The 57,837-nt window shown below is 44.2% G+C and overlaps 2 protein-coding genes across 4 annotated transcripts; one reads left to right on the forward strand and one right to left on the reverse strand.

Moving 5' to 3' along the window:
- Positions 1 to 572: 572 nt before the first annotated feature.
- On the forward strand, positions 573 to 8,832 carry clec19a (C-type lectin domain containing 19A). 2 transcript variants are annotated; one of them, XM_060902702.1, is made up of 5 exons: positions 573 to 699; positions 3,567 to 3,744; positions 3,973 to 4,066; positions 6,409 to 6,541; positions 6,686 to 8,832. In XM_060902702.1, the coding sequence occupies exons 1-5, from the start codon at positions 612 to 614 to the stop codon at positions 6,760 to 6,762; spliced, it is 570 nt and encodes a 189-aa protein (XP_060758685.1). In that variant the 5' UTR covers positions 573 to 611; the 3' UTR covers positions 6,763 to 8,832. The 2 variants fall into 2 exon arrangements, with proteins under 2 accessions (XP_060758685.1, XP_060758684.1); XM_060902701.1 differs by having other exon boundaries at positions 6,693 to 8,832.
- A 17,200-nt stretch (positions 8,833 to 26,032) lies between these two features.
- Positions 26,033 to 42,859, reverse strand: syt17 (synaptotagmin XVII). Of its 2 annotated transcripts, none has more exons than XM_060902294.1 (6): positions 42,628 to 42,859; positions 41,579 to 41,757; positions 39,923 to 40,521; positions 38,418 to 38,538; positions 36,431 to 36,586; positions 26,033 to 28,004 (listed from the first exon to the last, which is right to left on the reverse strand). In XM_060902294.1, the coding sequence occupies exons 2-6, from the start codon at positions 41,673 to 41,675 to the stop codon at positions 27,808 to 27,810; spliced, it is 1,170 nt and encodes a 389-aa protein (XP_060758277.1). In that variant the 5' UTR covers positions 41,676 to 41,757; positions 42,628 to 42,859; the 3' UTR covers positions 26,033 to 27,807. The 2 variants fall into 2 exon arrangements, with proteins under 2 accessions (XP_060758277.1, XP_060758276.1); XM_060902293.1 differs by having other exon boundaries at positions 42,610 to 42,859.
- Positions 42,860 to 57,837: the final 14,978 nt, after the last annotated feature.

Genomic DNA, 57,837 nt, shown 5'->3' on the forward strand with positions numbered 1-57,837 from the left:
CTGTCTCTCTGTCTCTCTAGTGTCTCTCTCATCTCTCTCCAGTGTCTCTCTCTCGTGTCTCTCCTGCTCTCGTCTCTCTCTCTCTCTCTCTCTCTCTCTCTCTCTCTCTCTCTCACTCACTCTCTCATCTCTCTCTATCTCATCTCTCTCATCTCTCTCTATCTCATCTCTCTCTCATCTCTCTCTCTCATCTTTCTCACTCTTATCTCTCTCTCTCTCTCACTCTGTCGCGCTCTCGTCTCTCAAGCTCTCTCATGTCTCACTCTCATCTCTCTCTGTCTCTCTCTCTCTCTATTTCTCCCCATCTCTCTCTTGCTCTTGTCTCTCTCTCTCTCTTTCTCTCTCTCTCTCTCTCTCTCTCTCTCTCTCTCTCTCTCTCTCATGTCTCTCTCTCATCTCTCTCTCTCTCTCTCTCTCTCTCTCTGTCCAAGTAGGAAGAGTCTGGCAGAGAGTTTAGGAGTCTCGCCCACCCTCTGACTGACCGATCCCAGTCTCCACACAGCTGTGTTGCACACACACACACACACACACACACACACACACACACACACACACACACACAGACACACACACACACACACACACACACGGTCACATTGCAGTGTGTGAAAATGCTCTGGTGTGGATTGTTCCTGGCCCTGTGGCTCAGCAGCGTGCCGCTCTCAGCTCTTCCTTCTACCAGTATGAAGATCACTCCGGGTGAGTCCGACTTCACCACCTTCATTTTCTTACTTCACTTTTTCGAAAGCTACACACTCTATTTTATTCTTTTCTATCCTTCCTTTTTAAATTCCTGTGCATTTTGCATGTTGAGAGTTTCTTCCTGGAGTTGTGAGAATGTGAACAGTACAGGACAAAGAGCTTGCTGCTTTCCGAGAGTCTACACTGTGATTTACTTCAGGAGGAAGAAGAGGAAAGTTTGAGCTTCACTCATCTTCACTCACAGATTCATGCAGACTGACCTCGACATTTTACACGTTTATCTTCATGTATCAGTAAAAACAGCAAATAGAAAACATTCAGAATTCTTTCTAGGAAACGATAACCTCTTATAAGACAGTCATGAACTTTAATATAATCAAACTAAATCCCTAAGAAAATATGTAGGTCTGGTGTTTGAGGAATGAGGTGAGAACATCACGACAACAAACATTACACCTGACCATGAGGTTTCAGGAAACATAATACACATCAGGATATTTAATTATTTTGTGTCATTTATCACTTGTTAGTTATTAATATACATATTTTTAATTTATAAAATAGTTAATGAGTAACAAGTTACAACATACACTCCCCGGACACTTTAATAGGAACGTGTTGTTGGTTCTAAGATCCCTGTTCTTGGCTGCAGGAGTGGAACCCAATGTGTTCTTCTGCTGTTTCATGCTGAGATGCTTTTCTGCTCACCACGGTTGTAAAAAGTGATTATATGAGTTACTATATCCTTCCTGGCAGAAAAGCTCGAACTAGTCTGTCCATTCCCCTCTGACCCTCTCTTATCAACAAGGCGTTTGTTTCCACCCACAGAACTGTCGCTCAGTCACTCAGTGTTTTTTGTTTTCTGCACCATTCTGTGTAAACTCTAGAGACTGTTGTGTGTGAAAACCCCAGGAGATCAGCAGCTTCTGAAATACTCAAACCAGTCCATCTGGATCAAACCAACACCCATACCACAGTGAGAGAAAGTCACACTGTGAGATCACAGTTTTTCCCATTCTAGAAGGGTGTTCCTAATAAAGTGTCCAGCGAGTGTTGAACAGTAATTAAAATGCAGCTCTAAAACAACACAGAGTTAAAAAAAAATCACCATGATCTCCTTGAAGTCCTGTTTTATGGTATAATTTATCTAATAAAAGAGACTGGTGTGCTCGAACAGACTCCATCAGTCACTGGAAACTCAAATCTGCTATAATTCCAAATAAATAAATTGAAAATAATGCAGTGGAAATATCTTCAACAAACACTGAGTGAAAATGTTCTTGTCAGTGTTTTTATAATGTTAACCAACTCTGTTTTTACTGATTATATTTGCCTTCATTTTGTTTGTTAAAATTCAGAATACATTAATTAAACTCAAATAAACATCATTTATAATGAACTTTATATCTGACAGTGTCTTTGGGCTCCTCGGTGTCTGGATGCGTCGCCATTTGTCGTTTGTCTCTCGCTGATATTCTGTTCTCAAATCTCTGTGTCACAGAAGAGTTTCCTTTGTTATACATGTTTCAGATAAACGTCACACCTCACTATAACTACACCTTACCTTCAAATATAATCATTACATATTTAACAAATCATTTTTTTAATTCATTCATTCAAACCTGAACACATTAAATATTTGCAATATTCCACAAGTCACAAGTTCAACAGGAAGTTCATATTCATCCCGAATATCCCAATTTCTTGAAGATCATGAGAAGAAGAAAGTACAGCTCTGTCACCCAAATTACAGACTGAAAGTAAATCATTAATAATAAAAAAAATGAAGTAAATCATTAGAATGTCCTTAATGTCCCGATGCCATTAGCATGGATGCTAGTTCACCACATACTGTCGATTTGCTAATCCTCTGCTCAAAAATACCTCAACATTGTTCCTCACTGAAGAGAAAAATGCAGCAAAGGAACTTCATGAAATATGAGACGGTCAGTTAACACTGCCTCATATAAAAAATCTTTTTTTAAGACTAAATAGCTTCCAAGAGCATCATGTTTTCCTGTTTAGCACCTTACAGTGAGTTGCGTGATACTCCAATCTTGTGATATACATCACAATATTGGAGTGGAGAGAGAGAGAGGATGTTATTTATATATATAGATAGATATATAGATGGAGAGAGAGAGAGAGAGAGAGAGAGGATGTTACACAGTGGTGCGAAGATATGAAGTTTATCTTCAAGTGGTGAGTGTATATATCACGAGTGAGTGAAGTGAACGAGTGAAAATATTTTCAATACAAGAAGATAAACTTCATATCTTTGTGCAACCGTGTAATGTTCTTTATATTATATGGACACAGCCACAAAAAAAAGTACACAAGTTAATCAAAAGCATTTTAATTTTGAACCGATTCGCTGTTTCAACAACGCGTGTCTAGTCAGTGGGAAAACGCCGGGAGTGACGTCATCAGAGTGAAATATCGGAAAATATGTCCCTCAGATCTGCGATGTATTTTGTCTGAAAAATGTGGGTTTTTCAACACGAGAAGATAAACTTCATATCTTTGCGCCAACGTGTGATTTTTCTTTTTATTATATCGACACATTTACAAACGAAAAGTCCCCAGATTTATCAAAACAATTCATCGATTTCCTCACGAGTGACTGATAGAGATTTATGTCCCGGTTTTGGTTCTCCATGTCCTGGATGGAGCTTGGATGAAAAATAAATACGAATGGTGTATTTTCCACTAAAACACTTGTGTCTGTGTAATATCTGATATTATTGCCCAGCTGTAGCTCAGAGTTGGAGAACCTCATTAGAACCCATTTCCTGTGAAGTGTAAATGTGAATTGATGAAGTCAGTACCACAGTTTTACTCTGTAACTCCGCCCTGTTGTCCAGCTCTGCCCCTGCAGCTCCCTGACTCGAGTCAGCCTGCGGTCTGTCCGCTCTTCTGGACCGAGTTCGATGGTTTTTGTTACCGTTTCTTCCCCCTGAACCGCACGTGGGCCGAGGCCGACCTGTACTGTGCAGAGTTCTCCAACGGTCACCGGTCAGGAAAACTGTCCTCCATACACAGGTAACACACAGACACACTTAGACTTAGACAACCTTTATTGTCATTCAGTATGCAACATGTGTACAGAGAACGAAATTTCGTTGCAATTTGGCTCAGCACAGAATTAAATATGAAGTGTATTAAATTAAATTATGCAGCAGCAAAAATATTATAAAGTGCAATAGTAAAGGATCATCTAGAGCATGGCGTCACGCTTCAGTCGACTGACACGTCTGTATTTGTGTTCAGCTGGGAGGAGAACGTGTTCGTGTACGATCTGGTGAACAGCCGTGTGCCAGGGATACCGACAGATATCTGGATCGGCCTGCACGACCGGAGACAGGTGAAACCTCACAGGCGGCTTGGAGCTCGGGTTGAATGCAACAGGGTTGCCAGGGTCATGGATTTTATACAACCCCGATTCCAAAAAAGTTGGGACAAAGTACAAATTGTAAATAAAAATGGAATGCAATGATGTGGAAGTTTCAAAATTCCATATTTTATTCAGAATAGAACATAGATGACATATCAAATGTTTAAACTGAGAAAATGTATCATTTAAAGAGAAAAATTAGGTGATTTTAAATTTCATGACAACAACACATCTCAAAAAAGTTGGGACAAGGCCATGTTTCCCACTGTGAGACATCCCCTTTTCTCTTTACAACAGTCTGTAAACGTCTGGGGACTGAGGAGACAAGTTGCTCAAGTTTAGGGAGAGGAATGTTAACCCATTCTTGTCTAATGTAGGATTCTAGTTGCTCAACTGTCTTAGGTCTTTTTTGTCGTATCTTCCGTTTTATGATGCGCCAAATGTTTTCTATGGGTGAAAGATCTGGACTGCAGACTGGCCAGTTCAGTACCCGGACCCTTCTTCTACGCAGCCATGATGCTGTAATTGATGCAGTATGTGGTTTGGCATTGTCATGTTGGAAAATGCAAGGTCTTCCCTGAAAGAGACGTCGTCTGGATGGGAGCATATGTTGCTCTAGAACCTGGATATACCTTTCAGCATTGATGGTGTCTTTCCAGATGTGTAAGCTGCCCATGCCACACGCACTAATGCAACCCCATACCATCAGAGATGCAGGCTTCTGAACTGAGCGCTGATAACAACTTGGGTCGTCCTTCTCCTCTTTAGTCCGAATGACACGGCGTCCCTGATTTCCATAAAGAACTTCAAATTTTGATTCATCTGACCACAGAACAGTTTTCCACTTTGCCACAGTCCATTTTAAATGAGCCTCGGCCCAGAGAAGACGTCTGCGCTTCTGGATCATGTTTAGATACGGCTTCTTCTTTGAACTATAGAGTTTTAGCTGGCAACGGCAGATGGCACGGTGAATTGTGTTCACAGATAATGTTCTCTGGAAATATTCCTGAGCCCATTTTGTGATTTCCAATACAGAAGCATGCCTGTATGTGATGCAGTGCCGTCTAAGGGCCTGAAGATCACGGGCACCTGGTATGGTTTTCCGGCCTTGACCCTTACGCACAGAGATTCTTCCAGATTCTCTGAATCTTTTGATGATATTATGCACTGTAGATGATGATATGTTCAAACTCTTTGCAATTTTACACTGTCGAACTCCTTTCTGATATTGCTCCACTATTTGTCGGTGCAGAATTAGGGGGATTGGTGATCCTCTTCCCATCTTTACTTCTGAGAGCCGCTGCCACTCCAAGATGCTCTTTTTATACCCAGTCATGTTAATGACCTATTGCCAATTGACCTAATGAGTTGCAATTTGGTCCTCCAGCTGTTCCTTTTTTGTACCTTTAACTTTTCCAGCCTCTTATTGCCCCTGTCCCAACTTTTTTGAGATGTGTTGCTGTCATGAAATTTCAAATGAGCCAATATTTGGCATGAAATTTCAAAATGTCTCACTTTTGACATTTGATATGTTGTCTATGTTCTATTGTGAATACAATATCAGTTTTTTAGATTTGTAAATTATTGCATTCCGTTTTTATTTACAATTTGTACTTTGTCCCAACTTTTTTGGAATCGGGGTTGTACAAAATTGGGGTCGTTTTGAAGGAAGTCTTCAGGTGGCATATTTTTCAATCAGATAAAAATGACAGATCTTGCAAATAATAAAAGCAAATAATCAGAATTAAATCTAATGAAGAAAAAACAGAAAAGTGACAGAATACAAGGCTTTCACAAAGTCTGTGTGTTACTCAGAGTCCTTATATAAATGTCTATGCTGTGATCGAGCGGGAACAGGTGCATGGGGATTAGTTCTAATGGTGCTGCTCGAGTGTGGATGTGAGAGATGAAACCAGACAGCTGTGTGGCGTATGGAGTGTGATATTGGATGGTAACTCTACAGTAGTGGTGTAAAGTGAAAGTGCTGGTTCACTGCTGTCCCCCAGGCACCCAGCAGACTCACACCATAATAAATGTGGTGGTCGTGCTTCTGGCGCATGACATGTGGCATCAAAGAAAGGAATAAATATGTATTGTAACTGCAGTGCGTCTCATTATTGGTCTCACTGTCACAAGACGACGCAGTGATTTATTGAGGTGAAAAACACGACACGACTCAGTTCAGTGGTTCATTCATGGTGCTGTAATATAATTTTTCTATTCAGGGGGATTTTGTTCATAAACTCATCAGGAGCTCTGCTTTTAGACAGTGAATAAATATCTGTATTATCCTGGTGTGGATGTATCTGCAGGAGGGCACCATGGAGTGGACGGACGGAACACCGTATGAGTTCAACTACTGGGATGGGAACCAACCGGATGACGGAATCCACCGGATCTCTGAGGAGGAGGACTGTGTGGAGATCTGGTACAGACAGAACAGCGGTGAGTCTCACACTCAGCCTCCTTCATCATCAGACTGATGTGTGTGTGTGTGTGTGTGTGTGTGTGTGTGTGTGTGTGTGTGTGTGTGTGTGTATGGTGATGGTATGTAGTGATATATGTGTGTATGTGTTTCTCTTTTTTCAGCGCTCAGGTCCTGGAATGACAACAGCTGTGACAAAGCCTTTCCGTTTGTGTGTAAAATCCCCATGCTGGAGCACTAACGTCCTGCACTGAGCTCATTACTTACACACACACACACACACACACACACACACACACACACACTTGACTGCTGAGAGCAATGTTCATCTGGGCTTCATTTAAACTTGTGACTCATTTCATCACACACACAGGCTTGCATAAGTATTCACCCCCTTGACCTTTTCCTGGTTGTGTCGTGTTGTAATCTGGAGCTGAAATGAAATTAATCAGGATTTTAGGTCATGAATCAACACAAAACACCCCGTAATACTGAATCAGCATCATTTGTGAAAATGATTTCCAAATAAAAACAATTACAATTTGCATAAGGTTGCATAAGTATTCACCGCCTTTACTGTGAAACCCCTAAATGAGTTCGTGTGAGAAAGGGGTCACCTCCAGATTTCACACCATGAATTAAACAGAGTTGACATGTATGCAGTTAAAGTGCCACATTCTCACAATGTAAATAAACCGGCTCCTGTTCCTTGAAGAACCCAGAGTTTGTTAGAGAACATACCAAAACAACAGCATCATGAAGATCAAAACAAGTCTGGGACAAAGTTCTGGTTTGGTTTTAAAACTTTGAACATCTCAGAGAGTCACGTTTAATCCTTTGTTGGAAAAAAAAACAGTGAAAATGCAGCAAAACCAAGACCCAGCAACCAAGAAGCTGAGCATAACACTCATAACTATGCTCCCACCACCATGTTTCACAGTAAGGTGATGAGCGGCGTTTGGCTTCTGTCAAACATAACACTTTGTGCCGAAGACAGAAAGTTCATTCTCTTCAGACCAGATAACCTTTTTTTCTGAAACAGGATTTCATTTGGATTTCTTTGGGGGGGGTCCAATAATGACTTTCTTTTTGTCAGTCTTCCATGAAGTCCAGCGCTGTGGAGTGTCCAGCCTGTGGATGTCCTGTGAACAGCTTCTCCCATCTGAGCTGTGGAACTCCGTCTAAGTTACACCCTGAAAACACCATCCCCACTGTGATGCACGCTGGTGGTAGCATCATGTTCAGAGTTACCCTTGGCCTTTTTGTTGCTTCCTGGACTTTTAGTTGATGGTCTCCTCTGAGCAGAGTCAAGGCTCGGTCATGTTCTTTCCATTTTGTAATAATGGATTTAATTTCTCTGAGGTTTCTTCTTTAGTGTTTTGATGTCATGTGTGATTGTCGCTGGGAGTTCTTATTAAACTGGTCGTTCAGCTGGTCGGAAAGTCACTCACTCACACACACACACACACACACACACACACACACACACACACACAGCCTGTACTTGTTCTTTGCACAGATGTTTGTCAGTGGTCTCCGCCCTTGCCCAGACGTCTGCTCCGTCATTGTACATGTGATTTGATTGTGAACACACATGCTTCCTTACACAACTGTGTTCTCTCTCTCTCTCTCTCTCTCTCTCTCTCTCACACACACACACACACACACACACATTAATCTCTGTCTCTCTCCTCAAGCTTCTGCCTTAAAATGTTTATTTAGAAACTTGTAAGCAAAGTCGTCACATCGCAAGTCACTGCTGTTACTGTAAATGTTATGAAGAGGTGCAACAAGATGACATCATTAAATAAATGCCTGCCAAACACACACACACACACACACACACACACACACACACACACAGTCATGGAGCGACTGGAAAACACTCATCATTTATTCCAAACATCACCTCAGCCAGTGTTTTGTAATTCAGTACAGTATATACGCGTATAGGTGTCTATTTCCTCACGTATCTCCTAAATTAGGGCCCTAGATAGGGCACAGAGTGCACACTTCTCTAAAATAAGTGGGGGCATATTTTTATTTGTATTTATGCATATTGTTATCAAGGTAAGATCCTGTGATTTTGGGCGTGTCAGTTCTTTTCACATTTTCACATCAATGTCAGCTTTAAGCTCCACCCACGTCATGTCATATATCCCCGAAAGGCGCGTTTTTGTGGCATTATAACATCCACATCAGTTTCCTTCATAAACCACACATTAAACCACATCAAAAAATTTTAACACAGTTTACCTCAGAATATTTTTTCTATATTTTATATTCAGAACAAAAAAAAAAGAATCTCAGTTTCCAGATGTATTCATGAAAATTTTATATGTTCCTCATTAGTAGTTAGTTAAACTGTATTACAGAGGATTTTTCCAAAATGCTTATTATTGTAGATTATATGTTAGAGTTCATGCTGGAAAACTTTTATTGTATAAACAGTGCATGGTGTTTCGTGATAAAAAAAAATAAAGAAATAATTTTCCAACAAAATTTTCTGTAAAAGTCTTTCTCTTTTGGGATACACTTCTAATCCTAATCCTCATCCTAATCCCACCAAAACTAAAACACTCAATGATTAGGATTAGATTAAGTCTGTAAATTTATGTATATTGAACTCAACAAAGCCTCATTTGCATAAATAATATTCCAATACAAAAAAAAACTTTTAATATCAATAATCATCTGGTGAAGAATCACCTGTTCACCTGTCACATCTCGTCTGAACATATTATTCTTCAACACATTCTCAAAAGGTTGAACCGTAATGTTCCTGTGATGTTAGAAAAATCTACTATACTGCAAACTAAAATACGTAATAATAATAATAATAATAATAATTAAAGCCGCAAGCGGCCTCGACGGGCCCTCGCGCCAGCGGCCAAGGGGGGCGGGGGCATGCGTCCCCGCGAAATACCTTCCACAGCTTCTTCGGCAAGAGACATTACTCCCGCAATGGCGACAAAGAACAGAATTGGACACATGGCAACGATAGGGTCTCGCACTGTACGGTGCTCGGGCCCTAATAATAATAGCGCCCTAATAAGGGTCTTGTAAAGAGTTTGCTTGCCAAGTTTGACAAATCAGAAGCTGCAATATCATTTTTGCCATAACCAGCACCCCCAGGGGCGAAAGTGCACAAAATTAGGCGTACATGTCAGGTGAGCTATGAAGAGTTTGCGTATGAAGTTTGATGACAATTGAGTAAATAGAAGATGAGATATAGATTTTTGAAGAATAAAATTTTTGGTTTTTCCCATGTCAGTAGGTGGCACTATGCTGTACATGAGCGATTATGAGTTGGAAAAATAAGTGTCTACAACAGCAACGCACTATCACAAGGTAGTGGTGTGAAGGAAAAGCATTATGGAATTATTTACCAAAAACCCGTTTTGGAGCAATTGCGTCGGCCAAAAACAGCGCCCCCCATGGACGAAAATTCCCAAAATGTGGTATACATGACATGGGAGGTAGGAAGAGGGTGGCCGTGAAGTTTGACCAAATTTGAGGAAAGACTGGAATTTTTGCCCAAAAATAGCGCCCCCAGTGGCGAAATATCACAGAAAGTGGGTAACATGTCAGAAGCCCAATGAGTGATCTGCGTGTGAAGTACGAGCAGGTTTGAGCAAGTAGAAGATTTGTTATGAACTTTTAAGCATGTAAAATGTTGCATTGAAAATTGATTGACGTATAACTTCTGAACGGTTTATCCTACGTGAAACCTATTTAGAAACTTCTGTCAGCCATGTCTGTAGATGATGTGTATCAATTTTGGTGACATTCCTATGAACGGTCTAGGAGGAGTTGCGCCGTCTTCGTGGCCATGCATTTCGCACAAAAGTGAAATTACCTCACTTCCTGTTGGGCGTGGCTAATGCATAGGCATTACATTTTTGTCCGGCTTAGTGAGATACATATGCATACCAAATGGCATGCCACTACTACAAACTACATGGCAACCAGGCACCTTAATGCGGGAGGCCAAAATCACAACGAGTTAGGGGGCGCTATAGAGGCCCTGAGGCCCGCCTGGATCTGGGCTTCTGGTTCTCAGTAGCGGTGGCAGTCTAAGAAAAAGGAGCCAAATTTCGTGCGTTGTCGACCATGGCAAGCGCCCCAATAAGGGTCTTGTAAAGAGTTTGCTTGGCAAGTTTGACAAATCAGAAGCTGCAATATCATTTTTGCCATAACCAGCACCCCCAGGGGCGAAAGTGCACAAAATTTGGCGTAGACGTCAGGAGAGGTATGAAGAGTTTGCGTATGAAGTTGGATGACAATTGAGTAAATAGAAGATGAGATATAGATTTTTGAAGAATAAATTTTTTGGTTTTTCCCATGTCAGTAGGTGGCGCTATGCTGTACATGAGCGATTATGAGTTGGAAAAATAAGTGTCTACAACAGCAACGTACTATCACAAGGAAGTGGTGTGAAGGAAAAGCATTACGGAATTATTTACCAAAAACCCGTTTTGGAGCAATTGCGTCGGCCAAAAACAGCGCCCCCCATGGACGAAAATTTCCAAAACGTGGTATACATGACATGGGAGGTAGTAAGAGGGCGGCCGTGAAGTTTGACCAAAATTGAGGAAAGATTGGAATTTTTGCCCAAAAATAGCGCCCCCAGTGGCGAAATATCACAGAAATTGGGTAACATGTCAGAAGCCCAATGAGTGATTTGCGTGTGAAGTATGAGCAGTTTTGAGCAATCAGAAGATTTGTTATGAATTTTTAAGCATGTAAAATTTTGCATCGAAAATTGATTGACGTATAACTTCTGAACGGTTAATCCTACGTGAAACGTATTTAGTAACTTTTGTCAGCCATGTCTGTAGATGATGTGTATCAATTTTGGTGACATTCCTATGAACGGTCTAGGAGGAGTTGCGCCGTCTTCGTGGCCATGCATTTCGCACAAAAGTGAAATTACCTCACTTCCTGTTGGGCGTGGCTAATGCATTGGCATTACATTTTTGTCCGGCTTAGTTAGATACATATGCGTACCAAATTGCATGCCACTACTACAAACTATATGGCAACCAGGCACCTTAATGCGGGAGGCCAAAATCACAACGACTTAGGGGGCGCTATGGAGGCCCTGAGCCCCGGCCAAGTTTGGGCTTCTGGTTCTGAGTAGCGGTGGCAATTCTCGGAACTGGTGCCAAATTTCGTGCGTTTTCGCCCATGGCAAGCGCCCCGAAAATGGCCCAACAGCGGAGAAAAATAAAGAAGAAGAAGAAGACGGAAGAAGAAGAAGAAGAAGACGGAAGAATAATAATAGTGAACTCTTACAAGAACAATAGGGCCTTCGCCCATAGGGCTCGGGCCCTAATAATAATAATAATATCACAATGTTATTAGCATTGCATTATTTAAAAAATATACAGAAAGGTTAATGTTATAGTAATGTTGTAAGAATGTTTACAGTGGCATGCAAAAGTTTGGGCACCCTTACTGAAAATGTCTGTTACTGTGAATAGTTCAGTGAGCAGAAGATGAACTGATCACCAAAAGTCATAAAGGTAAAGACAACACATTTCTTTTCAGCGTTTTCTGCAAGATTTGTGTATTATTTTTGTTTTGTACAATTGGAGAGTGAAAAAAGAAAAGGAACACCATGCGAAAGTTTGGGCACCCCAATACATTTGAGTTCTCAGGTAACTTTTACCAAGGTTCCAGACCATAATTAGCTTATTGAGCTGTGGCTTGTTCAAATTCTTCGTTAGGAAAGGTCAGATGATGCAGATTTCAAAGCTGTATAAATTCTCTGACTCCTCAAACTTATCCCTAAAATCAACAGCCATGGGCTCCTCTAAGCAACTCCCTCGCATTCTGAATAATAAAATAATTGATGCTCACAAAGCAGGAGAAGGCTACAAGAATGCAGCAATGTGTTTTCAGGTAGCTGTTTCCTCAGATCATAATGTTATTAAGAAATGGCAGTTAACAGAAACAGTGGAGATCAAGGTGAGGTCTGGAAGATGAAGAAAACTTTCTGAAAGAACTGCTCGTTGGATTGCTAGAAAGGCAAATAAAACTCCTGTTTGACTGCAAAAGACCTTCAGAAAGATTTAGCAGACCCTGGAGTGGTGGTGCACTGTTCTACTATGCAGCGACACCTGAACAAATATGACCTTCATGGGAGAGTCATCAGAAGAAAACCTTTCCTGCATCCTAGCCACAAAATTCAGCGTCTGAAGTTTGCAAATGAACATCTAAATAAGCCTGATGCATTTTGGAAACAAGTCCTGTGGCCTGATGAAATCACAATAGAACTTTTTGGCCACAATGTGCAAAAGTATGTTTGGAGAAAAAGGGGTTCCAAATTCCAGGAAAAGAACACCTCTCCGACTCTGAAGCATGGGTGTGGATCCATCATGCTTTGGGGTTGTGTTGCAGCCAGTGGCACAGGGCACATTTCATTGGTCGAGGGAAGCATGGATTCGAATAAATACCAGCAAATTCTGGAAGGAAACATCACACCGTGTGTAAAAAAGTTGAAGTTAAAAAGAGGGCGGGTCCCACAATAAGACGATGATCCAAAACACCTCAAAATCTACAATGGAATACCTCAAGAGGCACAAGCTGAAGGTTTTGCCCGGGCCCTCACAGTCCCCTGACCTAAACATCATTGAAAATCTGTGGATAGATCTCAAAAGAGCAGTGCATGCAAGACAGCCCAGGAAACTTGTAGAACTGGAAGCCTTTTGCAAGGACGAATGTGTGAAAATCCCCCAGGTAAGAACTGAAAGATTATTAGCCGGCTACAAAAAGTGTTTACAAGCTGTGATACTTGCCAAAGGGGGTGTTACTAGGTACTAACCATGCAGGGTGCCCAAACTTTTGCTTCGGGCCCTTTTCCTTTTTTGTTATTTAGAAAATGTAAAAGATGAAAATAAAAAATTGTTTTTGCTTAAAATATAAAGGGAATGAGTTATCTTTAACTTTATGTCTTTTGGAGATCATTTCATCTTCAACTTGCTTAACTGTTCACAGTAACAGCAGTTTTGACCAGGGGTGCCCAAACTTTTGCATACCACTGTATAAAGGTTTAAATACAATGCTTTTTTCAATGACACCCAAACAGATGTTTCTAGAACTTTAGTCTGAAACTGATAGCTAGCTTGAGTGCATTTTTGTTTTTGCTGAAAAGTAAATCATGTAAATTTTCACTCTGATTAGTGAGTTATGAGGAGTTATTGCCCACGAGCCTGATTTCCTCTGAATGGTGCACTTCACAGGGGCTGTGTTGGTCCGAGGGTTTGGCCATACAGTTGCTTGGAATTGGGCTGTCTACCCGAGGGGTCAGGGGTCACATGTGATAGATGTTTTCACTGTGTTCTGTCAAAATGATGTAAATCGTTCCCCTCGTCTCCTCAGTGACGTAGACTCGGCCCTAGCGGAAGTCTCCGGTGAGGAGCGGCGATTGCGAGGTTCCATACAATCAAAACTCCCAGGCGAGTGGGGGAGGGGATTCCCCGTTGAGGCTGCATGCAGTGTGTTAGCGTGAGCATGTAGCCTATGGGAAATGAACAGTGTGTTGGATTAGCACTCATCCCATGTTTTGGAAAATCGAAAATGTTGTCTTGGGCCCCCCTGTGGTGTCACCAATCCATGTGCAAAGTATGGAGTATGTGCATCCAGCTGTGTCGATTTACACAGGTGAACAGACAGACAGAGAGACAGACAGCCTTCCTTTAGTAGTATAGATTTAATTTGTGTCTGACTATGCTGAAAGCTTTACACAATGATTTGTCATTGGAATATAAGTCAAGTCTGGCCACGCCCTACAAACGACATGAGGGGTTTGTCAAAAATCAACATTTTACTGAGTGGTTTCTTTTTATTTTTATTTAAAAACACTCTGCTAAAGCACCTACACGTTAAGTCACTGACAGGGCTAGCTGTCTTTTTTCTCACTAATATTTGTGAATAAAATGGCCTAGCTAAGCTAGCTAATTATTCTTTGCGTGATGCACAGAACATGGACAATCATCAGAAATTCTCAGAACTCATAAAGTATTGATTTCTCTCCCTCCGTTCACACGAGCAGGCAACAAGCCCCTCATGTCGTTTGTAGTTTGTGGGCGTGGCCAGATTTGATTTATATTCCAATGACAAATCATCGTCTAAAGCTAACGACATAGACACAAATTAAATAACTCACTAATCAGAGTGAATATTTATGTGATTTACATGTTACACGGTCGGTTAGCTTTCCTGCTAGCTTTACTCTGAGACCAGATTAGCAAAATACGCTAACTGTACTCACTGCGTTCACGCACTAGACACACCAGCGATCTCTGGTACTTCCTTTCAAGCTCTGTTTTCCCTCGAAACGTCTCAGCACACATTTAATATAACAAGAGATCAAATTCTATAAATTATATAAAGTTTTTCTTCCATTTTTGTAGAAACGAATTGCAGGTAGAAACAAAGTTGTGAGCGGAGATCTGAAGAAACTAACCACACACGCTGTAGGATCGCTCTGAGGAACCGTTCAAGACAACTGTTTGGATTTGTTGCTTCTTTAAAGTGCTGATGACACGTTTTTGACATCTTTGGCGATGTTTTATAACATAAAAAGTCATTCCCGATGATCCATATATTAATTCACGAAGGCACCTATTTTACAAGTTATGATAAAAAACGCGGCTATTTGGGCAAATTTGACGGGGCTGCAGCACCCAGGAGACGAAAGAGGAGGAGGGGCTATATGACATCAGCAAAAGAACCTTCCTCCTCACTTACCAGTTTGTTGTTGATGCGGCAGGTGTTCAGTTTATCATTATTAGTATTTTTATTATACATTATATATATATATATATATATATATATATATATATATATATATATATATATATATATATAGTTATTATGCCTTCGCGTTGTGTTGCCGGCTTTTGCTCCAAAACCCACAAGGATGGGGTAAGTTTATTCAAGTTTCCCAGAGATCCCGAGCTGCATGCGAAGTGGGTGAGGCAAGTCAGGCGCACTCGTGACAAGTGGGAGCCCTCACCAACATCCGTCCTGTGCTCTGAACACTTCGATTTGGATTGTTTTGACACCCTTCCCAGCTTAAAGGAATCTCTTGGGTGTTCAGTTCAGCACAAACGTGTGTTACTACCATCAGCAGTGCCTACAGTATTCCGGAGGGGGTCTACTAGTAGCTATGCCGGATCCAGCAGTCGCCTGGGACAAGGCGACTCCTCCAAAGACAGTCCTCCTGTCAGAACATGTGTTGAGAAACGACATAAGATAAAGGTACGTAGAGCTATAGAGTGCTCCGACATGATGCTAAAAATAGTAACCATGCGGTCTGCGCGGCCATCTTGGAAGTCACTCGCTCCAGAGCGCTCATAGAGTACACATCATAGAGTACACATTCATGATAATCATAAATGTAATCATAAAGTCGGCGTGATATCAGTCATGTATTTGCTTGTGAAAGCTTGCGGCTTTCATGTAACTGCCGCCTAGCAACGAGAGGCAAAGGGTAAAGAGGGTAGGCTATCATAGATTCTATTCGGAAGAGATCAATACATGATTGCTTAAAAATGAGGTATTTTAACAATTTGCATCTGTTTTGTGATTATCGTGACACTTGTGTGTTCTATAGAACTGTATGTCTTATCAGCACATCGAGGATCTTCCACCGGAGGCTTTAGCAAGTACTCGTAGCAACACTACACTTTACCCTTTGCCATGCATTGTTAGGGAACGGTAGCAAGTACCCCGATGACCGACTTCAAGAATATGTAGAAAAAATTTAGAAATTATACTTTCCAAAAGTCATTTGAGCTTAGTGTATTGCATTTCCATTTATATTGTAGGTTCTTGCTGATGTTTTTGCGGAGTATGATGCAGCTGCTGAATCAGAAGCTGCAGAGTTTGTATGTACTAGTTGTGAACATTCACATTATTATCAATCTCATTTATTTAAAATCAGATAAAATCATGCCATCATGATCACTGCTTAAAGTACCAGTATTTGGTTGTTGAAGAGCTAGCACTAGAGAGTTCACCGGCGTTTTCATGCGCCATTTCCATTGAGTAGAACCAGAGTAGAACAGCCAGTGAACCGCAGCTTGTTCTTCCGCTGACGTCACAGCATGGCCGCGAGCCACGGACCCAGTTTTCTTGTGCTGTGCAATTAAAAGTTGGATATTCGCGTAACAACAGCTTCTTTTCATGTAATTATAACAGAAATCTAACATGTTTGCCATGTTGTATAGTTTATTTAAGAAATTGCATAGAGTCATGTTCGTGTCATCAGCCCTTTAAAGCATCAGAATTTGCACAACTTGCGTACAGCTGAGAAATCTGAGTTCAGATGCTGAACCCGCAGCGCCGAGTCGTGCAGGTCTGTAGGAAATCAGCGCTCACCTGGTGCTTCATCACTCGTCAGTGTGAATGCAGGTTCTCTTTACACCTCATCTGATGTTTTGTTCTACACAGAACCTGTAAAAAAGAAACCTTTTTCTCAGGCTGATGTGTGTCTGAGTGTGTGTTTGCAGGGCCGTCGACAGGGGGGGACAACCGGGTATTTTGTCCCGGGCCCAGGCATGAGGGGGGGCCCAGAACTGGTCCCTCATGAAGATGCCATTAATCATTCTGTTTCATTTCAAAATGTGTTGATTTGGGGGAGAAAAATGTGCTATATTTGCATTCAATGAATGATTTCTGGTTCTTTTGCCTTTATTGTCTTCGAAAATAGATTCAAGAACCCACCTACCACCCCTAATGCAGAAATGGTTTGGTCTTTGATTAAGGCGCCAAATAACACGGCACTATTCCATCATAACGCTTTGACAATAAGCGTGCGAGCCCGTTTGCCAACATGCACAAGTCAGGAGCAAAGAAAAGAAAAGAGAAAAAGAGATGAAGAAGCCAAGAGCCTCAGGGGCTCACTGCATAGATATTTTAGAAAAGATTCAGATGATGCAGCTGAGCCAGGTAAGACACAGATAACTTTTTTCCAGCCCCGTAATGTAACCCCAGCACGCGCGACGCACCATTCATAATTATAAAGTAGGGGATAGCAGGGTACACTGAGTGAACACTGAAATGCACAGGGCATTGAATTATTTCATAAACATATTGGTTTAATAACACTGTGTTGCATATATCTCAATGAAGCAAAGAATAGCACATTGGCCCGCAATCATATCCAAATGTTTTAGGCACGCTTGCTGAGCTGCGCTGAGCTGGACTCCGGTTAGCTGAAAGCCCGTGGAACGCTGCCTCTTGTTAATTAAACCTTATTTTGTTGGAAATCATCCCGTGTAGATACGACGGCATGTGAAATTGCCAGCTAGATAGAGTTTAATGTAACGAATGGGCTATAAATGGGGTGTTTTGAGGTTAGTCTGTTGCAAAACATTAAACTTTCGCTTAGACTGGATACTCTTCAAACAATTCCCTTGCTCAAGTGAAAAATGATAGGCCTGTATGAAAAGCGCAATTAATGAAAGTAGCCTAATAAGCCCTAAATGAATAAAACAACCTCTGTTTTATTGTTGTTGCTTACACGTTAAGATTTTGAAATCTTCTCGGTCCAGTTCTATATCCAGGGAACGTTGTAATCCTTTTGGTTTATCCGTAATAAACGTGTCAGCCCCCAGGTCAGATAGGCTAATGTTACGTGGTTGGGAGGGTGTCAATTTTTTTTGTAACATTCTAAATCGAGTACGGAAAGGATGTTTATGAAAAACAAGACAAAAAAATATACTGAAAAACTCACTGTACACATCACTAGTGGCACACACGGACTGGCCATTGGGAGTAGCGGGAGTTTTCCCGGTGGGCTGGTGGTTCAGTGTGGGCCAGCGGAGAAAAAAAAAAAAAAAACAGTTGCGCGCTGGCCTTTAATATGATAAGCAATGTTGTTAACATTGCTTATCATATTAAAGGCCAGCGCGCAACTGTTTTTTTTTTTTTTTCTCCGCCGGCCCACACTGAACCACCGGCCCACCGGGAAAACTCCCGCTACTCCCAATGGCCAGTCCATGTGTGACTAGTGGTGATGCTTCTATGTTGAGATTTTGGGAAAGCCATAACTCCGTTCTCATTGAGGCCCAGTTCCATCCCGTAAACAATCATTTTGGTTTATCAACTACCTGCGCTCAAACATGTCACAGGAGAGGCTCAATGGGCTGGCTATGCTCTCTATAGAGCGCGAACTTGCAAAGAAGCTGGACTTCAATGACCTTATTGACGACTTTGCCACAGCAAAAGTCCGGCGCATTGCATTTCGCACCTGAATAGTTGCAGACTAAGGAAATGTTCAAACTGTAAATATGTTGAAATGTTGAAATAAAATGGTTGACTGTTATAATGGGCTTGGAATACCTGTTATTTAAGGGTTGGAGTGAATGGAGACTGTGAAAAGAGGGGTTGGGTGTGGGTGGTTGCTGTGTGGCGATGTGCGTGCGCGCGTATGTGTGTGTGTGTGGGGGGGGGGGCACTCAGATTATTTGGGGGGGGGGGGGGGGGGGCACTCAGATTATTTTGTCCCGGGCCCAGCCAAAGCTGTCAATGGCCCTGTGTGTTTGTCATGTTTCTGTCGTATGTGAACATTTTAAACTCATATCAAAGGCGACTGATGGAAACCAGAGCTCCTGTGCTGATTTCTTTTCCACAGTTTTCACCGTCTGACTCTGGATTCTTCAGTTTTCCACACGGTTCTTCAGGTTTGTTCTGCAGTAAACACTCATCACTCACAGGTCTCTGACTTTCGCTCCATCAGCCGCTGACCCTGAAGTGTGGCTCTCACTGAACACAGGGAACTCATTTCCCCAATTTATTCTCCGCTCTTCAGAACACGAGAGGAAGCTTAACCTTGATCTGCACACTGACCTTTCAAGGGTTTGTTCTCTCAGGCACACGAGCGCTTCACCAATTTGCACCTGGAACCTTCTGTATTTGGACTTGAGGAGCTCCTCAGGGGAAAAAAAACACAGGTTGCAATGATTAATGTCCTCATTATTGAAAATTTAGAACCCTTAAAAGGTTCTTTGGTTGTCCTTCTTGGAGAACCCTTCAAGGTTTTTTGTAAAGCACCCAATCAAACATTTCCATGGAGAATGGAGTTTAGGAGTAAGGGTTCTTCAGTTCTCCAAGGAGAGTTCTGAAAGAATATTTCCTCATTAGGAAAGGTTCTTTTTGTTGCTCTGGGAGAACCTTAAAGCATCTCTGGAGAACCCATATTTCCCAGTCAAAATGGTTTCCAAGTTTTAATGAGGCTAAGAACCTTCAACAGTGAACTCTTCAAGAACCCCTTTTTACCTCCGCCAAGGAGATTATGTTTTCGGTAGCGTTGGTTTGTTTGTTTGTTCGTTTGTCTGTTAGCAACATTACGGAAAAAGTTATGAACGGATTGCTCTGAATTTTTTTCCAGAGGTGTGACTGGGCACAAGTAACAATCCATTAAATTTTGGCGGTGATCCGGATCACCTTCTGGATCCCGGATTTTTTTAAAGGATTCTTGGCGGAGGTCTGCGCTCTCCGAGTGCTTTTCTAGTTTTTTTTAGTTGATTGACGCTGATGAAAAATATTCAATCCATTCAGGGTTCTTTCTGAGTCTGGAGGAACCTTGAATGGTTTTATAGAGAACTTGAGAACAAAGAGTTTCTCTATGAGAAAGATCTTCTCTTGTAGAACACTTTTAGGAGGCTAAAGCTTGACAAATCCTTAAAGAACCCTTTTTTTCTAAGATGCACCAAGAAATGTTCAGCTCCTGACAGGTTCTAGAGATTTAGAAGAATATACTGATCAATAATTTGGAGGTTGTAGTGCACACGTACTCTAAATCCACACACGCTTAGAAAAAAAAAGTGGGTTCATGAGTTCTTTAAGTTGATGGAAATGCTCTGGGAACAGTTTACATTCACACACGGTACAGTCCGTATCCAAGCTCACATCAGATCACTGCGCTGAGGTGGATCTGAGATCAGTTCCTGAGAACAGAACCACCTTTAAAGAAGGTGATGATCCTGTAAAGAAAACAATCATCGTGATCTGGAGATTCACTCGTGCAGGAAACAGACTCAGATAAACACAAACACGTGTCCCTGAAGTAATGAGGATGTGTTTCTTTTACGTTTCTCCATCATCACTCCCGTATCTGTCACTGTACCGTGAACTTGCTGTCCTCCTATTGGTGGATTTTAGTTCGAGTGTCGTAGCACATTATTGTTCTAAAACCAATCTCAACTCACAAGCAACGATTTCTGATCACACGATGTGTGATCAGGCTGAGAACGGTACGCTGTAGAACCACCTCAGCTGGTTATATTAAGTAAGTCGAGTTTCTAAACGTGAGCAGAAGTTCAGCTCAGGTCTCGATGTGAGGAATGAGTTCAGACAGATTCGAAAAGGTTGCCAGATCCTCACCTGGGAACACTCAATCATCTCTCAAGTCCCGGATTTCAAATGAGCACGGTGCATGGATCAAACACTCACGCTGAAATAGCATTTGTCATTAGTACACACACACACACACACGCACAGAGCGCAGTTGCAGGGGCCCCGGACCCTGACCTCGAGATGCCCCCAGGGGAGTTAAGCTGCTGCTCTGCTCCTGTACAGAGTAATTACATGAGTAATGAGCAGGACAGAGAGAACATTCGCACATAAACAAGCGCTGAATCACCTTCATCACGTCACTGATCGAGTTTCAGCATTCTGGGGCTGCGTTGCATTGCATTCACACGTCATCACCTGCCACTCAAAAGAACTGACATGCCCCAGGTACGAGAACATTCACTTCTTCACTGGGGTTATGTGCAGAGAAAAAAAATATCATGAAATCAGTTTCGAACAGTTTCCTGGAATGATGTTCTAATGTTCACTTCAGGGACTTTCATAATTTATGAGATTTATAAAAACAACATTCCATCATATCCCTGACTCGCACCCAAATCCAAACAACAGCATTAAACTCTTTGCCTTTTCTCCTCATTTGACACGACTTGATTAGACATCAAACACTTTCATTGGTCCTTCGTGAGTTGAAATCAGCATTCTTAATGCTCATTTACATATGAAAATAAATACATCCGTTCCAAACGATGTAACCGTCACCGCCCACATTTTTATGCGTCCTTTATGTTGACGTGGCTATTCAGCAGAACATCCACTAGAGGGCAGTGCAGAGTCTAAAGCTTCTGATGATAATAAACATGGCGACAGTGGAGAAGGTCATACCGTATAACCTCTAATGAACGCCCCCTCCCTAATTAACGCCCCCCCCCCCCCCCATATTTCGGAAAAAAAATAATTCAAAATTAAAAAAACTAACAGTCTGAACAGTTTTACATACCCCAGGTTTTCTATCCAAGTCCAGTATCCAAATCGAATACCGTTTTTACGACTTTTAGCTTAAAACTCGCAGTGTAGGATTTGTGTTTCTCAACACGTGTGTCCATCTTTACGATTAGAAACAGAATGATCAGATCAAATTATCTGGGAGGCGCGCGACTTCTGCAAAAAGGGAGCTTTATGCAAAGTGAGTGACGTAACAGTGGTCGACGAAAAGATCAAAGGTGTCAAGCCAGCTGACACGCGAGCTACATCTGGGCTGTTTCCTCGCCGAATGAACACCTGCATTACCGTATACACTCCAGTAAGCAAATAATAAAAAAAAATCAGTTTTTAAAAACACTTAATTCGACGACTTTTCACCTAGAAAACATATTAGGGAAAATTAGTAGGGCAGTTATGTTAGGGTTTGAAAAATTCGATCAACTGTGATATTTTACCCTAATAAACGTCCCCCTTTTGAAAAATGTAACACCCCCGGGGGCGTTCATTAGCAAGGGCGGCTGGTGCATAAGGGCGATTGGGCGACGCACTGCCAAAACGAAAAAAAAAAAAGTTTTTTTCTTTTTTTAAAACAAACTTTCACCAGTGCTGCTCGAGGCCGTTTTAATCTGTCTCTGGGTATCATTGTCCAATCAGGGTGGTCTTGCTTCTAGAGTACCGCCCCTTTTGGGGCGATTTCAGTCACACTGAAAATCGCCCAAGAGTTCACTGATAGAGTCCCATGTTAATATATTTTTTTTCTCCTGACTGACACTTCAATGCAATCTCTATGGGTTCTGGGGGGCGTGCCCTAACGTGCTTACGTCACTGCGAAGCGCAGCAAAGTTGCGTTCGATCCGCTCAGTTTCTGAGGTGAGACGGATGCAGAAAGCAATTCAGTGCGGTCCTGAAAAGAAGTTCCATTTAGTCGGCGATCAAATCAAGCTAAATTGGCAACAAAACAAGCTGGACCCCCTCAACCAAATCTAAACATAAAACAAATTTCGACAAGGGGGGGAATCATATACTCGAGGTTTTACTTCAACATGGTCCCAGCGCAAATCCTGGCGAGCTGGCTGCGAGGACGCCTCAGCGGTTTTCTGCTCCCCCTGCTTACTTTCCCACCCTGCAGGGGCTCCACGGACAACACTGCTTGGACAGTCACTGGAGTTTCGGACATGCATCGTTTGTCGGAGAAAATGTGACCCCTCACCGAATCCAGGGACGCATGTCGGCCGAAACGAATCAGAGATAATCGCAAAAGAAGCATTTTTTTTCGAAATTTGTGATTTTTGTTTTTTTCCATCATGTGCAAGTTGAGATCTTGAAGAATGCAATCAGTATTTCAGATAATAGATTGTTTTGTTGGAAAAGCATACATTTTTTGTTGCAAATTGTCTCGTTTTTGTCAGGACTGTAGCCTGCTGGGGGGTGTGGGTAAATTACCATATGGGCCATTCACATGATGATTTAAGTCTTTTTTTTTTTCCACAAATCAGCTGTATGATCCGAGTTGAGCGCATGGCTACTTAACTGCATACAGGCGTGTGATTTCACTATGGAATGAGTTACTAAACAGAGCGCAGAGGAGCTGAAACACCGTGAAGCAAACAGACACTCGGTATTTACATCGGAGATCACCATTTCTAGCAAAAAAAACCGCAACCTCGTTTTCCAGATTGAATGGAATACTTGAATGATCGGATGATACACGGACCGTTCTAGGATTACATTCCATCGGAGGCATTGGTGTGTGCAAGGCGCCGTTTCTCTTTCTGATGGGGTGAGTTTATTAATCTAAGGCTGTGTGGTTATTTTTGCATGTAACGGAGAGTGTTGTGGTTTGGTTAAGCCTAGGTCACAACCGGACGTACGATTTTTTGGCCGTGCGATTTTTGGCATTTCCCAAATCGCTGCGTTTTTTTTTTTTCACAGAGAAAGACGCACGTTGGCTGTAAGTTTGTCTTGCAACCTGAAAAAAACGTAAGCGCCCATAGAGTTTGTTTGACATGACAAAGAACCTCTGCGGCCGGTCTGCGGCTCGAAAATCAGCACATCACACGCGCGCTCTCGTACGTTTCATACACACGCTCTCGTGCATTTCATGCGCACTCTCCGTGTGTTTCTTGCGTTTTTTGCATGTAGACCGGCCATAGGAGCGCGTACTGTACGGCCGGTTGTGACCGAGGCTTTACATGAAACTAGCGTTGTGTTTGTTGTGTCATCATCGTGCTCTCTTTCTTTCTTACGGTGTGAGTAATTTTTCAACCACAAAACGTTAAAGTATACTTTAGGACTTATTTTTGTACTTCATAATTGTGTTGGGCATACTTTGCATGGAGGGAAAATTGATGTGGTGATCTTTGTTTACATGAAAGTAGCATCGTGCTAGCTAGTAGGGGGTAGGGCTTTCCTTAATGTCATGCAAATGAGCACCATTATGTGCCGCCCTACACCCAGAGTAGCTGAGATGGAAAACTTTGAGGGCGATTTTCTCCCTTTTCTGTTTTAAGAAGTATACACTTTCAAAAGGCCACACATTCTTCAAATATTGTCAGATCTCCACATGGAAGGCATCATTGGAAAGCTTAGAAACTGTACTTTCTGAATCTGTCAATAACTCAAAATGCCCCCGGGCCGACATGTGTCCCTGGATTCTGTGATCTACCACAAATAAAAAAACATGAGTCATCAAAGATTCACATGGGCAGCTGCCTGAAATTTTCGGCTTTTGGGAGAGTGAACATCGCTACACAGCTGGATGAGGGCTACAGGCTAGCAGTTCGCCGCCACAACAATGAGGTGAGCAAGAACAGGCACATATTAAACCGGCTCATCCAACGCGTGACATTTTGTGGAGTGTTCGAGTTAGCTCTACGAGGGAAAGACGAAACTGAGGGCTCCAGTCACCGTGGTGTTTTTCTGGGTTTGGTTGACTTTGTGACTCTCTCACACACACACACACACACACACACACACACACACACACACACACACTCACAGAATCCGTTCACTTTTGATGTTTTCAATGTGCATTTTTATATTTGCCACACTTTGCTCTGAGAGTTAGCACTTTGGTAATATCCTTGGTAAATACCAGTAACTGCAAGATCTAAAGATCCACTCATCTATTTATTCAACTGCTATTGTTATGTTAGCCAAATATTTACAATGTTTTGTTACAGTAAGTGCATTTTCCTGTTTGTCCTTAAGTTGCACAGTCTGTAAAATTCTTGCTGGTCGTGGAGTTTGAAGCACAAAATCTATTTACAGAACATTCTGTAGAACAGTTGACTTGCTACCTAGGTCAATTTACTTCAGTCCTGTGGACATTTATGGTCCGTGTAGACATAACGGGGGAAAATTGCCCCCCCCGAAAAAAAATTCAGGAGCCGCCACTGTTCATTAGAGGTTATACGGTATGTTAATAATGCAGCTGTTAACAAACAGGCGAAAGCAGGGTTAGCATACAACATAACATCATATGAATGTTTAAAATTTCTTAGTAAATTGTGTTACATTTCCTCAAAATGTTTCACTGTTTAAAAAGATTTTCATTGCGTCTTGTTTGAACGATTGGCTGCACAGCCCCGACGATTTCCAGTGCTACTGCTCCGTTTCATCTGTATTTGTAAACTTTCAGAAAACGTGCACGAACACGCAAATGCAAACCTGTATCCGTGTACAAATTTAACATTAGAGTGCATGCGCATGAGTGTGATGTTCTCGTATCATCATTAGCACTTAGCACTAAAGCGTGACTAAAGACGACCGATGACAAAGTTGCGTCAGACGTGTGAGAAAGTTCTGATCAATCTCAGAGCGTGAGCGCTGCTTCTATGACACTCATCAAAAATCCATAAATAGGATGATGGCAAACTTATAGCATAGCTATCGATAGCTACGGTAGAAGCGATGGAGAAACATAAATGAAATGGATAGAAAAAAAACCTTCTTAGTAATTTAATAAGATCTGAGGGAAATGAAGAGGTTTCTGGATGCTTCCGTGTTGTTTCTACAGTCACTGTGTCAGACAAAATCTCCTGTCTGTGTTAGCTAGCTAGCTAAACTGTTATCCTCAGTGTTTATGTAGCTTTGCTTGGCATCTGTGTTTGCCGGTTGCCTAGCAACAGCATCATGGACACAAAGCAGAAGACATGTTCATTTCAGCACCTCTTTATTTATTTATTTATTTATTTATTTATTTGTGGTATATTTTTTTCTCTTAAATCTCCCGCATCACATATTTGTTCAAGTCTTTTAATTCATACACAGTGTAAGTAGTGTGTGTGTGTGTGTGTGTGTGTGTGTGTGTCTTAAGAGATAAATATACATCTATATGTTGAGCAATAAGTTTATCTAAATAAATATCTTCACTGGCACATGTTCGTTATTTTCTAAGGTAGGTTTTTTCCACTTTAATTAAATATTAACAGTGTGATTTGTACAGACAGAGTGTGAACAGTTTCACTACGAGGCACATCCAGCGCAAAGAGACAGGCACAATATCAAGCTACGTTGATTCCAGCGTTACGGCGATCGTCTAGACGTGTTTCTGAGCCAGACAGAGACGCGAGGCAGGACGAGACACGACAACATGGAGATGAAAAACAGACACAGACGTCTGCAGCGTATATATTATCTACTGCAACAACAAAAACATTTCCATCTCACGCCAGAATATGAAAAAAAACCCACATAAAACACGTCGGACCTTTACACTCAAGACAAACACGATTGTGGGAACGTGTATGAAGGACGCTATCTCGAGCCTTCAGCGCTGTTTGCATGTGATTTTGTGTTATTACTAATTCAGTTTGGCGTCCTTTCACAGAGTTTTGCTATTTCCGTTATGTTTCACCCAAATGTTATTCTCAGCTTGTATAAAAAAAAAAACTCGGCTAGCTTTCAATTCAGACATCAAAATAAAACATACCTTTAGGCTCCAAATACATTATTCACTCTGAACGAATCCCTAAATCTGGATTATTTGGGATTTTTGTGGCTGTGAGCACAACAACGCCACCAACAGGCCGTCATAAAAACTACACACGATGATCTGAAGATGTGTGAAGTTAAAATCTGGGCTGATTTCTTTCTGGCCCAGACTATAGATTCATGCAGCCAATCAGTGGCAGTCGTGGTCGTCAGGTGACCGCACAGTATGACATGCCCTCGTGATCTGAACTCTGTTTGCGCTGATATTTTACGCAGCAGTGGCTGAGAAGCCTCCTTGAATACTGAACGTGAATCAGCATGAAGGGATGAAAAAGTAAAAGCAGACGGAACAAACAGCCAGCGTACAGACATACAGCAACAAAGAACTTTCGATTTTGGTTCGAATGAAAGATTCAGCGCGTTTGTGTTGATTTAATGTGATGATGTTTGTTGTTTTAAAGGCAGTGAGATGATGGGATTTGACTGGACACGGTGTTTCAGAGGAAGAGAAGATGAACTGACTGGAGATTGAGTTTTAAAGTTAACGAGAAACATTGAACTTTAGAAGACAGTTGGTTTAAAGGGGAGGAGAGGATCTGATCTAATCTGATCTAATCTGATCTAATCTGATTGGCTACAAAAAAACCTGTGAAAATATAACATGATGATCATCTGCCTTATTTCTACACAGAATTTTCCATCACACAGTCAGACCCCATGGTGTGGAACCGAACACAACAGCCACATGATCACTGATTAGAAAAAAAGGGGAGGAGCGATCCCACTGATCTCAGCCTGATGATGAGGTCATTACCGTCTCCATGACGACAGGATCAATGTGATAAAGAACAAACGCTCTGCTGTCTCAGCAGTCCAGCTTTCTGAATAAAGTCCACCAACACCAGACCAGAATATGGGTCGGCTTCAGATCCCATCGTTTATTTAGTTTGTCTTATCATTTGTCCTTCAAGTGAAGCCCCGCCCACCCATCAAATGGTCCACACTTCCTGCCTCCACTCATCGGCGTGCTGTGTGAGGATCATGTGACCTCGAGTGAGGCGGGAGAAACGCGGTCGCACTCGGCGCGGGACCGCAGGCTGTGCCACTGCTCCACGGGTGTCCGCTGGGAACGCAGCAGACGCCGCCAGTGCGTGGTCTCAGCCGGTCCCGTGGAGAACTGACCAATCACCACGCGGCCCACGAAGTCGTTGCTGCTCTTCACGTTGTGGCCATAAACTGCAGACAAGAGGAGAGCAGGAAATATCTTCAGCTTCACAACAACCGCTGAAACAGACACGAGCATCTTAAACATGAATATTTATTTAAATTGTATTTTATTTTATAGAATCATGTGAACTTTTTTGGAAAAATGCTCCAAAATACAAACGGAATCAGTTCATTTCTGCACAGAAAGTAAACATCAGGATTACATGCTGAAAGAAAAGTCAGATTCAAACCACAGGACAGAAAAACACCGCCATTATTTTATTCACCAAACAAATCAAAATAGCAAATTAAAAGTATGATAAAGTTCATTATATCCTGCGCAAACATCCTGTATGGTGTCACAGTACGGCCTGGGGCACAACACGAACAGATAAAGCCGCAGAGAAAAACAGGATGTGCTGCATCAAGTGCTGTTTTATCAGCGGGTGGAAGCCATTTTGTTAAATTACTCCAGTGATTCACTAATGTCATCGTTACAACTCCGATTATTCATGCAGCGATTTATCGTTAATGAGATGTCTATTAGATTTATTATTATTAGATCATTTAGAATATTCATCATAGTCTTTTTATTTTTGTTTCTTTTAACGATCTCTTGATTTTGTTACAGCGCATTACATTTAACAAAACTAACAAAAACAAACAAAAACAAACAAAAATGCAGTTTCCTTCTCCAGTGTGCATTTTCTATCCCTGATTATTTCCCAGGTTTAAAAGGTGAGTGTTTGTATTTAAAGGCAGTGATCTGCGCTCTGTTCAACTCCGCCTCAGACTCCAGGAAACTCATGCAGGTGGTTTTATTAACCCGAACGTGGAGCTCAGAAGATCCACTTACGCAGCTGCAGAACCCGACTCGGAACACCAGGACCTTTCCCCATATAAACACTGATGGTAGTTTTGGACCTTGACTCTGAAGAAGAGCCTAAAAGCTTTAAGAGATGAATTCAGTGTTTTCAGTTCCCTAACTGATCTGAACTGAGCCGCGCTCCAAAGTGGCTCATGGAAACCAGGTACCAGAAGGTCGAGATATGAAGGAGAAAGACCACGTAAACCTTTACTGCCTGACAGGTCGGAATTTATAGTGACTGAGGGACAACAGAAATGATCAGCGCTTCAGAGATTGCAGCAGGAGAAAGGAAGAAACCCTGAGAGCAAATCATTCATGGAGGATATGGAAGAGGAGGAAAAGCAACAAAAGCTCCGAACTGCACCGAAGTGGAGCAGAAACATTCACGATCCCGGAGGAAGGACGGTGTGTGAGAATGTCACAGCAACAGCAGCTGAGGAAAGTGTGTGAGGCCCGAGAACTCAGGCATTATTTCAGCTATTACTGTCCTTTAAAAAAAAATCAGCCACACATTACTGTGTAGACAGCGGTGCGTTTGAGCCACTGTGTGTAAACAAACAAACAAACAAACAAACAAACAAACAAACAAACAAACAAACAAACAAACAGCGACACTCAGGCAGGGATGTTATTCTGAGAAAAAAGAAACAGCTCTGGGTTTCTCTGACACTACAGCGTGTTATTAACATGACTTATAGTGCATGAGCTTAGAAATTCATAATCATAATGAAGATTACAGATGTTATAAATAAAACTGTATTGATATGATGAAGTGTTTAAAACAGATTTTGACATAAAGCACAGAGATGGAAGGAAGGAAGTCAGTGAGGAAACGATGGCTCTCATGTATCTGTCTCCAGGCAACAGCAGCACTCGAAGGATCCATCGCCTCGAGAGCTGTCGGATTCCGGGGACGGCGAGACGACGGCTCTCATTTTACATCAAAGACTCAGCAAGACAGCAGACTGAAAACATCTCCCATGAGGCTTTTACACTGTCTCGCTCACCATGTGCTGAGAGAGAGACGGTTTATTGGTTTTCTAAACACACGCACACACACACACACACACACACACACACACACACACACACACACACACACACACACACACACACACACACATCTGCCTTGATATTACACAAACATCCCTGCCGAGGCAGACGCGACAGACTGTGGGAGTGTGTAATAAAGTCACATATCTGAGTCAGGGTGATGGTGAGGGTCAGGGTGAGGGTGATGGTGAGGGTCAGGGTGAGGGTGATGGTGAGGGTCAGAGTGTGGGTGAGGGTCAGGGTAATGGTGAGGGTGAGGGTCAGGGTGAGGGTGATGGTGAGGGTCAGGGTGAGGGTGATAGTGAGGGTCAGGGTGAGGGTGATGGTGAGGGTCAGGGTAATGGTGAGGGTGAGGGTCAGGGTGAGGGTGATGGTGAGGGTCAGGGTGAGGGTGATAGTGAGGGTCAGGGTGAGGGTGATGGTGAGGGTCAGAGTGTGGGTGAGGGTGAGGGTCAGAGTGTGGGTGAGGGTCAGGGTAATGGTGAGGGTCAGGGTGAGGGTGATGATGATCTCTCTCTCTCTTCCCCCCCCATCTGTCCCTCTGAGTTACATGTTGATCCTGGGATTGAGATGCTGGCCTCTTCTGCCCCTCGGACCTGCTTGATCCAGCCTGGTGCCCTGTGTCTGGTCGGAGTTTTATCGCCCCACTCCTGTGAAGGACGGCCCCATGAGGACAGTTGAGGGTTATACCTGTTAAAACTGTTAATATTATAGTCAGGCTGTCTGTTGTTGCCCAAATGAGGATGGGTTCCCTTTTGAGTCTGGTTCCTCTCGAGGTTTCTTCCTCATGTCGTCTGAGGGAGTTTTTCCTTGCCACCGTCGCCACAGGCTTCATCATTGAGGATAGATTAGGGATAAAATTAGCTCATGTTTTAAGTCGTTCAAATTCTGTAAAGCTGCTTTGTGACAATGTTTATTGTTAAAAGCGCGATACAAATAAACTTGATTTGATTTGATTTGATTTGATGGTGAGGGTCAGAGTGTGGGTGAGGGTCAGGGTAATGGTGAGGGTGAGGGTCAGGGTGAGGGTGATGGTGAGGGTCAGAGTGTGGGTGAGGGTCAGGGTAATGGTGAGGGTGATGGTGAGGGTCAGAGTGTGGGTGAGGGTCAGGGTGAGGGTGATGGTGAGGGTCAGGGTGAGGGTGATGGTGAGGGTCAGGGTGAGGGTGATGGTGAGGGTCAGGGTGAGGGTGATAGTGAGGGTCAGGGTGAGGGTGATGGTGAGGGTCAGAGTGTGGGTGAGGGTCAGGGTAATGGTGAGGGTGAGGGTCAGGGTGAGGGTGATGGTCAGGATAATGGTGAGGGTGATGGTGAGGGTCAGAGTGTGGGTGAGGGTCAGGGTAATGGTGAGGGTGATGGTGAGGGTCAGAGTGTGGGTGAGGGTCAGGGTGAGGGTCAGGGTGAGGGTGATGGTGAGGGTCAGGGTGAGGGTGATGGTGAGGGTCAGGGTGAGGGTGATGGTGAGGGTCAGGGTGAGGGTGATAGTGAGGGTCAGGGTGAGGGTGATGGTGAGGGTCAGAGTGTGGGTGAGGGTCAGGGTAATGGTGAGGGTGAGGGTCAGGGTGAGGGTGATGGTCAGGATAATGGTGAGGGTGATGGTGAGGGTCAGAGTGTGGGTGAGGGTCAGGGTAATGGTGAGGGTGATGGTGAGGGTCAGAGTGTGGGTGAGGGTCAGGGTGAGGGTCAGGGTGAGGGTGATGGTGAGGGTCAGGGTGAGGGTGATGGTGAGGGTCAGGGTGAGGGTGATAGTGAGGGTCAGGGTGAGGGTGATGGTGAGGGTCAGAGTGTGGGTGAGGGTCAGGGTAATGGTGAGGGTGAGGGTCAGGGTGAGGGTGATGGTCAGGATAATGGTGAGGGTGATGGTGAGGGTCAGAGTGTGGGTGAGGGTCAGGGTGAGGGTGATGGTGAGGGTCAGAGTGTGGGTGAGGGTCAGGGTAATGGTGAGGGTGATGGTGAGGGTCAGAGTGTGGGTGAGGGTCAGGGTGAGGGTGATGGTGAGGGTCAGAGTGTGGGTGAGGGTCAGGGTGAGGGTGATGGTGAGGGTCAGAGTGTGGGTGAGGGTCAGGGTAATGGTGAGGGTGATGGTGAGGGTCAGAGTGTGGGTGAGGGTCAGGGTGAGGGTGATGGTGAGGGTCAGAGTGTGGGTGAGGGTCAGGGTGAGGGTGATGGTGAGGGTCAGAGTGTGGGTGAGGGTCAGGGTAATGGTGAGGGTGAGGGTCAGGGTGAGGGTGATGGTCAGGATAATGGTGAGGGTGATGGTGAGGGTCAGAGTGTGGGTGAGGGTCAGGGTGAGGGTGATGGTGAGGGTCAGAGTGTGGGTGAGGGTCAGGGTAATGGTGAGGGTGATGGTGAGGGTCAGAGTGTGGGTGAGGGTCAGGGTGAGGGTGATGGTGAGGGTCAGGGTGAGGGTGATGGTGAGGGTCAGGGTGAGGGTGATAGTGAGGGTCAGGGTGAGGGTGATGGTGAGGGTCAGAGTGTGGGTGAGGGTCAGGGTAATGGTGAGGGTGAGGGTCAGGGTGAGGGTGATGGTGAGGGTCAGAGTGTGGGTGAGGGTCAGGGTAATGGTGAGGGTGAGGGTCAGGGTGAGGGTGATGGTGAGGGTCAGGGTGAGGGTTATGGTGAGGGTCAGAGTGTGGGTGAGGGTCAGGGTAATGGTGAGGGTGAGGGTCAGGGTGAGGGTGATGGTGAGGGTCAGGGTAATGGTGAGGGTGAGGGTCAGGGTGAGGGTGATGGTGAGGGTCAGGGTGAGGGTGATGGTGAGGGTCAGAGTGTGGGTGAGGGTCAGGGTAATGGTGAGGGTGAGGGTCAGGGTGAGGGTGATGGTGAGGGTCAGAGTGTGGGTGAGGGTCAGGGTAATGGTGAGGGTGAGGGTCAGGGTGAGGGTGATGGTGAGGGTCAGGGTGAGGGTTATGGTGAGGGTCAGGGTGAGGGTGATGGTGAGGGTCAGAGTGTGGGTGAGGATCAGGGTAATGGTGAGGGTGAGGGTCAGGGTGAGGGTGATGGTGAGGGTCAGGGTGAGGGTTATGGTGAGGGTCAGGGTGAGGGTGATGGTGAGGGTCAGGGTGAGGGTGATGGTGAGGGTCAGAGTGTGGGTGAGGGTCAGGGTGAGGGTGATGGTGAGGGTCAGGGTGAGGGTGATAGTGAGGGTCAGGGTGAGGGTGATGGTGAGGGTCAGAGTGTGGGTGAGGGTCAGGGTAATGGTGAGGGTCAGGGTGAGGGTGATGGTGAGGGTCAGGGTGAGGGTTATGGTGAGGGTCAGAGTGTGGGTGAGGGTCAGGGTGAGGGTGATGGTGAGGGTCAGAGTGTGGGTGAGGGTCAGGGTAATGGTGAGGGTGATGGTGAGGGTCAGAGTGTGGGTGAGGGTCAGGGTGAGGGTGATGGTGAGGGTCAGGGTGAGGGTGATGGTGAGGGTCAGGGTGAGGGTGATAGTGAGGGTCAGGGTGAGGGTGATGGTGAGGGTCAGAGTGTGGGTGAGGGTCAGGGTAATGGTGAGGGTGAGGGTCAGGGTGATGGTGAGGGTCAGAGTGTGGGTGAGGGTCAGGGTAATGGTGAGGGTGAGGGTCAGGGTGAGGGTGATGGTGAGGGTCAGGGTGAGGGTTATGGTGAGGGTCAGAGTGTGGGTGAGGGTCAGGGTAATGGTGAGGGTGAGGGTCAGGGTGAGGGTGATGGTGAGGGTCAGAGTGTGGGTGAGGGTCAGGGTAATGGTGAGGGTGAGGGTCAGGGTGAGGGTGATGGTGAGGGTCAGGGTGAGGGTGATGGTGAGGGTCAGAGTGTGGGTGAGGGTCAGGGTAATGGTGAGGGTGAGGGTCAGGGTGAGGGTGATGGTGAGGGTCAGAGTGTGGGTGAGGGTCAGGGTAATGGTGAGGGTGAGGGTCAGGGTGAGGGTGATGGTGAGGGTCAGGGTGAGGGTTATGGTGAGGGTCAGGGTGAGGGTGATGGTGAGGGTCAGAGTGTGGGTGAGGATCAGGGTAATGGTGAGGGTGAGGGTCAGGGTGAGGGTGATGGTGAGGGTCAGGGTGAGGGTTATGGTGAGGGTCAGGGTGAGGGTGATGGTGAGGGTCAGGGTGAGGGTGATGGTGAGGGTCAGAGTGTGGGTGAGGGTCAGGGTGAGGGTGATGGTGAGGGTCAGGGTGAGGGTGATAGTGAGGGTCAGGGTGAGGGTGATGGTGAGGGTCAGAGTGTGGGTGAGGGTCAGGGTAATGGTGAGGGTGAGGGTCAGGGTGAGGGTGATGGTGAGGGTCAGGGTGAGGGTTATGGTGAGGGTCAGGGTGAGGGTGATGGTGAGGGTCAGAGTGTGGGTGAGGGTCAGGGTAATGGTGAGGGTGAGGGTCAGGGTGAGGGTGATGGTGAGGGTCAGGGTGAGGGTGATGGTGAGGGTCAGAGTGTGGGTGAGGGTCAGGGTGAGGGTGATGGTGAGGGTCAGGGTGAGGGTTATGGTGAGGGTCAGAGTGTGGGTGAGGGTCAGGGTGAGGGTTATGGTGAGGGTCAGAGTGTGGGTGAGGGTCAGGGTGAGGGTGATGGTGAGGGTCAGGGTGAGGGTTATGGTGAGGGTCAGAGTGTGGGTGAGGGTCAGGGTGAGGGTGATGGTGAGGGTCAGGGTGAGGGTTATGGTGAGGGTCAGAGTGTGGGTGAGGGTCAGGGTGAGGGTGATGGTGAGGGTCAGGGTGAGGGTGATGGTGAGGGTCAGAGTATGGGTGAGGGTCAGGGTAATAGTGAGGGTGAGGGTGAAGGTCAGGGTGAAGATGCGGTCCCAGTTCTGGTCACTCGTGTGAGGTTGAGGTGATGACATCATCAGGCCATGGCTCTGCCCTGATGTCAGGACTGGGATCAGTTCAAATGGAACAGGAAGAGATGGAGGAAAATGAGACGCAGGACGAGGACAGGAGAGTCGTGCGTGCTCGATGATGATGATGTCATTGATGTTCCTGTTAGTGATGTCTGAAGCACACCTTGTTCACTTCGCAGTGTACTATTTTGTAGTGAACACTCAGAGCTCTCACACTCAAACACAGCGAACACAACACACTGTAATATGTGAGTGTGAGTACAGAGAGTCCCTGAGGTGATACAGGGAGAAAGTCACAGTGATGATGATGATGATGATGATGATGATGAAGTATTGATGATGGTGCTCACTCTCAGAGAAAAGGAACCGAGCTGTACCGCTGTTCGTATTTTTTTACATGGTGGATGGACGGACGGCGTTTCACAGCCAATCGGATGATTTTAATTAGATGGTGAGTGAAAGAGGAATGAAGAGCAACAGGGAACAGAACAACCTGAGGGGGGCATCATTCAGACACACACACACACACACACACACACACACACACACACACACACACACCAGACAATGTACAGACAGAGAGAGAGAGAGAGAGAGAGAGAGACCATGAAAGACAGTCAGAGGAAAAGAAAGCATAAAAATGTAAAAATTCCCTGTGGCACAGCTGAAGGTTTGAGCAGAAGGGTGTGGCAGGTGGACGTGGTACATGGGTGTGGCAGGAGACCAGTCTCCCCACCAGCTTCCTTTGATCATGTGGACTACAAAGAGCTGCAATAAAACACCACACGCTGCTCAGCTCCAGTCTCATCCCCAGTGACCAGCTTTCTCTCGTTCTTTCTTTCTTTCTTTCGAATAATAAATGACGTGATTTGGTGGATCCACAAACAATAGAATAAAAAAATGATGTCGGTATGCAATTTGAAAACACCTCTCAATCCTGTCCCCCTTCCCTCAGTAAACTATCACTTCAAGGCCAGACATTTGCATATCTGAACCTGATTGGCTGTTGTATTTTATGACGTAACAACACTGATTGCATTGTGTTTTTCTTACATAAAGAAAAATAAAAAAATCAAGGCAGTGGTAATATAACCCGTCTGTAGCAAACCACTGGGTTTTAATCATAAAACAATTCGGTGCCACTTCATTCAGAGTGACGATAACGACAATAATATACAGTAATAGCAGGAGAAATGTGGATGTGATGAAGTTTTTAGGCCTAAATTATGTCCTTTTGATGGTTTAAGACAAATGAGTGCTAGCTGGACGAAGCTGCATTAAAAAAAAAGTAATATTTTTGCTATTTTGTTGAACGAGAAGTGAAGTCTGTGTCCAGTTTCCTCACTGTATGTTTTTAAATGAAGGAAATGGATTAATTAAGTCCAATTAAATTCAATCCGGTTGGCATTTCAAATAAAACAAAGCGTGAGGTTCTTGCAGCAGGATGAGCGTCTCAGTGCGAGTCCGTATCGGACACAGAGCTCCTCCCGCTGCAGGACGGATAAGACCAAGAACTGAGAAGGAAAAGAGCATTTTCATTTTTTGAGCCCAATTAAAGAAAGCAGCGAGACGTTTCTGTCACATTTCTGGTTCTGTTCTGAGGACGAGAAGAAGCCGAGAGTCGTGTAGCTAACGAGAGGATCAGCTCTGGTGAGTGAGGAGTCGACTTCCTGTCAGACAACCGATAACCTGAGCGGGAACGAGGTTCAATTAAATACTGTTAGGTTTAGTGTGTGTGTGTGATTTTACCTGTGAACACGAGGCTAACCTCGCTCAGTTCCTCATGAGGCACCCGGAAGCTGAAGGACTCGTTGAAAAAGGGGTCAATGGTTCCTCTCATACACGACGTCTTCTTGGTCTTCACCAGCTTCAGTCCGGCCACCAGCTGAACTTTAACGAAGGGATCTGACACCGAAACGAACCAAAGATTTTAATGAGCTCTTCATATCGACTTGAGAAAAAGAAATAGCTGGAATATTCTGGAAGGACTGGCATATAAGTTTATGTAAATCAGCATGTTAACTCCACATTCTCACACACACACACACACACACACACACACACACACACACACACACACAGGAAAGAGTCATCTGTAAGTCACTCACAAAACTTCACTAACTGTATAAACTTATACGATTTATCCAACCGTATGCACATTTCTCTCTTTAATTTTCTCCCCAGTTTTCCCAAGCACTCGTGAACTCCGCCCAATCACATGACAGACACCAACCAGGACAGGTGAAGACCAACACATGTGTCCTCTGAGACACGTCAATCCACCATCCAGATCTATCCAAACTGCTGTCACAGGGCGATGTAACACTCTGAAGAATGCGCTATCTGCCCTCTTCTACATACAGTAAATGAGCTCACAGATGTAGCGTGAGTGTGATTGACAGGAGAGAGATTATGCTCCTCCCACCCTGAGAGCATGGCCAGTTTAGCTCCTTTGTTCAGCCCTTAATTATTTTGTCAATTTGTTCCTGCAGCTTCTGAGTTTGTTTGCAATTTTGTTGTGAAATTGTTTTGTTGATTTTATTGTGTAGTTTTTTTTCCTGAGCTTTATTTTGTGTTTTGCGCTTATTCTGGTTTTCCGAATGACAGCCTCTGTCCACCAAAGGAGTTGAAAATAGTTAAACTTTTGAAAGACACCAATCTCATCAATGTCACTTCTCTGTCACCAACCAATCAAAATCAAGAAGGGGGAGGGATTTACAATATCAATACTATCAACAATAGTGATCCTGGCTGTCACTCACAACCCAGTTATTTGTGATGTAACACTGACAGGTTTGCGTGATCAATATCTGAAATCAAGAGCGTGGATGGAGGTGATTTCTTTCCATTGATATTGCTAAATTTTCTAAACTAAATAAAGACTTGATGTTTACAATGAAGGACTGTGGAAATGCCAGAAGATTTTTCTAACCTCCAACAGCAAGCACCTGAGAGAATCGAGAAGTCCTGGATCATCTGTCAGCACGTTCCACCAATTATATTCATACTGAAACTGACAAACAACCAGAAAACTGAAATTCTGTCCATCCAAAACGTAATTTCTGAACTCCGGCCAAAAAAAAGTCATAAAACTTAAACACCTCCTCAATCACAGTTACAGCATCATCGCTGGGTTCAATCCCATTAAATCAGCACAGTTTCCTGCTGTCTGAGACCAGAAATAACCAGAACATCAAGGATGTAGTATCTCATCTGGCCTGGCATCAAAACAACCCTGACAACCAAAACATCAAACAGACCTGAAATGTGACGATGCGAGAGAGGACCAACCTCCACGACAAGCTGCTTACAACAAGAACATCAACAAAGGACTACATTTTGTTCCCTGAGGGAAGATCGACCCAAAACATCCATCAGAACTGAATTCACATGATAAATCAGAGAGGAGATACAATTCTAATCAGAAGAAAATGTGTTAAGTGACCTCATTACTAATTTGTTAGCAAAAAATTGACAATACAACGACCAAGTTTTGTGCAGAAAGTTGAGTTCTTTCAAATAAAACAATCGGAATGAAAATCCGTGGAAAACTGAGGGAGGAGATACGATTTAACTGAATTGTGGATGACGGATGCCACGCCATGGCAACAGCCTTATGGACAGATGAGCGAATAAAGCTGGGTCTGTAGAGCAGGAGATCCCTCAGCAGCTCCATCTGCAGGTTCATCATATCACAGACTGAGTGAGTGACATGACAAGGGGAACCAGGAGGTACCTGAACCCTGGCACATGTCGGTCTGCAGCAGCTGTTTGGCCCTGATGACGTCCACGTTGAGTCGTCCAGCGCTCGGCAAGTAGTTTAACGAGAGCAGCAGTTCCCCGAGTTCCACCTCGTTCTGTATCTCACACACACAGAGTTATAAATCACCACACGCTGACCGAGAACCGAGACACGACGTCCTTCTGACACTCATCGCCAATTTAATGGAAAATATTAGGATTAATTTGTCGGAATTCCTTGGAGTTCACAGTTGCTCCAGTTTTCCAAACATGTTCATAGAAACCAGATTTGTCACAACATGTACTGGATGCTTTTTGTTTTTTTTAAATCAAGCTATTGATGTGAACTTTAATGATAATGAAAATGTGTCACATGGCATTACTCAGAAATATGACCAGAGGAGCTGGAGGAAAACACGGTTTATATGAGCCTCAGTCGTGTGATTGTTATTCTGATGGAATTTTGTTTATCTCAAGTTAATTGTTTTGCTGGATTCGATTTCGGACGCCGAGCTTTCAGAGAAACAAACTGCAAATCTGAGTGATGAAATCATGCTGATCAGCACATGCGGATGATTTATAAGAAATAACTGTACGAGAGTTTAGACCTGGGCGGCACGGTGGTGTAGTGGTTAGCGCTGTCGCCTCACAGCAAGAAGGTCCTGGGTTCGAGCCCCGGGGCCGGCGAGGGCCTTTCTGTGTGGAGTTTGCATGTTCTCCCCGTGTCCGCGTGGGTTTCCTCCGGGTGCTCCGGTTTCCCCCACGGTCCAAAGACATGCAGGTTAGGTTAACTGGTGACTCTAAATTGACCGTAGGTGTGAATGTGGGTGTGAATGGTTGTCTGTGTCTATGTGTCAGCCCTGTGATGACCTGGCGACTTGTCCAGGGTGTACCCCGCCTTTCGCCCGTAGTCAGCTGGGATAGGCTCCAGCTTGCCTGCGACCCTGTAGAAGGATAAAGCGGCTAGAGATAATGAGATGAGATGAGATGAGTTTAGACCTCAAAGAAACTCCTGGAATTTTATTTTCAAAGAAACATTGATGAAAATAAAAAGTATGATTTTTATTAATATAGACTACATTAATTATAAATGTGAACGAGAACTATTCAGTGGCTGTTTAAATTAAATGCTGTTGATATCAGAGGTGTAAATGTGCTGCGGATTTTGCGTACTGAAGCCACTTTACTGCAGTAATCTCACAGTTGTGGTTCTGAGAAACGTTCGGATAGTCCCTACGGTGTAATTTAGATCAACTTCTCTCTTTATTCACACTTCGTAAATGTTGGATTGTATTTAACCAACAAAAACGAGTTCCTGCAAATTTATTACCTGCCCTTCAGTGGGATAAACTGACACAGCTGCACTGACTCTGCTCATTATGTTACAGCTTAAAGCAAATACACAAAATGTTACATAAGCGTTTTCTAACAGACGGCATGATTCTGGTTTGTCTTCCTCAGATAGTCAACGTCAACAGTGAATAAACGTAAATGTGAGACCTGTGAGCTGGGCACGAGAGCCTTCCACCAGTGTCCCCCCTTCACCAGGTCCACCTCGCTGAGTGGGAGCATCACTTTGCCGATGACACAGTGCTGTGAGAACTTGTCGAAGTCCAGCACAGAGAGCAGCAGCATCCGGCGCTGGGCCTCGAGGAAGGGCAGCTCGAAGGTGAAGCGTTCTTCGAATACAGGGTTCTGCGTCTTGCGCTTGACGCCGGTCTGCCGCGAGTTCTTGTGGTCAGGCAGGAGGCTCATCTTGACGTAGGGGTTGGAGTGAGCCACGCCCATGCCGGGAGGAGGCAGGTCCCGTGCCTCGATCACACGCACAATCAGCTGGCAGCGTATGAGGTCGTACTGCGTGCTGAAGTGCAGGAGGCCGAGCTGATAGCGCAGCAGGAGCTCCTCGTCGCTCAGAGAGTCCATGTCATCTCCACCAGACTCGGACGAGTACAGCCGTGGCTCCAGCTTGCGGAAATAGTCGTCCAGAGGAGGCTGCGGTTTGCGCAGGGGCTGGACCGCCTCCTTCCTCGGGGACATGGCCCAGAATTCAATGGGCTTCGTGTCCACTAGCGGGGAGCTGGGACGCCGCGAGTCCAGACCTGAGACACAGAAGACGATTGGACATTCACTACAATCCAAACCTTTAATTAATAATAATAATAATAATAATAATAATAATCTCATCTCCTTATCTGTAGCCGCTTTATCCTGTCCTACAGGGTCGCAGGCGAGCTGGAGCCTATCCCAGCTGACTACGGGTGAAAGGCGGGGTTCACCCTGGACAAGTCGCCAGGTCATCACAGGGCTGACACATAGACACAGACAACCATTCACACTCACATTCACACCTACGCTCAATTTAGAGTCACCAGTTAACCTAACCTGCATGTCTTTGGACTGTGGGGGAAACCGGAGCACCCGGAGGAAACCCACGCGGACACGGGGAGAACATGCAAACTCCACACAGAAAGGCCCTCGCCGGCCACGGGGCTCGAACCCGGACCTTCTTGCTGTGAGGCGACAGCGCTAACCACTACACCACCGTGCCGCCATAATAATAATAATAATAATACAAACAACTTCTAATCATACAGGTGTTTTATTTTTCATCCACAGACCTGATTACGATCCTGAAATCAGTCGAGAAAAGTTTTCACACTAAATCAGTCGTCAGTCAAAGAGACGTTTCATTTTTGAAGTTAGCTTCTAGCTACATGGCTAATGGAACTTGTAAGTAATGGAAGATTATCGCTCCCAGTTTAGCATAGTGCGTGTTTAAATCATCACAGTCGCCTTTAAAGTCATCTTTGATCTCAGTAACACAATTTGGGCATAAACAGTGTCATAAAATATCAGAATAAATAAAATCAATGAACCAAGAACTATTTTTTCCACCCAGAACATATCTAAAGTCCAAACTCCACCTTCAGACTTTAGCCCACGCCTCCTAATGAGCTCTTCACTGTCCTTTTGTCCATGTGTATAGAGACCGGAGTGTAACACAGAGACAGAAACTGCATCTCTAGGTCTGTCTGTGACACTAAACATCTCCACAAAGCCAATGGGAGAACACACACACACACACACACACACATTGGAGTGTTTTAATTTTGGCCTAACTGTCACACAATTCATTGCACAATCACAGGTTCGTACTGGAGAACTGGCGTGCGAGGCTGAAGGTGGAGCGAGAGTTCTCCGAGCTGGAACCCCGGCTGCTGGGACTGGTGCAGCTCGGACTGCTGCTGCCCATGGCGGTGTTGTGGGCCAGAGGGATGTGATCACGAGCCACCAGGTGAGAGTTCGACTCCCTCTCATCATTACAGTCATTAACACTGAAAACAGAGAGAGAGCAATTTAACATCAATTCAACTGCTTTATTTGTTTAAACAGAAAACGTGTACACTTTATCCATTTATAGTTACATTTAATGTTCACTCATTAAAAAATAGGTTCATTGCATAATTAAAGTTCCTTCGCTTCCAAAGAACCCTTTCTGATAGAGCACCCTTTTGTTGTACACAGAACCTGAAGAACGCATAAGTGCTCTGGATGTCTGAAGCGTGTGTCAGTGCTTTACAAATCACTTTACTGACAAATATTCATCACTCGTTTAGCTGTTTGGGCTCGGGTGAGTGAAGGGTGAAGATTGATTTTGGCAGCTTGTCAATAGAATAAGCCACGCCCCCACATCTGTGGTGATGTCATGGCACTTGTCGTGACTTGTGATGAGAAGTTCAGAACTTTTTTACTGACTGATCTTTGAATGTTCGGTTCTCAGACACTAACATCAACACGGTTTGGTTCTCTTGGTAAAGTTTAAGACACAAGTTCACTTTGTTGAGCTCTTTAGCAACCTTTTGGACCTTTTGAGTTATTCAACTGAAATGATGGATTACAACACGTTCAATTCCCTGTACGAGAGCACTGCGCCAATCGATCAATATATCACTCTGTTCATTGGATGAAGGAGAAAAGTGTGTTCTGGTTGACCAGGTCAAGTCTCCGGTCATCGGTCATCGTGCTGGTCATGTGACTGCTGTAATCACGTGAATAATGAACCAGAGACTCAGACCTGTCTGTCTCTAAAGGGTAGATATAAAGCTGGATGAAAATAAAGTTAAATAAGTGTTTAAATAAATCATTAGATATTGAAAACTTGAAGACAAATAACGTTAAACACAAACCACGCCGTTCAGCCAGACCTGAAGACCCGAAGACCTGTAGTTATGATTTGTGAACAAATCAGTCGTCCTGATCAGTCATGTGACAAGTGAACGACCTGAAAGACCTGTTCGTGAATGAAACCGAGCCTGAGCAGCCCGAGACAAAACGAATGAATCACTCACTGATACAACTCATCATTCCTGAGTCAAACAAAACGAACAAATCTTTCACGAGCGACTCGTCACTCATGGTGACTTCAGTCTCAGACACTGTAAAGTCAAGCAGATGATGAAGCTGTAAGGTAAAAAAAACAAACAAAAAAACAATGTAAAGACGCATGTGAGTCATGTGACCAGCCAATCATGTGACTACGAGCAATCCAGTATGATGCAATATAGGAGGGAGAATATGAGCTACTGTCCCTTTAACTGCTGTGTACAGTGAGTTTTGATTTCGTGCAACACTTTGGCACTTTTTTGTGTTCTTATGTCCAAGTAGTACGATCTCAGTCCCAGAGTGATGACATGATGCACGCTGATCTCACATGCAGAAATGCAGACAAGATGATAACAATAATAGTAATTATAATTATAATAATAATGCATTACTGAAAGCAAGTTGGAGAGTTTATTAGAAACAGAGAAAACACAATTAAACAATCAAACTGACGGAACATCACGAAAATCCTGGAGTCTTCGACTGAAATGCTTCCATAGTGGAAATCACAATCAGCACGCATATATACGGGGAAAAAAACATCATTTCTGTGCATGAATTAGAAACGAGTCAGGGCAACTTTCCACATTGCATTAATATCATGGCCCAGCGCTGGTGTAACAGCCGTGGATAATTTTATTGTGTTTCCCTGCTGGAATAAATATCCTGTTTCGGTCATTTCTTTGGCAAGGCCTGAGTGCAAGGACTTCCCTTAGGGATCATCAAGGACCCTCTGTGTCCATGACTACAGCACAATGAGAGAGATAGTTGTCACGGCAACAGAGCAATCAAAAACACATGGCCTTAGAAGGTCGGTATGAGGAGGAGGGGGTGGGGTTGAGGGAGAGATGGATGTGAATGTGGATGATGATTACAATGAGAAATAAATTCTGAGATTTGTGGAATGACTCTCACCGACACAGCCGACATCGGCTTTAAAAAAAACCTGACAAAACCAATCCTGTGAGCAAACGTCATTCCACTTCTGAATGAGGGCGTCCGTCACCCTGCAATTACCCAGCAGCCCCCTGGGGGTGTCCGTCACCCTGCAATTACCCACCAGGCCCCTGGGGACGTCCGTCACCCTGCAATTACCCAGCAGCCCCCTGGGGGCATCCGTCACCCTGCAATTACCCAGCAGCCCCCAGGGACGTCCAGCACCCTGCAATTACCCAGCAACCCCCTGGGGGCGTCCGGCACACTGCAATTACCCAGCAGGCCCCTGGGGATGTCCGGCACCCTGCAATTACCCAGCAGCCCCCTGGGGCATCCATCACCCTGCAATTACTCAGCAGGTCCCCGGGGGCGGCCGTCACCCTGCAATTACCCAGCAGCCCCCGGGGACGTCTGTCACCCTGCAATTACCCAGCAGGCCCCTGGGGACATCCATCACCCTATAATTACCCAGCAGCCCCCTGGGGGCGTCCATCACCCTGCAATTACCCAGCAGCCCCCTGGGGACTTCCGTCACCCTGCAATTACCCAGCAACCCCCCAGGGGCGGCCTTCACCCTGCAATTACCCAGCAGCCCCCTGGGGACATCCGTCACCCTGCAATTACCCAGCAACCCCCTGGGGGCGGCCGTCACCCTGCAATTACCCAGCAGCCCCCTGGGGGCGTCCATCACCCTGCAATTACCCAGCAGCCCCCAGGGACGTCCAGCACCCTGCAATTACCCAGCAACCCCCTGGGGGCGTCCGGTACCCTGCAATTACCCAGCAGCCCCCTGGGGCATCCATCACCCTGCAATTACTCAGCAGGTCCCCTGGGGCGGCCGTCACCCTGCAATTACCCAGCAGCCCCCGGGGACGTCTGTCACCCTGCAATTACCCAGCAGGCCCCTGGGGACATCCATCACCCTATAATTACCCAGCAGCCCCCTGGGGGTGTCCATCACCCTGCAATTACCCAGCAGCCCCCTGGGGACTTCCGTCACCCTGCAATTACCCAGCAACCCCCCAGGGGCGGCCTTCACCCTGCAATTACCCAGCAGCCCCCTGGGGACATCCGTCACCCTGCAATTACCCAGCAACCCCCTGGGGGCGGCCGTCACCCTGCAATTACCCAGCAGCCCCCTGGGGACATCCGTCACCCTGCAATTACCCAGCAACCCCCTGGGGACGTCCGTCACCCTGCAATTACCCAGCAGCCCCCGGGGGCGTCCGTCACCCTCCAATTACCCAGCAACCCCCTGGGAACATCCGTCAACCTGCAATTACCCAGCAGCCCCCTGGGGGCGTCCGTCACCCTGCAATTACCCAGCAACCACCTGGGGGCGGCCGTCACCCTGCAATTACCCAGCAACCCCCTGGGGGCGGCCGTCACCCTGCAATTACCCAGCAACCCCCCGGGGGCGGCCATCACCCTGCAATTACCCAGCAGCCCCCTGGGGACGTCCGTCACCCTGCAATTACCCAGCAGCCCCCTGGGGACGTCCGTCACCCTGCAATTACCCAGCAGCCCCCTGGGGGCGTCCGTCACCCTGCAATTACCCAGCAACCACCTGGGAACATCCGTCACCCCAAAACAAAGCATGATTGACGTTTCAGAACACAGTCTGTTGATTCGTGATGATGATCCAAACCACAGACTCGGATTAACTGCAGACTAAACCGTCTCTCATTTCTTCATTCAGACGAGACTCATGTGCCTCCACATGCCACCTGACAGCAATACGTCACTAGAAAACTCACATTAACTTGTCCTGCTCATGCTGACTGGTGATCTAGCTGTGTTTCTGTAATAATCACTGAAGCATGTGATGAGTCAGAGACGCTTCCTCAACATCACTCAAGTTAAAAGTCGGGTCTGTTCCAGAAAAAAACACATTTAATTAAACTCCACCAATTCTGCCAAGAAGAGAGGACAAATATCCAACCAGAACTCTGACAGAAGCTTGTTGATGGTGAACAAAATCATCTGCTGAAGGTAAAACTCACTCAGGGAGATTTAACCAAATATTAGGCGGCTGTGTAAATAATTCAAAGAAATCACTGAAAGCCCAATATCACCATCACATTCATGTCCCTGTATGTAAACTTCTGACCATAACTGTAAGGTTATAAAAGTATAATAAGGCGATTATATGAGGCTATAAACACACAGTACGGAGATAATCAGAGGATTATAGATGTCCTTACAGCCAGGACGGCGTCTGTGCAGGAAATGGCCCCAGAATCTCCACTTCCTCGTCCGTGGTCTGACAACAGCTACATTCCCAGCACCACTGCCAACACGATCGACACGACCAGCGGCACAGCAGGAGATCCGTCAGTGTGGACAGCAGACCCTGAGGAGAACCGTCACCAACAGTACTCAGAGAGACGTCACTCAGCACCAACTCCTGCACAACAATGGCTCATAAAGCGTTATGGCTGTTCAGAGAGAATGCAGTGGTGCTCTTTATCGGACAGTGTGGTAGGTCTTGGCTATTTCAGACAGCCGCGTGTGTTAAGTTTCAATTAACAGTTATTCCATGAAATCGAGTCGTACATGAGCTGATAGGCGACGAGGCACATAGCACCGAGTTGTCTATAATCCATGTACGACGAGATTAAGTGGAATAACTGTTTTAGTCTATCTACATTCACTGGATTTTGAGAAACAGAGCATTTTTATTTTTTGCAAATTTGATGAATAAAAACTTTATACGAAATTTCTGACAAAATCATTTCCGCTTATAATGTAAACAAACCGGTGAAATGACAGGAGCAATTTGTGAAAAATGCAATGATAATAATAATAATTCTTGAAAAATAAAAAAGATACATTCTTACCATCAAATACTTTCATCCCATTTTTTTTTTGGGGGGGGGGGGTTGTTTTTGGGTCGAGTCTTTATTTTGTCCTCGGTTGGTTCGGCAACATGCTCTGCCATTTTGTTTTTCTCTATTCATGGTATATGATCTGATATCCTAGTAGTAGAGTAGCCAATCAGAGCGTACAATTGCTCATATCCAGTGAATGTGGATCGAATAATATTTATTAGACATACTGGATATTAAAGTGAAGTTCAGACTTGAGATAAGTGCAGAAATTTTTTTTACATTTTCATGAGAACAATGTAAAAAAATGAAATGCAAAAAACACCATGTGCTGGATCAAGTGCTATTTTATTAGCAGGTGTTAAATTAATCCAAATTTGTGGTGCTTAAAGCAGTAATTATAGCTGGGACTGTTCATGCAGTGATGTACAAGACTCCTCAATCATCTGATATCATAAAATTCACCTGATTGCCCCCCCCCCCGAGTGTTTGGTCGAGATGGGAGTGAAAAATCCAATCATGGATTCTTCTACTCAAGAAAAATCTGGCAACCTTGGAGGCAGGAATTGGAGATCTGAATATGGAGCTCAGAAAATCCTCTTAAGCAGCCGTGTAAAGCTGGGCATACACTGTGCGATTTTTGGCCCGATTTTGACACGATTTTCACCCGTGCGACTATTTTGGAGATCGGGCCGAGTTTTGGCTCAATCGTGCGTCTCGGATCGTGTAGTATACATGGGGTAACGACAAGCGATTAACACCTCACGACCTCTTCCCGATCGATCGGATGAAAATCAAACCTGTTTGAAATCCTGAGAATCGCATCCGAGCATCGCATCCGAGCATCGGATCGTATAGTGTGAGAACAGGAATCGTAAGCTGCGTGCTGTTTACCCCTCCGATTCACTCGTACAGTGTGAGCAGCAGCTGAATACTGCGATTGAAAAAATCGCACAGTGTCTGCTCAGCTTTAGCTGACTCTGAATACCAGGAACTTTCCCAGCTTAAGTACTGACGTAATGTTTCTACTTACAATTTTGTATGAAAACTATCTGGTTTATTAACTCCTTATTAACCTCGCTTACTCCATCCTTACAGGAAAATATCAAACCGAGGTCTTGACAGTATGGACCGAGCAAAGACTGCGGTCTGATATTTTCCTGTAAAGACTGAGGAAGCGAGGTTAATAAGCAGTTTATTATATGGCTTTTTTATTTCTAAGATTAAAACAAACAGTCATGATAATGAGACGTAATGCTGCTTTCAGTCGTGTCATATTTGTAATGTAGTTGAGTCGCGCATGCAGAATAAACGGCTAGCGGGTTCATAACCGAATTTCTGTTTGCGGTTAGCGGTTTCTGAACGCTCTTTGATGTTCATTTCTTGAATAACTCGCTGACTCTTGTTTGTCTTTTGTGTTTTGTCCATTTTTGATTCCCAATTAATCTTTTTTGTCATTTTGTTTTTTGTAATATTGAAAGCCAGTGCCTTGGAAAGAAATTCCATAATCGCTCACGGACCTTATGGGAAAATACTGCCCACCAAGGAACCAATCAGAGTGCACGATTTTACCAGAAGTAGCTCATGCCATGTAATAAAAAAATAATGTAATGTAGAAATGCCACATGACAGTTTGTCCAGACTTTTCTACATCAAGTGTGAATCGTTGTCTCGCTCTCCGTGAGGAGAACATCCTCAGGGAGTCTCAGAGTGCTTCTGATTAACATTTGGTTTTTAGGAGCTGAGTGTGTGTGTGTGTGTGTGGAGTCGTTGTAGTAAAGTGTGTGTGTGAGTCATCGCCTATGCTGTACTGTGACACGGCCGCCTGGTCTCCTAAGCACAGGTGTAATTTATTGTCACCGCACTCCGGCTAAACAAACAGCTCATGGACGAAGGAAGGCCATGAAGAAGATCCAAACCCTCACAGAGACGACGGAGGTGTGGGGTTCGGACCTCATATCACAAAGGCAACCTATTTTCTGCTCAGTTTCATCAGAGAGATTCTCATCACATCGAGGCAGAGAGATGATCAGAGGGCTGTGATTGCTTCAGCAAAAAAAAAAAAAGCAAAATGTTGATTGGGTGCAAAATCATGGCATGTGGGAGGAGAAATTAGACATGAGCTCCGAGGCAGCGCGTCTGAAGAAGTTGTGGGGAAGAAACCGCTGATTTATGTTGCTAACTGTGCACCATTTAAACAGCACATAAAGAGAAAGCATAAAGAGGATTGATCAAGTCGTACCTCACTGACGGGTTCCAGCTGTCCTTTTTTACAGGTGGGAGGAGACAGAGGACGGCCGAGAGCAGGGGGGACAAAACCAGACGAGTTTAGCAGGACACACACAAACATACACACACTTCACTTCACTACACTAAACAGATATTCCTTTATTCAGCTGGTAAACATACAGTTATACATACAATACCAGTCAAAAGTTTGTACACCCCTACTCTACTCGTTTACAGGTGTTTCTGTATTGTGACTCTTTTCTACAAAACTGAAAACATCAACACGATGAAATAACATCTGGAACATATCAAGAATTGTGTGTTAAACAAAAAAAGTGTTAAAAAACAAAAATATGTTTGATATTTTAAATTCTTCAGTGTATCCAGCGTTTCCCTTGATGACGCTTTACACACTATTATCATTCTCTTAACCAGCTTCATGAGGGAGTCACCTGGAACGCTTTTCAATTAACAGCTGTGTCTCGTCAAAAGGTCATTAGTGGACGAGTTTCTTGTCTTCTTAAAGCTCATAGGCAACGGTTTTAATTTTATGCACATTTGAAACTTTATATGTTAAAAAACTCTCTGTAATTTTCTTCTGGTCCCAAGAAGTATTGTTAATAAGTAATAATTAAAATAAGTTAGTGCGGATCGCGGCGAATTTCTGTTCGGCGATTTTCGTGACCACTCGGCGCGTGACGGCATTTAAGTCAAACAAACCACTTAAGTTGAGTCCACTTCCGTTTACTTACATTGCCGTTCGACTTGAGTGCAGACGTGCGTTCGGGAATTTCCAAAGAAACCCCATGCCTTATTGTTGTGCAGTGAACTGTAACAACGGGACCGGTTCAGGAAGAAGCTTTTACCTTTTACCGAGAGAGGAGAAGAGGCGGAGCGAGTGGGTTGGCTTTTTCCGAAAAAGGATAAGAGGCAGAGCCAGAGGGTTGGCTTTTTCTGAAAGAGGAGACGAGGCAGAGAGAGTGGGTTGTGCGCGTGAAACAAAATCAAGCAGTCAAAGAAGAAACGGAGCAGCAACGCTCAAGCAAAAAGGAGAAGATTGGAGGGAAACATTTTTACTTTTGCTTGTAATTGACAAGTCAAGAATCCTGAGGGATCCTGTACAATCACTGTGGAAATGAGACAAAGGGATATTTCCTCACTTAGAGTCGGCTATAAATAGCATAATGCCGTGGATGGCAGGCTAATGTGGCCTACCGGCGCGCTGTCCAGTAATCGTTCCCTATATCCACTAGGGAGGCGGTTTAATTATTCTTCAAAAGGGCTCTTGTTTAGTATTATGACGAAAGTAGGAATTTATCGTAACTACCAGGATAAATCGTTTGGGCGCGAGTCTTGTTGAGGTCCGGGGTCGCCGCGATCAGAGTCGGCCGAGTCGCTGTCCGATTCCGAGGCCGCGCGGTCAAACCAGTGAGCCACATTCACCGATTGCTTCGCAACGGCCATAGGGTCATACAGATACGGTTTCACCTCTCGATATTCAATTTGGAGAGTTCCTACTTCAAAATCGCTTTCAGACATTTTACACAACCTCTCACGACCAAAGTCCGTACACGTGTGCTCGGTTCGCAGGTAAACACAGAGCTGCTCCCGGTCTGTTTGGCTTAAATGACATCACGGCGACGGTCCTCTGGCGGTGAAAGTGCGCATAAGTGAGATGTAAACAAACCTTCGGAAATTGGGCAAAACAGTATATTTTAACCGTTTTATTCAATTTTAGGGTGCAAATTAGACACCAGGAAGATTGAATTCGCTTTTTGGGTCGTTCTTCTAGACAATAACGTTGATATTCTACGTTTCACCTCCAACCGTTGCCTATGGCCTTTAATGTGCTTGAGCTCAAACAGTAAATAATAAATATACAATAATAAAATAGCCCTATTCCATCCACAACTGTAGTAATCCATATTACATCAAGAACCAAACAACTAAAGAGAAACGACATCCATCATTACTTTAATACAGGAAGTGACTTTAATTAATAAAAAATTAAGAATTAGAAGGCGTGTCCACACTTGTGACTGGTACTGTACATACCTGGGGGCAAGAGATAGATAGATAGATAGATAGATAGATAGATAGATAGATAGATAGATAGATAGATAGATAGATAGATGTGTTTATTTATTTATTTATTTATTTATTTTTATATTTCATAATTCACAATTATTTACTATATATATATATATATATATATATATATATATATATATATTTTTTTTTTTTAATGTTTATTGACTGCTAGTCGGGTTTATAATCTCACCTGTTTTGTTCAAATTGATTTTTGAATATTAATTAAACAATAACTCCAGCTGTTTTGTTTCCCACATGATCTTTATCCACCATATCTGTAGCATTTGTTTTATGACTGAATTTGTTTTATTTTGATACTGAAACCTGGAGCATCGTTTGATATCGTTAGCCATCTGATGTTGTTCATTTTAAAAATTCCGAAGATGCAATTTTTTAAAATATATAAACTAAGGTTTAAAGTCTAAATCTAATAAAATCAATCCTAACAAAAGAAACACCAGTAAAGTCTCTTTATCCTGGATGTAAAACATTTCCAGTTCTGAAACATTCCAAATCCAGTTCCAGTCTTTGCTGTTTGATGCAGGATCTGATGTCTGATATGTTTTGTCTGAAATCACATCCACCTTTTTTCTGATTTTCACCCCGATACTGAGACTGAGCTGTGAGTTTAAATAAAATATTTGTTAAGAAAGCAGGTGCCGTTCTGACGGCGTATTGATTCCACAAAACCTTCAGGAAAGTGTAGAATAACTGGAACTACTTCTGACTGAAGGATTAGACGATGATGAAATGTTAATGATCAAAGTTTATTGAGAAGAAATGAACAGATGTGGGAAGATTTTACTCTCAGGTCTGTTGTGTGTTTGTAATTTATCGAGGTGTAATTATCACATTTAATAAGAACATCTGCCCTTCGACTTCCAGGACACAGGAAGCAGCTCATTGGCTGCCAGCTGTGAGGGTGAGAGACAGGATCAACCAATCAGGATCGTAGATTTTCCCGTTACTGTCGAGGCAGCGAGCTGCACTCTGAGCTCAGGGATATGAAGGTGACAGATGAAGTCAACATCTGGATTTATTAAAAGGAAAGATGTTTATGTTTCTCTCCATGCTCTCACGGAAGGTGGTCGCATTTCTCTGCTCTCCTCTCCCTTATCTTCCCTGCTTATGCTCCTCTTGTCTCGTCTCGTCTGTCTACTGTCTATTCTTTTGAGAGACTCTCTCCGCACTGCTCTCCAAATTAAAAAAAATCATGGAATTGATAAACTGGTCTCTTAACGCAATTGACACAATTTTCTCGATGAGGAGCCTGGGTTCGGGGGAACCGGCCTGTCCTGCCGGAACGTTCGCAGCTGGCTACACGATGGACGCATGGGAGCAGTGGCGGGTCATGTGCCTGGCGATTCTTTCTGTGGTGGACATTGAAGACATCTACCTATTCGGAACCATGATTACACGACTTTTGCTGATTGGGTTAGGCGTTGCCCTGGTGTATCGAGGAAATCAGAAAATGGTGACAGCTGTCCAAAGCCCCATAAAGCTGCCAGACATGATTGAAGTGGTGGACAGAGCTGTCGGCACTCAGACTGTGGCTATTAGAACTTGAACTGCAACATGGATAACATCATGGAGAAGCTTCTGGCTTTGCAAAGGAAATAGATCGATTCGGAGACCAGAATGGACAAACAGAGTAGTCATGTAAAGGAATGTGTCTACTCGCCCCAAGACCAAACAATCCCAATCTTATCTGCTCTCGGATCCCTCAGACAGCACTGGCCTCGGCCAAGGCCGTTGCTGGAACAACAACTCCCCCTGAAGATCACTGCAGTGGGACGCTCTCGCATTCCTTTCCCCACTTCACGTGGTCGCCGCTTTTTACCCCCAGTGTGACAAGCAGGTGCGCGACCAGCGCCGTCATGGCTGCAGGAACGGACGGCTGCTTGCTTGCACTGGGTTACCTTTATCTCCACCCCTCTCCCTCCCCTCCCCCTCCTTACCCCCCACCCCTGATCGCCCCCACCCTCCCCCCTCAAGTCCCGAGTTTTCATGTTGTAAAGTGTACTGTGTTATTTTGTGCTTATCTGCTGAGGTGTTTGTTTAATGTTCCCACACTGTACTCCTCACAGGAGCATAGTGTGGGGGTTGCTTTTTTCTCCTCCCTCTCCTCATGTTACTCTGTATTTTTTCTTTTCATCCCTGTCTTCCTGTCCTGTTACTCCCCCTCTGTCAGTTGTATGTATGTGTGTATGTAAGGACGGGTTGATAGTCAATTTCGCTGGTACTTGTGACTCGTGACAATAAAGGGTTCATTCATTAATTTCCTCCTGATTAGTTGTGTGTGGTTTAAGTGACTTCAGTGGAATTGTGATGAAATATTTTCTTCTCCATGGTGAGACTGGACAAGTCCAGATTCTGCATTCAATAATTAAACAACATGTTCTGAAATAAATTCCTGTCTAGACCGTGATTCTGCGCACAACACTGTCTGATGCACAGGAGGCGTGGCGTGTGAAGGCGTGGTGTGTGGAGGCGTGGCATGTGGAGGTGTGGAGAACATCAGCAACAAATCTCTGAGTTTCTCTGTGAGCTGAGTTTACCCAGAATCCCCTTCTCTCTCTGTACGGTTGTAGTTGTGCGTTTTAGCTGAAGCTGCTTTAAAAACAGCAAGGGGGAGGCGGAGCTTTGTGGATTGACAGGAGAGTCCGCCTCCTTGTTCTGATTGGTTGGAAACTGATTGTGAGGAGAATTTCATACACAACAACATCACACACTGCTGCTTTAACACCAGAGATACTGAATCACTTCATTCAGACACACACACACACACACACACACACTCTTGCATGCACTTCCTGTCCCCTGATGTGTGAGCTTAGTGATCGAGATCTGCTTTGCTTCTCCTGCTTCAGTTCTCCCCTCCCCCCAGCCCCACCCTCTTCTGCTCTCCATCAGCGACCTGATGTTGTCTGAGCAGTTAATCACGGCTGTAACCATGGTAACGGCGGCAGCACGAACAGGAATGACGCAGCAGGGTCAGAAAGACACATGGACCACACAGAGCACTGAGAGCATTGCATAACACACACACACACACACACACACACACACAGCTCAGATCAGTTACACAAAATACACATCAATAATAATAATAATAATAATAATAATAATAATAATAATAATAATAATAGTTTGCTTTGGAAATGTAAAACAAAATGATGGTGTTTTTCTGTTTTGAATAATGTTTAAAAACCTTTTTTAATAAAAAACAAATATACAGACTTGTAAATAAACAGAGGAGATAAACATGATATTCAAGGATTGTTATTGTTTATAAAAGTAAATAATGGACTTTCGTTTGATGTTTTTATCATGAATTGTTGAGATTTTGCTTTTAGTGATGAGAGTTCATTAAATTTTACATTATTAATATCATATTACACAGTGTGCTGTTTACATTGACTTTATTAGGATATAAATATGATATTTATGATTTTAATCATACACACATTATTCTAAACCACTGAAGTAACCCGAGTGTGTGTGTGTGTGTGTGTGTGTGTGTGTGTGTGTGTGTGTGTGTGTGTGTGTGTGGTTTCTGGTGTAAACAGTGAAGAACACAGCGCTGTTCGTGTCACTGATCTGAGGGGAATCAGGTGAAGTGAGCGTCTGAGTGATGAACATCTCAACACTCATCAACTACACACACAGGAACATCAAGAAAAATTAACTGAAAACCAAAACTGGGAGAAAGTCACTCATGAAGCTGTGACATGATTTTAAAAAAGAAATAAATATAAATATAAACTCTGAGCTTTTAAAGAATTTACACTCAAATAAAAACAGGTTCATTAAAGGTTCTAAGCTCATTCAGAGTTCCTCTCAGAACCTTCAGAAAACCTTTTCCCTCAGAGGAAGTGTGTGTGTGTGTGTGTGTGTGTGTGTGTGTGTGTGTGTGTGTGTGTGTGTGTGTGTGTGTGTGGTCACTGAGGCTTACCTGTGTGTACGCCATCCTGTCCTCACTCCCTCCCCACCTTCTCACTTCCCATCCACAGTGACATGGTTCTCCCCAGGTTCCTCTCACACACACACACTGGAAAAACCAACACGGGAATAAAAGAAAGAAAACACAAGAGTAAAAGTGGAAGAAAACAAACAAATGAACAAACAAAACCCTCCTGATGGAGATCTGGACAGGTTGATTCCAGGTTCTTCCACAAATCCTTTAGAGATCCTGTTCTGGGAATGATGATGACCACCAACTCCAGATCTGACACGCGGAAACACAGCCCCTTCCTCTCTCTCTCTCTCTCTCTCTCTCTCTCTTCTCCCTTTCCTCATCATCCTCTTCAGCCCCACCCACTCAGACTCAGTCTCTTCCTCTTCTCTGAGTGACTCACACAGGTTTACACACACACACACACACACACACACACCCCGGTGGCTGATGGCTGTCAAAAAATCATCTCCTTGTCTCACTAACACACAAACAAACAAATAAACAAACAAGCACTCTGATTTACTACTTCCTGTTTTTGACCATTTCTTATTCTTCCATCATGGATGGGGGGGGGGGGGGGGGGGTGAGAATCAGGCCACCTGCTGCTTGCGCACACACACACACACACACACACACACACACACACACACACCTGTACTAAAGTGTAATCATATGAGTGTGTGTGTGTGTGTGGGGGGGGGGGGGGGTTTGGCACATGTCCTGTTGCCATGTCAACAATATGAGTGCACTGTTCTTCACACTGAGGGGACAGAGTTCATCACCTCACACACACACACACACACACACACACACCGATCAGTGTGTAAAGATTCACATCAGCACATGGTAGAAACACCACTCTGAAGTTGATTATTTTCCTTTGATGCCACGTTCCCACGTGTTTTATTCCTCTCACACCACAGTTACTGCATAACAGCTGCAATTATTTATTCAATAAAGAACGAAATGTCACTTTTTATCCTTTACGTCACGGAACGTCGGTGAGTTGAGTTCGTTCCTGTTGTCACTGACAATAAACAGTCGCTCTATCAGCAGCCTGCAAACAGGAGAAAATCTGTTTATTTTATAACTTTCTGAAAATATTATTTTGTAACAAACACCTGCCTGAAATCAGAATAAAATTCATGATGGTGATGGTGGTGATGATGGTGATGATCATGATGATGGTGGTGGTGATGACAGTGATTATGATGATGATGGTGGTGATGATGGTGGTGATGATGATGGTGGTGGTGATGACAGTGATTATGATGATGATGGTGGTGATGATGGTGGTGATGATGATGGTGGTGGTGATGACAGTGATTATGATGATGATGGTGGTGATGATGGTGGTGATGATGACAATGAAGGTGGTGATGACGATGTTGGTGATGATGATAGTAGTGATGATGATGGTGGTGATGATGACAATGAAGGTGGTGATGACGATGTTGGTGATGATGATAGTGGTGATGATGATGGTGGTGATGATGATGGTGGTGATGATGACAATGAAGGTGGTGATGATGATGTTGGTGATGATGATGGTGGTGATGATGATGGTGGTGATGACGATGGGAGAAAAGCAGAAATGTTCCTCTGATTCTGGAGAAAAAGTGAAATGGATTTTTGTTTCCTGGCTGATGGAAGAAGTTTATTGATAAAGAATCTGGGAGACTGGAAGCAGATGGAGCTCGAACACTTTCTGCTTTTCAAAGACGAGCTGAAAAGTAAACATGGAGAACTAACGTGAGATTACAGCGACACCTACTGGTACAGTACACACATTTACCTTACACATACCATCACTGACAGAACTGTGACTTAATAATAATAATAATAATAATAAATACAATCTTAGAAAATGTAGAAACAGAGATACTGTAACTTTTCATTTTATTAATCTGTAATGTTTGATCCGTCTTGTTTGTGTGTGCGCGCGTGTGTGTGAGAGAGAGATACAGAACGTTGAGAACCATTAAAGGAATACTCCGGAGTGAAATGCTTTCTAGGTCTATTTTCGCATTATTGGGAGTGCATACGTTGAGTTGCTACCACAATCACGTCAATCGGATGTGTTTTGAGACAGTTCATTTTTTGCGATTTCAACCGGAAAGCGCTAACACGGCAGTGCGCGGGGCGTGTCTTTTTGCCGATACAAAACACTAGTTTTAAAACCATTGCAAAGCTCAAAACAACATGACAGTTCTGTGGAAGTGAGTAGAGGGTTCCTACAAACAAAACGAAGTGTCCCTGGCTCTGCACGGACAGAGTGTGTAGAAGAGTAAATACAAAGCCAGTACCTTACCTGAAGTTGTTCTTCTCCAGAGAAGAGAACTGCAGAGCCCATCCCGCACAATTGTGGTATGTTGTGCATTTCCAGCGGGATGAGCTCTGCACTCAGCACTCGACTTTTACAGACTTTCCCCTGAAGACGGCGTCTGGAGAACAACTACTTCAGGTAAGGTCACTGGCTTTATATTTACTCTTCTACACACTCTATCCGTGCACTTGCAGAGCCAGGGACACTTCGTTTTGTTTGTAGGAACCCTCTACTCACTTCCACAGAACTGTCATGTTGTTTTGAGCTTTGCAATGGTTTTAAAACTAGTGTTTTGTATCAGCAAAAAGACACGCCCCGCACACTGCCGTGCTAGCGCTTTCCGGTTGAAATCGCAAAAAATGAACTGTCTCAAAACACATCCAATTGACGTGATTGTGGTAGCAACTCAACATATGCACTCCCAATAATGGGAAAATAGACCTAGAAAGCATTTCACTCCGGATTATTCCTTTAATGGTTCTTCATTTGTCCCTCTGAGGAATCACAAAGCCTTATTTATCCAAAGAACGCTTGAAGAACCCATTTCTAAGAGCGTACCATGAAGCTAAATGTTTAAACTCCTAACAGGTTCTGGAAATTGTAAAGAAAATAAAAAGCAATAATTGGGGTTTGTAACACACACACACACACACACACACACACA

Source organism: Neoarius graeffei, chromosome 20 (genome assembly GCF_027579695.1).
Source record: "Neoarius graeffei isolate fNeoGra1 chromosome 20, fNeoGra1.pri, whole genome shotgun sequence".
Lineage (NCBI taxonomy): Eukaryota > Metazoa > Chordata > Actinopteri > Siluriformes > Ariidae > Neoarius > Neoarius graeffei.

Coding starts and splice junctions, on each gene's coding strand:
- clec19a (XM_060902701.1), top strand. CDS start 612: ATGCTCTGGTGTGGATTGTTCCTGGCCCTGTGGCTCAGCAGCGTGCCG. Junction 3,745..3,972: donor AAACTGTCCTCCATACACAG/GTAACACACAGA, acceptor ATTTGTGTTCAG/CTGGGAGGAGAACGTGTTCG. Junction 6,542..6,692: donor CTGGTACAGACAGAACAGCG/GTGAGTCTCACA, acceptor TTCAGCGCTCAG/GTCCTGGAATGACAACAGCT.
- syt17 (XM_060902294.1), bottom strand. CDS start 41,675: ATGGGCAGCAGCAGTCCGAGCTGCACCAGTCCCAGCAGCCGGGGTTCC. Junction 40,522..41,578: donor CCTCGCACGCCAGTTCTCCA/GTACGAACCTGT, acceptor TCTGTGTCTCAG/GTCTGGACTCGCGGCGTCCC. Junction 38,539..39,922: donor CTCTCGTGCCCAGCTCACAG/GTCTCACATTTA, acceptor TGTGAGATACAG/AACGAGGTGGAACTCGGGGA.